At 38.2% G+C, this 71,412-nt stretch overlaps 5 protein-coding genes and 1 long non-coding RNA gene across 18 annotated transcripts in view; 5 read left to right on the top strand and 1 right to left on the bottom strand.

The window, feature by feature from the left end:
* Positions 1-7,443: 7,443 nt before the first annotated feature.
* LOC129719821 (uncharacterized protein K02A2.6-like) lies at positions 7,444-11,350 on the top strand. The gene is made up of 3 exons (XM_055671231.1): positions 7,444-8,017; positions 8,094-8,342; positions 8,448-11,350. Exons 1-3 carry the CDS (start codon positions 7,444-7,446, stop codon positions 11,348-11,350), a joined length of 3,726 nt encoding a protein of 1,241 aa, XP_055527206.1.
* A 13,160-nt stretch (positions 11,351-24,510) lies between these two features.
* Positions 24,511-40,526, top strand: LOC129723669 (phospholipase ABHD3-like). Of its 9 annotated transcripts, none has more exons than XM_055678013.1 (7): positions 24,511-24,894; positions 26,766-26,812; positions 37,018-37,252; positions 37,474-37,747; positions 37,812-38,129; positions 38,811-38,947; positions 39,006-40,526. In XM_055678013.1, exons 3-7 carry the CDS (start codon positions 37,148-37,150, stop codon positions 39,456-39,458), a joined length of 1,287 nt encoding a protein of 428 aa, XP_055533988.1. In that variant the 5' UTR covers positions 24,511-24,894; positions 26,766-26,812; positions 37,018-37,147; the 3' UTR covers positions 39,459-40,526. The 9 variants fall into 9 exon arrangements, with proteins under 9 accessions (XP_055533988.1, XP_055533987.1, XP_055533990.1 ...); XM_055678015.1 differs by lacking the exon at positions 24,511-24,894 and adding an exon at positions 24,907-25,249; XM_055678012.1 differs by lacking the exon at positions 26,766-26,812.
* LOC129723670 (uncharacterized) lies at positions 26,247-41,937 on the bottom strand. The gene is made up of 3 exons (XR_008727790.1): positions 41,818-41,937; positions 27,354-27,460; positions 26,247-27,221 (listed from the first exon to the last, which is right to left on the bottom strand). It is a non-coding gene; the product is annotated as an uncharacterized LOC129723670 (long non-coding RNA).
* Positions 41,938-45,146: 3,209 nt separating this feature from the next.
* On the top strand, positions 45,147-49,291 carry LOC129724663 (peroxisomal targeting signal 1 receptor). The gene is made up of 3 exons (XM_055679744.1): positions 45,147-45,902; positions 45,982-46,176; positions 47,738-49,291. The coding sequence occupies exons 1-3, from the start codon at positions 45,510-45,512 to the stop codon at positions 49,013-49,015; spliced, it is 1,866 nt and encodes a 621-aa protein (XP_055535719.1). The 5' UTR covers positions 45,147-45,509; the 3' UTR covers positions 49,016-49,291.
* Positions 49,292-61,177: 11,886 nt separating this feature from the next.
* LOC129723835 (3-ketoacyl-CoA thiolase, mitochondrial) lies at positions 61,178-63,382 on the top strand. 3 transcript variants are annotated; one of them, XM_055678294.1, is made up of 5 exons: positions 61,178-61,378; positions 61,616-61,664; positions 61,963-62,396; positions 62,461-62,766; positions 62,827-63,382. In XM_055678294.1, exons 2-5 carry the CDS (start codon positions 61,631-61,633, stop codon positions 63,262-63,264), a joined length of 1,212 nt encoding a protein of 403 aa, XP_055534269.1. In that variant the 5' UTR covers positions 61,178-61,378; positions 61,616-61,630; the 3' UTR covers positions 63,265-63,382. The 3 variants fall into 3 exon arrangements, with proteins under 3 accessions (XP_055534269.1, XP_055534268.1, XP_055534270.1); XM_055678293.1 differs by having other exon boundaries at positions 61,611-61,664; XM_055678295.1 differs by lacking the exon at positions 61,616-61,664 and having other exon boundaries at positions 61,179-61,378.
* Positions 63,383-68,773: 5,391 nt separating this feature from the next.
* The window catches only part of LOC129722847 (uncharacterized), a 148,082-nt gene continuing 145,443 nt past the window's right edge, over positions 68,774-71,412 (top strand). Inside the window, exon 1 of one of the 3 annotated variants that reach the window (XM_055676640.1) lies at positions 68,774-69,124. The gene's annotated coding sequence lies outside the window, so the exon portion shown is untranslated. Of the gene's footprint in view, positions 69,173-69,541; positions 69,561-71,412 lie in introns of those variants that run through there. The other 2 variants (XM_055676641.1, XM_055676642.1) reach the window with 2 other exon arrangements.

The raw sequence follows: 71,412 nt of genomic DNA, 5'->3' as shown, positions 1-71,412 counted from the left end.
AGGCAATACGCAAACAACGATACTGTATTCGTTCCAGTTTGATCAAATGTGTGTTTGCTGCGGGGCGGAAGCAGTTGCCTTAGCGTGCATGAATTTGCAAGACATTCATCGATGTCATTGACGTAAAAATTATATAAGAGAGGACTTAAACATGAACCCTGGGGAAGACCCATGTAACTAATTCGGGAAGTTGTCGAATCGCCATGTGAGAAATACATATGCTTTTCTGACAACAAATTGAGCAAAAAGTTATTCAAATTTGGTGAAAGTCCCTGCGAATGAAGTTTCGCGCTTAAAACTTCTACAGAGACAGAGTCAAAATCCCCCTTAATATCCATGAACGCAGAAGCCATTTGCTCTTTTCGAGCAAAGGCTAGTTGAATTTCAGTAGAAAGCAACGCTAGGCAATCGTTCGTCCCTTTGCCCCGGCGAAAGCCAAATTGAGTATCTGAAAGTAACCCGTTTGTTTCGGCCCATTTGTCTAACCGTAAGAGGATCATTTTCTCCATTAATTTCCGGAGGCAAGAGAGCATCGCAATCGGCCTATATGAATTGTGATCAGAGGCAGGTTTCCCGGGTTTCCGAATAGCAATGACTTTTACCTCCCTCCAGTCATGCGGAACAATATTTAGCTCAAGAAACTTGTTGAACAAATTCAACAAGCGTATTTTTGCAGAGTCGGGTAGATTCTTCAACAGGTTGAATTTTATTTTATCTAACCCTGGAGCCTTATTGTTGCACGACAGGAGAGCCATTGAAAATTCCAACATCGAAAATGGAGGCTCTTCCGTAGTTACTAATAACGCGTCGCGAAAGGTTTTCTGTTCCGGTACAGAGTCCGGACAGACCTTTTTGGCAAAATCGAGTATCCAGCGATCTGAATACTCCTCGCTTTCATTCGAAACTTCACGGTTCCGCATGCGCCTGGCGGTATCCCAAAGAGTGCTCATCGCTGTTTCCCTCGACAACGCGTTTACGAACCGCCGCCAGTACCCGCGTTTTTTCGCCTTTACTAAGCTCTTCATCTGCCTGCCCAGTGCCTCGTACTTTCGAAGCAGGTTGATAGTGCCGTACTCCCGGTAGTCCATATACGCCGCGGACCTTCGCACGTACAGCTCAGAGCACTCTTTGTCCCACCATTTGTTGGGAGGGCGCTGTCTAATCGTTACCCCGGGTATCGGTTTCGTCTGAGCTTGAGTCGCGGCGTCTATTATCAAGCCAGCTAAGAACGCGTATTCTTCCTCCGGAGGAAGTTCCTCGTGAGTCTCGATAGATTGCGCTATAATAGACTCATAACACTTCCAATCAATATTACGTGTAAGGTCGTAGGAAATATTGATTGGGTTCGGGGGAGTTGAACCATTAGCAATTGATATAACGATTGGAAGATGATCACTACCGTGGGGATCGTTGATTACTTTCCACTGGCAATCTAACGCTAGTGATGTCGAGCAGAGGGATAGGTCAAGCACGCTTTCACGTGCTGGAGGATTAGGTACGCGTGTCGCTTCCCCAGTATTCAAAACTGTCATATTGAAGTCGTCGATCAAGTTACAGATTAAAGAAGATCGGTTGTCGTTGTACAGCGACCCCCATAGCGAACAGTGAGAGTTAAAATCTCCCAAAATCAAAAAAAGGTGCGGGAAGCAATTCTGCTATATCAAGGAGTTGCTTCTGTTCAATCCGCGCGGATGGGGGAATATATAACGAAACAAGGCAAAGGTCTTTTCCATTCATATTCGTTTGAATGGCAACAACTTCAATATTCGAGATCGAGGGGAGGTCGATTCGGAAAAAAGAATAGCACTTTTTGATCCCTAAAAGTACCCCTCCACCGTGTGAGTCTCGATCTCGACGAATGATGTTGAAATCGTGGAAATTAAGTTGGTCATTTGAATTGAGAAAAGTTTCACAGAGCGCGAACGCATCACAATTGTATGTGTTTATCAAATGTGAAAATAAATCGAATTTGGGGATGATACTTCTGCAGTTCCACTGTAACACAGTGACAAAATTCCTAACCTTTTTCGACGTATTAGTCATCGAAAGATACGATAGCTGAAATGAGGGGCCAAGTTGCTGTGAGTTGCTTCAAATAGGTTTTCACTGTAGGGAGAAGAGCAAGAAGAATGTTTTGAAGGGGATCTGAAATGTTGAATGTTTTAAATATCCAGTCCACAATATCAGAGAATTTTATGAACTCTGTTTCTTTTATGTCTTCTGATCGATAAATGGGTGCACGAGGGGTTTTTGGTGCCCCAGGAAGCGGTGGGTACTCCTGGTTTGATTTGAAATTAAAACCGGGGGGTACTTGCTTCGGTTTTTCTTCACCGCTTCCTTTCTGTGTTGTCTTATTGGTCATTCCGCTAGGGGTTAGTTGAGCATTCTCCTCTTCCTAGATCCCTCTGGCAAGGCATAAGAACACCCTTCGACGGGATCGTCAGATGTACCCTCATCGGTTGGCAAAAAGGAAAAGATGTTTCCTGTCGAGGGTGGCTCAGCCCTCTTAAGCATTTCTGCAAAAGAGCGCTTTGATCGTTCCTTAAGGGAACGCTAAATTTTTTCCTCGCGCTGTTTGTACGCGGGACACGCCGAAAGGTCATGCCGAGTTCCCTCGCAGTAAAGACACTTTTCAGTATCCTCACTGCAAGCGGTCTCAGCATGATTGCCTCCGCACTTGCTGCAGCGTGCCTTGTTGCAGCAGTAGGTGGCTGTATGACCTAACTGCTTGCAGTTTTGGCAATGCATGACCCGCGGTACAAACAGGCGTACAGGCAGACGAACCCTGTCCAAAGAGATGTAGTTCGGCAGTGCGGATCCGGCGAATGTTACACGGAAGGAATCCGAAGGGAGGAATTTCTTCTTCCCTTCTTCGATGGATACTGAATGTAATTGCTTGACATCCAGTATCTTTACATCTTGAATCAGGGGGTTCTTGAAGCAGCCAACCCCGTGACGCAAAATGTCATCGACCGTGAGGCTTCCTTCGGTAACCACACCGTCGATCTCCACGTCCTTGGCAGGGATGTACACGCGGTACTCCCTTGTAAAGAGCTCGTAGCTAGCAATTTCGTTTGCTTGCTTCAAGTTACTCACGACAACTCGCAGTTTGTTCGGCCTCACCTTCGTAATCTCGGTTACGGCCGAAAACTGTTTTGCCAGGTCCTTGCCTATTTGTATAATGTTAGGAGGCTTCTTTTGGGCCTAAAGTAAACTACGAACGGACCTTTCGAAGCATCTGGGTAAGCTTTCACCCGTGTTGCCGGTACCCTTGGTACGGGGCTAGGTAGCGGGGAAGGTAGAGGGGAATTGATGGGGGAGATCTCAATCTCTTCCCCATTTGTTTCCACATCCAGGAATAGTTGCACCTGCATGTCGTCCATTTTGCGGGAGCGTTACGCTCTACCGCACACAAACGATTAATTTTCGAATATAGGGGGGTGGGGGGATCAAGTAGTTGATATTAATTTTTAAAAACAATTTTTCAAACTACAATGGATCAAAATAAAAAAAAGACAGTAATACTAATACTAATAACAATAGTAATAATAGTAATAATAATAATAATAATTATAACAATAATAATAATAATAACAATAATAATAATAATAATTATAATAATAACAATAATAATAATAATATTAATAATAATGATAAAAATTCTAAAGTGAATACTTGACCGAACGTCTAAGTCACGACCTCACGGCTGATAGTTGGATTAATCGAGTGTCTCCGCAGAACAAACAATGACGATCTAGCTTCGTGTTGTGACACAGTGGCCGTATCCTACACGCGACCTTGTAGATGACACTTGTAGTTGACTTCCACTCGCTCGATCGTATGATGGTCCGTGCTGCTAGCGGGGTAACAGCGGTGCGGGAGAATTATTCTTGCTGATATATCAGCTGCGTATCAGATCACTGGCGGGGTAGCCTGCCCCTACCAGTGTGCAGAAGATGTTTCTGCCGATATAAAAAAACACCCGTACGATGACTCGTGTATAGTTATTTTGCCAATCAAACGGAGATAAACAATTTGCGTCTAATCAAGACGAAAGCAAAACAACGAATGGAATGTAATCTATGTAGTCGTCAAGTCTTATAGGAGCTTTGCCTACAATTATAGATGATCTAATATCATCTTTAGTATCTTTATGATGTGCTTCAATCACACCGTTATTGCTGCGGTTTGCCACTCGTTGGGGTAGATTTTATAACTCAAAGCAGGACAAATAAACGGAAGATAAGTAATGTATTTTTTCAATATCTTATGGATGAAATTACAAATATGAGATGCTTTGAAGTCCTTTAGTGTATTATATTTGTCTTTGATTAAAGACATGAAATCTTCCAAGCCCCCCCGATAAAAAGGACTTGCCTCATAAATTGTTTTGAAGTTTTCAAAATCATTCTAAACAACCTTTCCATCGATCACATCCTTATCATTAATTAATTTATCTTCAGTATGATTTGACCAATCTAAATAGCATTCTTCGCAAAAGGTTTTCAGTTCATTGAAAGCATCTAGTTTATCTTTGTTTTCTGAAACTAGAAAGTTCCATAACAATTTCAACAATTGAAATATGCAGGATACATCTCTAATATCAAAAAGAGAAGACAAAACATTTTTGCAAGTGGTTCTGTTGAAATCTAATTTATCGGGAAACATTTTATCCATATCGTCGTACATTGCTTTGGACATATGTGATGAACATAAACGTATAATTATCAAATTAATTTTATGACCTGAATTGGTTTTAATTTTTGATATCAGTTGAGCACAACTTGTTAAATATTGCACAATGACCATTGAATTGAATACACGCACGAGAGCATTCAAGCTGGCCATTGAAAAGTCCGATACGATAGTTCTGAAAACGCTATTGATGCGCCGAGTAGTAGAATTTTTGACGGCGTTGAATATCTTTGAGAGGAAAATTTGTATGTTTCCTGTAGTATGCTCACTTGTAAATACCTCAGAAAGTGGAAAAGATATCAAATTCTTATCGTATTTATTAGAGCTAATCCGTGGTAAAAGTGTATACATAAGAAGACACGATTTATGTGACATTAAATCTCGTGGATCAGACCAAGCTCCCCCAGTCGCATCAAAGTAAAAATCTAATGGCCCATTTTCGAGACTGGCTTTCAATATCACGTCAATCATTTCTTTTTTCAAAAGTATTAACGAAAATGGTTTAAAATCTATATATTTAATAAAAGTGTCCTTAGATGTGCTTATTATCTGTTAAGATATCCAAGCATCCTTATTTTTTCTAAGATCATTACGAGCTTCTGATCCGAGTTTTCGAATAGTTACTTCTGAAGAACACAACCCTTGATCTTTAGTTGAAAGTAAATTGCGTTTATCTAAAATATTTATTGCCTCTCGTTTGAAATTTTTCGGTTGAATTTTAAGGATCTTTTTTTTTCGCATCAGCTCTTTCAATGCCACGAATCTGAGGTGCCATGGAATATGGATGATCAATATCTATCAGGTCATGCAATATATTGAACACAATTACACTTGAACCATAGGTTTCGAAAGTAGCTTTGCAAATAAAGCGTTTACATTGCATGAACTGGCATACTGCATGAATGCATATGGTTCGCATCTTTTTCAAATCCGGTGACCGGATCAGTTACGTTATTTAAAATCTCTCTCGACCAAACAAATGTGAAGCCCGAGTCAAAAAAATCAGAATTATAGAACTTTAGTTTTCTGTTATCGCGAACAACTGAATCTTTATGTTGTATATTTATATTGGTATCAAAGTCAGATTCCTTATTGTATGTATTTAAATCAAGCAAAACTTGCGTATTAATCGAAGACTTTATATTAGTTTCGACTGAACTGTCATAGTCTTGCTTGTTTCGCTCAAATGAATAATCTGTTCTTGATTTGGTAAATGAATGATTATCATTTTCATCACAATTATAAATGTTAGTATCACATATTTTGTCATTGTTGCTGACATCGAAATAATTTTCATTCGGAGAGTGCTTATGCGTTTCTTTAGCGGGGTATATTGGGTATATTATGGATTCATTTTTGTTGTCACAATTATAAATGTTAGTATCACATACTCCCTCATTGTTGCTGACATCAAAAGAATTTTTATCTGAAAAGTGCTTGTGTTTTACTTTGGCGGGGTATACTATGGACTCATTTTTATCGTATGCTTGTGAGCAGTAGTTTTTTGGTTGAGGTTGAATCACATTTTCTTGAGTCTTTGAAGAATGTTTTTGGTTTAACTTACTAATTTAATAGTCTCAACTGTTTCTTCTCCGCTGCTTTTCTTTTATTTAGGTTAAGCTTAGCTCTGATTTCCTTAAATATAAGTGACTTTAATGTAATCGGTTTAAAGCAGTCAGTCCTCCGATATTTCAATAGAGTGGAAATCAAAACATCTTCGCACTCTTTGGAGTTATAATTTATTGGCTGATTCGTTTTACGTTTCAGCACTGATTCTTCATCCATCTTATTCGACTAATTAACAATTAGAATCAAACAAACAAAAAATAAAGTGTTATAGAACTAAGTAACAATAATATTTACAAGTCGCAAATTAAATCAGAAAAGAGTATATTAAATGGCGAAAAACTTAAATTAAATTAGATTAAAATAAACTGAAAAAAAATTACTTACGTGATATTCAAAAACGTCGCATTCCAGTACAAGCAAAATCTGAAAATATAACCCTCGTTATACATTTCGATCATAATTAATGTAACAACAATAGCTATTATACAGGGTGTTAGGAAGCTCACTAAAAATCCTTCAAGATGCGATAGAAGACTTTATTTGATGGAAAAAATCCTTATACGCATATGGCCAAAATTGAACTACAGCAGAGTAATTCACTATTTTCAGTTTTCGGTTATGTTAGCCTTTAACGAGGTAGAGCACAAGAAGTGTGATAGCTAGCTCAATTTTGTTGGTTTCGTTGGCAAGCTGAGAACATTTCGTAGTCAATAGTGTCTTTAAAACGTCGAATTAGAGAGAATAAGAATCACTTAGAAAGAAACAAATGTGAAATCAAATGTTTATTGAGAACTAAACTGCAGTTTTCGCTCTGAAATGCATGATAAACATGGCTTTTGTTAACTAAGTTAAACATTGCAGTCTACTCAACAAGTTATTCTTGGACACCAACCATCTAACTCTTTTAGTTCAGCTGCTATTTTACTTTAAAAGCAATAAACTGCGTGTTATACCTTACGTTGTATTTACATTGACCATTAAAATGTTACTTAAAAAAAGTAAAATGTTGCTACCTTTTTGTATATCTCTTGATCAAAAAAGATAACTGTAAAATTACCGAGGAATAAATTGGACGCCATTTGTAGAGCACAAATTAAATACAGTTTTGCCAAGTATATTAATGTTTAAACTACCGAAATTCTGCCTCTTGGCCATCGATACAACAGTTGTCGACCGAGGATGTTAAATGCGAACCGTGAAGAAGCCGCTGGTGAAAATCCAGCGAATGCTGCTGTTGCTGCTGCGCCGGTTGCGATGCAATCGTCGTTTACAATCGATCCGTTTGACCGTCATCGTATGAAGTGGTCACGATGGGTTGAACGTTTGGAAGGTGCTTTCGTTTTGTTTGGCGTCCAGCAAGAAACCAAACTCTACATGCTGCTGCACTTCATGGGAGGTGAAACATACGACGTTGTGTGTGACAAACTTGCTCCTGAGGAACCACAGAGGAAAACGTATGCTGAAATAGTACGTGTTCTTGAGGCTCATTTTAATCCGGAACCGTTGGAGATTTTAGAAAATTTTCGCTTCAAAAGTCGTAAGCAAGGAGAGGACCGTCCGGAGGAAACAATAGACGAATACTTGATAGCATTGCGGAAATTGGCTATCACCTGCAATTTCGGAGAGTACCTGAATACTGCTCTGCGTAACCAACTTGTTTTCGGATTGAAGGACAGAACTATACTTTATACAGAACTATACGCACATTCAAACTATGTGCAATTACTGCAAACTGAAATGCCATTTGCAGAAGGTGTGTCTGAAAGCAAAAAAAGAAAAAAGTACAAAGTCAGAAACACATTTACTAGAGGAAAATAATCCTGTTGCAGACTGTAATTCGAACGATATCGTCACACTGGAAGAAATTTGCAAGTTAGAGGAAACCAGTAGAACAACTGTCTCTAAATTTCACTTAGACATGAAGGTGAATAATGTTACTGTTCGTTTCGAAGTGGATACCGGTGCTCCAGTTACGATTATCAGTACGGAAGATAAGAAAAAAATCTTTCCTGAAGCGAATCTGTTGCCGTCTGATCTTGAGTTGGTGAGCTATTGTAATAGTCGTATCAACGTTAAAGGTATGTTAAAAGTTGAAGCCGAATATCGAGGAAAATTATTTTTGTTGCCATTATATGTATCAAATATACGAAAACAACCGTTGTTAGGCCGACAATGGATTACAGGGATGAAAATTGATCTTAACGATGTAGCGTTCGCTTGTGTTCATACATTGGACAGTACTTCTGCTAATACCCTACCGAAAATTACTCCAGTTAATATTAGATTATTGGTGGAAAAGTATGCTAACATTTATGACAAATCTATTAGAAAAATTGAAGGTTTGCAAGCAAAATTGAGTTTGAAACCAAATGCAAGGCCAGTGTACATAAAAGCGCGTCAAGTTCCATTTTCTTTGAGAGATGCTGTTGAGAAGGAACTCGACATACTTGTCCAGAACGGGGTGTTGGAGAAAGTGAACCACAGTAGATGGGCTACACCGATTGTCCCAATTTTGAAGTCCAACAATAGAGTAAGATTATGCGGTGATTATAAAGTAACGGTGAATCCTAACCTGGAAATTGACGACCATTCATTACCGACGATAGAAGAACTTTTCGCTAAAGTTGCAGGAGGAGAAAAGTTCACCAAAATCGATTTAACTCAAGCCTATCTACAATTAGAGGTTGAGGAGGGTGATCGTGAAGTACTAACACTAAGTACGCACAAAGGTTTGTACAGACCAACACGTTTGATGTATGGTATTGCATCTGCGCCTGCTATTTGGCAGAGATTAATGGAGCAAGTGTTGAACGGGATTCCGGGAGTTACAGTTTTTTTGGATGATATTCGTGTCACGGGACCAAATGATTTAATTCATCTGCAACGACTAGAAGATGTACTAAAACGGCTAAGTTCATACAATATGCGAATTAATTTGGAGAAATGTCAGTTTTTCGAAAACGCGATCGAATACTGTGGATATTTGATTGACAAAGTTGGCATTCACAAAGTCCCGGGAAAAATCGACGCTGTTCAAAACATGCCTATACCGAAAAACAAAGATCAAGTTCGTTCTTTCGTAGGTTTAGTGAATTACTACGGAAGGTTTTTCCCGAACCTGAGTACAACGTTGTATCCGCTTAACAATCTCCTGAAAAATACTGTTCCTTTCGTATGGTCGAAGGAATGCGATGAGGCATTTAACAAAATTAAGCGTGAAATGCAGTCGGAGAAGATTTTAGCACACTACGATTCTACATTACCACTAGTACTTGCTACGGATGCATCACCATATGGAGTCGGTGCAGTGCTTAGTCATGTATTTTCAGATGGTTCAGAGCGACCAATCCAATACGCTTCCCAAACACTTAACGCTACGCAACAAGCATATAAACAAATTGACCGAGAAGCCTATGCAATAATCTTCGGAGTTCGCAAATTTTACCAATACCTCTACGGCAGGAAGTTCACTCTTGTCACGGACAATGGACCGCTAAAGCAAATATTTTCTGATACCAAAGGACTCCCGAAGATGTCCGCCCTTAGAATGCAGCACTATGCAACATTTTTACAATCTTTCAATTTCAAGATCCAATTTCGTCCTACAAACCAGCACGCAAACGCTGACGCATTTACAAGATTGCCTTGGAAGAATAGTACGCCCGATGCAACTGTTGAGGAAACAGACTATGTGGAGGTAAATATCATAGAAACACTGCCGTTAACTGTTGCTGAACTTGCGAAAGCTACTGCAATGGATACTACTGTTAAGACACTAGTGCAAGGGTTGCAGAATGGTAAATCCGTGGAGCCTAAAGATCGTTTTGGTGTTGACCAAGTGGAGTTTACTCTACAGAAAGGTTGTGTCATGCGGGGAATCAGAGTATACGTTCCTCCGAGCTTGCGAGACAAAGTGTTGAATGAACTACATTCAACTCATTTTGGAATTACTAGATTGAAGACTCTTGCTCGTGGTTACGTTTGGTGGGAAGGAATAGATAAAAACATTGAGGACGTGGTGCGAAATTGTAGTTTGTGTCAGTCAACTCGAGCTGAGCCGTCCAAAGTACCAACGCATTGTTGGGAGACACCTGCGAAGCCGTTTGAACGAGTACACGTTGACTTTGCTGGACCGTTTATGAATGTTTACTTTATCGTGTTCGTTGATGCCTACACAAAGTGGCCAGAAGTGCGAATGCTGAATAACATAACAACTAACACAACGATCCAGGTGTGTCGTGAATATTTTTGTACATATGGAATTCCTTCTGTGCTCGTATCTGATCACGGTGTGCAGTTCACATCGGAACAGTTTCAAAGATTTTTGCGAATGAACGGTGTTTATCATAAAATGGGCGCACCGTATCACCCTGCGACGAATGGGCAAGCAGAGAGGTTTATTCAAACATTTAAATCGAAACTAAAAAGTGTGCAATGTGATAAAACGTCATTGCACGCTGAACTCTGCAATCTTCTGTTAGTGTACAGGAAAACTATTCATCCTACTACGGGAAAATCGCCGTCGATGATGCTTTACAACCGTCAAATCCGTTCGCGATTGGATATCATGATTCCTGAAGCTGCGAATGCTGCCAAAACGGAACAGAGGAAGTGTCGTGATCTTCAAGAGGGGGCGAGAGTTGCTGCGAGAGATTATTTAGATAAAGCAAAGTGGAAGTTCGGAAAAATTCTGAACAAATTGGGTGAGTTGCATTATGAGATACTACTGGATGATGGAAGGATTTGGAAGCGCCATATAGATCAGCTGCGAAAAGTTGGTTCAAACTTGGTAACTGACAAATCTGTACCTGTCACGGTGCTACCAGAGTACTTTGAAGATCCTGAACCGCTTAGTGCTCCCGATCAGACATTTGTTGACCCCACCCCTGCGGTGTCTATACCAACCAATTCACAGCAGAGACCTGCGATATCAACAGCCCCGATTAAGATTGAAGGTAGGCAAGATTCTGTTATACCCGTTTCGGTATCTGCGAGATGCTCCGAAGACCAGTCTATCCAGGAGACATATCAGTCGCCGAGAAGATCTGGAAGAGTTATTCGGCCACCGAGGAAGTTGGACCTATGAAGAAGATTTCGCAAGGAGGGAAGAGCTGTTATACCTTACGTTGTATTTACATTGACCATTAATGTTACCACCTTTTGAGAAGTAAAATGTTGCTACCTTTTTGTATACTCTCTTGATCAAAAAAGATAACTGTAAAATTACCGAGTAATAAATTGGACGCCATTTGTAGAGCACAAATTAAATACAGTTTTGCCAAGTATATTAATGTTTAAACTACCGAAATTCTGCCTCTTGGCCATCGATACAACACTGCGCCTTCAGTTAGTGTAGTAAGATTCACAATTTTCTGCACCACTGTGTTTACGTAGACGCGTCGTTGCCGTCTTGTACACATAGGCTAGATCAATGTTTGAAATACAGTGGAGCAGAAAATTATGAATTTTACCACACTAAACAAAGGCGTAGCTAAACTGAAAGAGTAACATGCTTGGTGTCAAAGAACAACTTGTAGAGTAGACTTCAATGTTGATTTTGTTAACAACAAAACCCATATTTATCACACATTCCAGAGCGAAAACTGCAGTTTAGCTCTCAAAAAACATTTGATTTCACATTTGTTCCTTTCAGGAGCACTTACCTCATTCTCTCTAATTCGACGCTTTGAAGACACCATTGATTACGAAATGGTCTCAGCTTTCCAATTTTTCTCATCAAATATGGTCCTCTATCGCCGCTTGAAGGATTTTTAGTGAGCTCCCTTTATGGCGTAACAAAATTCGATTATATGACAGAATATCAATTCTGATCAGTACACCCCTGATCATTTTGCAGAATAAAAATAAAATTTTGTGTAGTAAATTTTAGTTATGCGTAACGCATACATTTTTCACAATTTCGATTTTATTAATTTTTTTCATCAATAAAATGCTATATGTATGTATAGGCAGTTGAGAAATATATCATATAACAACCTAGCATTTAAAAAATCGTTTTTTTAATGAGAAAATTCGCAATTATTCACAAAACTATTTTGTTCATTTTGAATACATGAAAGCATAATCATCGTGTAGCAACAAAATGGTACCTGCTTATTACAGAAGCCGCAATCATACCGAGACATATTTCAGTTCCATGCCTTAATTATTTTTTCAACTGTTTCCGATGTAATGCAAAATGAGCTGACATTAATTTGTTTTTTAAAAGAGCTCTACAGTTAAATGATTTGCGTAATAGCCAAATAAACGGAGAAATCAGTCGGATAGTGCACTGCTACTAGTAAAAACACTATTAGTGACAACTAAAGTTTATAACTTGAATCATGTTGCTATAATTCCAACGAGAACAATTTTTTTTTTATAATTCATCTTCGGCGCTTTGTATAAACGAAAAAGAAATCTTCTTGATTTCTATCCTACGATTTATGACGACGATTTAATTGGAATTGTTTGTGTGCTGGAATTGTTTTGAAACGAAAACTAAAACGATTATTATCGAGACATGTTAAAACGATACAATACATATGCTTTAAGCAGATAGTTAGGCAAAGAAACCAAAAAGATTGAAACTTTCTGATTACGATGAGATGAATGCTTAGGAGCTAGGACAGAAGGCGCGATGTCGGTTCCTGTGAAAAAATTATATACGTAATACCTGAAAAGGTGTTTAACCACAAAACTAACCCTGGAAAGATCGTATTCTGATGTACGTAAAAGATCATCTTGCGTAAAACTGACGCATGACTATGATTGAAAATTCAAGTTTTTGTTTCTAAATTTTAATGAATGGTCATCACGGTGGTAACGAATCGATGTATAACAAACAGAGGTTTTTATCGTTATAACGTCACCGCATTATAACTTCATATAACGTCATTTTTAAAATTGATTTAGGTTGTGTACGGCTTTCGAGAAAAGCATTAGGTAGCAGAAAAAGCATGTTATGTTTTAAAAAAGATGTACGTTGTTTATATTACTTTATATTTTAATTTTTGTTACGACAAATTAACCGTTAATTTACACAATAGAAACAAATGATGTAAGTAGGGGTGGCCAAAATTGTGAATGATGTTTAAAACATCAATAAAAATAACTTTTCTGGTTGATTTCTTATAAAAAAATTGATAGAACAATTTCAATATAACGTAACGAGTTGAAAAAAGTTACATTGTAACGAAAAATTTTGTGCCAGAGTTTAGGTTTTCACATTTGTTTTTGTATCAAAAAAAAAACACAATTGAAAAAATAGGACAATATTGCTAAGAGCGAGAGCTGGATTTAGGCAGACTTTGTTTCCAAAGTTAGTAAAACGTGTACTTACAACAATATCGCACGCTTAGCCTTGGGGCTAATAGCGGTCTCGATCAACTAGATTAGTTGAGAGAATTCGTTATCGATATTGTTTTTGGCACATTTTGCATGTGTAGGATAAGTACAACGATACACCGTGCCCCAGTGCTGTATCGAGAAAATTTCCAGCTCGAAAAGATCCTCGACTCGATCGGGAATCGAACCCGATATCACAACCATGTGGGAGAGCTAGCCGACCGACATCGCTAACCACAGAACCACGGGGACCACACGTGTTCTTGATGACCGTGTTTAACAAATGTTTTTAAACAAAATAATATAAAATAAAAAAAAAATAAATAATAGATGATGCCCACCACGTGACCAAATGTTTGAATAAAATAAGAAAACGGTTATTTTATTTTTATGTGGAAATTAGTACAAAATCCAGATTTAAACAAACATGATATGCCACATTTTAATTCTAAACGTCACACCTCATTTGGATTTTCTTTTACAACTATAAATGTTTATCTGTTCCGTGGTAAGTAAATTCCTAAATCATATATTATAAATGTATTGTCTTCAAATGTATATAATGAATGAAATTCTCTCTCTAAGGAAGATATATTAATGGTTGGATGATGCGATTCAGAGAAATCAATATTACAGTCTAGATAAGCATATTGAGTAAAATTTAGAACAATATTTTAACCTAATATTTAACGCAAAGCAAATAAAACAATCGAGCTAGTATAAAACAATACTGAATTTTTTAAGATCAAATAACAATTTAATTATCAGCTGGAGCACAATCAATGATCATTATATATTCTAATAAATATAAGTTTTGTTCATGTGAAGCTATTCTGAAGTACACTAATGTTGCTTCCTACGCAATGGATACATAGCGTGCGAAAAGTAGCGTAAGTTCAAAAATCCGTGCATATTCGGAAATTGACGTAAACAAGTCGTTGAAAAGAAAAATTACTCTGAAGGTTTACCCAAAAGCTTATTTAAATAACTCAACGGTACTTACCGATTACTAATATGAAATATAGTTCTCCAGAATGCTAGTATACTGAAAACTCTGCACCAAACTGCTACTGGTACTACACGATAAATCCTGTTGAGATGAAACTCGACACGTAGGTAAACACTTCCTTAACTCACAACATCAACTGTTAAAGGTTAATGAATCAATGATGAGTTTTGAAAATTTCAGTAATGCAGTATGGACATTGTGTTCCTATAGAAATTATCTGTCTCGTTTAGCGTGATTACAAGACGAGTTGAAGCAAGAGCGCGCGACACCATCTTTGCGATTTTCCTCACACGTTACTTCTTGTTTGATGAACTTATTGTCCTTCCAAATTTTTAACTGGCACTTACATGAGACAGCGGGCCAAGCACTGAATGAACTTTTTGAAACAGAAAATAAAATCGTGCCTAAATGAGACAACAAAAACCGCAGGATTTCGTTGTTATGATTCAGCTGTTAAATCAACCAATAATAGAAAAAGGATGGTGAAAATGTATGGGAATATGAATGTTACTATGGGTAGCTCTAACATAGTAAAACGTAATTCAGTGCTCTGATCAATCCTTTTTACCACCGAACACACAAATACTAATCATTCACAATTTCATCTTATCCGTTTTGTGCGAGACTTCGTTTTCCGATACGTTCAATTTCGATGCGTTCTCTCGTCATCGTGTAGAATCTTCGCTCATCTGTTCGCACTACTTAATGATGATTTTTTTGATAGGGATATAGGGAGCCAATCGAATATAGGGAAAAGTTTGACCATTGAATTTCAAAATACCGCAGCTTTCAAAAGTTTTGCTTTCTCGGAAAAAGTCCTTATGCAAAATTTAAGCACAATCTGGTTTCGTTAAGTGAACCCTCAAAGCGATCAATGTTTGATTTTTCTTCTTTTACGTTATTTTCCTGGAATAACTTCAAACGAATTTGATATTTTCTCAGGGTTTCAACCTCAAATATCAAAATTCGAATGGAGACAAATGTTTATGAACAGATTTGTGAATCTGAGCTGAATGTACCATAACCCTTTTAAGAAACTATGTAAGAAGTATGAAATTCAAACTAAAAAGTAATTATCTTTAGCCGTTTGTTATCGACTAACATGCAAATATATGCAGCTGGAACCTTTAACAAATCTTTTTCAGGTCCTAAATCTTTCGTTTGGTAATTTGGTGACAGTATCCCGCGCGAAACACATTATAAGTATCAGTCAGTTTTTTTACGCGGGGGATACGTACCTCGTAAAAAACGTGTAAAAAAAACACGTTAAATCGAAAATCCGCGTAAAAAACCGCGTCAATTAAAAAATCCGCGTAAAAAAATTTGCGTAAAACAACCGCGGTATTTCAAAAATTTGTATAAAATAAACCGCGTAATTAAAAAATCCGCGTAAAGTAAACCACCAAGAAGGGTTTAAAAAACCGACACGCTCTACGACCAGTATTCAAACACGGGAGGGCGGGGGGTTTTTTTGACTCAGTCTTTTACTCAATAAATACCCATGGTTCAGGAGTGCCTCAAAGCGCTCAAATTTGTGATTTTTCGACCCTCGAACCAAGGGAGGAGGAGTACATGAAATTGGGAAGATCAAAACTCTTTTTTTCGATGCCAAATGTCATAAAAATACTTAAAACGTCGAGATCTAGTGTTTTCTCGAAAAAATATTTTTGGTCAAAAATCGACATTCTAGGACTAGCCGTTTTTTGGGCAACCAAAGACTTAATATGAAATTTTTTAAAACTGGCTTCTGGTCTGAAAAACTCGTTTCAAACCAGATATATATTATTTTGATGTTCAATAGGTATCTTAAACTTGTTTTTCATTAGGGTGGTTTGTAGCTAATCAAAATAAAAATGTAACCAATCGGAGTACAGCGTGCTAGAAAGTAATTTTATATTTTTCCAAATTTTTCACATATTTAAGCTTCGCTATAGATTAGCAAGCTAACCAATTAAATTTATTAAATATATATTTTGTTCTTTAATTTATATAATTTATCATATTATCCTAATAATTTATAGAAGCGTAAATTATATTTTTATTTAAGTCTTTTTATTTTTTTTTTGATTATATTGTGGTTGGAAAGATAAAATATGTAATGTTTGTTTAAAAACCAAGCGTCAACAAGCAATCAAGACAGAAATCTAATAATGCTAAACCACGACAGTCTAAAATTTTGAAAATTTTATAGAACGCCGACAAGCTCATACGTCAGCATACGTCATCCATTTTAAAAATCATGACTTTTCGTCAACTAAGTGAGAGTAAAAAGTATCAGATTCAATTAATTATTGAAATAGTGTTTATTCCAAAAAGGAACATGATTGGCAATTATACATCGATTTTTGCCAATTTTCATTTCTGTAAAGTGTAAATATATAATTTTTATAAATATATTTATTTTTCGCAGCTAAGTACAGGTCGGAATCGATTATCCGGAGGCTCGATTATCCGGAAATTAATTTTTTTGGTGTTCGTTTTCAATTTTTATTCCGAAATCTTACCTTTACCATCTCTTCGAGACATGTTCCAATCAAGTGAAAATAATCAATGTCCAATTTATTTTTTTCGTTTTGCTTCTCAAGATTTTACTCCTTTTCGCCTCAGAAATAATTTCTGGTAACGACACTACATCATAAAAGTGAAATAAAAAAAAAGAAAATATTTATTTTAGGTCCGTCAATTGCAAATTTGAATATTTTTTCTGTGATTCGATTATTTTCATTTGATTTATAATCAATGTTTCAAAAAAAAAATCAGAAGTACTTATCCAGTGGTTGAGCAACGTGTCACTCTAAATTTGACAAAATCAACACTTTAAGAAGTCAAGTAAAATTTGACAACAAAACTCATTTTGCATTGTTTTAATTCAATCAAACTGTTTCTTACATGCATAATTAATTGACTTGATGATTTATTTTCATTGAAATAACGCTTGCTCGAAAAAAATGAGAATTTTCGTTCCCAGACTTTGGGCGGACCGGAACGAAGGCAATCGCACCGGATTTAAAACAGACCGGAGAAAGCTTGTTCCGGTTCTTGACCGAGATCCGGACGCAACTTTCCGTTCCAATTTCGCACATATTGAACAATTGAGAGCGTTTTTTATTGACTCGATAAGCAATCCTGAAAAAATAGCCAACTAAATTTGCCGAACGTTCAACTTATTATTGTGGTTTGAATTTTGATTTTTTCAATGATGTGCAGTGCTGATTTGCAGAGAGAAAAAGCAATCTACCTTCACGCAAAAGTTGGATGGTGCGAAACCAGTACAAAATTGTGCGTTTTTAGCGTAACTGTTGATGTAATTCGGAACCAGTACAATGATTGCGTGTTGGGCATAACGCAATTAATGCTCTAGCGTTTCTTAAATGTATTTGGCAGCTCCAAACTACTACACCTAAACAGTTTCAACTGGTATCAAGCAGCATTGCAAAGCGAGCGAGAAGCAAAACCATTCTCCTTCTTTCTGCTTGAGGACGAGACATATGCTACGCTTTTCAAGTCTTTTGCACACGTGCTTTCGAGATACTTTTTCTTCTTCATGCATTCCTCTGAATAGCAGCAAGCACGCACCGACAGTATGAGTGAGAGACTAACACTGGTATCAAGTATGTACAGCACGGGTGTCTCGCTCATTTCGTGAAGCAACGAGATATCGCCTTGCGCGTCGCAATCCGAACCGAAAAAGAAGCGAAAGAGCAACCTACAAATTGTATGTGACGTGTCTAGTCTTGTCGCACATACATGGAAATTCTACGAGCGAGAGAGAAATTTCTCTCGTCGCTTGAGAAAAAAGCGCGTGCAGTCACTAATACACTCGACGTGAAAAATGAAGTGTCGGTGTATGATACATATTCTGATTTCATTCTATGTCAATGTATTCGCAGTACAACTGTTGCGTTATGCGTTTCACACATTTATTGTGCGATTTCTGTGCAACATTTGTGCGAATCGGGAAGACACAATGATTGTACAAGACTTCAACTTTTGCGTGTGGGTGGCTCTAACATAGTAAAACGTAATACTCGCCACATTTAGTCAATCTGGGTCGATACATAAGGGTCTCAACTAGCACGGAAAAATAAACTTTGGACTTAAGTCGTTGTGGAAAAACTTTTTATTGAATTTTTTTTCCGCTCATATATATGTATGGGAATATGAATGTTACTATGAGAGGCTCTAACATAGTAAAACGTAATACTCGCTACATTCAGTCAATCTGGGTCGATACATGAGGGTCTCAACTAGCACGGAAAATAAACTTTGGACTTAAGTCGTGTGCAAAAAATGTTTATTGAATTTTTTTCGCGCTCATATATATGTATGGGAATATGAATGTTAATGGGTGGCTCTAACATAGTAAAACGTAATACTCGCCACATTCAGTCAATCTGGTTCGATACATGAGGGTCTCAACTAGCACGGAAAAACAAACTTTGGACTTAAGTCGTGTGCAAAAACTTTTTATTGAATTTTTTTCCGCTCATATATATGTAGGGGAAAATGAATGTTACTATGGGATGCTCTAACATAGTAAATCGTAATACTCGCCACATTCAGTCAATCTGGGTCGATACATGAGGGTCTCAACTAGCACGGAAAAATACACTTTTGACTTAAGTCGTGTGCAAAAACTTTTTATTGAATTTTTCTCCGCTCATATATATGTATGGGAATATGAATGTTACTATGGGAGGCTCTAACATAGTAAAACGTAATACTCGCCACATTCAGTCAATCGGGGTCGATACATGAGGGTCTCAACTAGCACGGAAAAATAAACTTAGGACTTAAGCCGTGTGCGCGATGTCGATAATGATTATTATATTTATAAAAGAAATTATCACCAACATTCAGCCACAAAAATTTTTTGGTGTTTGTTTTAAGAGGGTAGATTCACAAATTAGTAAGGTTACGTGAATTCACCCACCAAGCCACTAAAATATTTTGTAGTTTGACATGTAGCTGGCGCTGTTGATAGTTCACCTATTCGCCGCTAGAGGGCAAAATAAAATTTTAGTGGGTGAATATTTTGGTGGGTAAATTCACGGAAGTGCGTGGCCCGAATTAAATATAGTGCAGTCGGAATTTGGAAAACACCAACAACAGTTGTTAATTGCCATAAAAAAATGACCTGTACACACACTAATGCAATTAGGGTAAGGAACGGCAAAAGCAGTAGCGCCTATTTTAATCAGTCGCAGAAAACAGGCCTCAAACTCCTGCTTATTGATCAATATTGATAATTTCAATGATGGAATCGAAAACTTTGGTTTTCTAGCTGTTTTACGAATAGAATTAATACCGTTAATAACCAAGAAATCTGGGAACAAACATCATTTGAAACAAATCGACCTATATTGCAGCCATTCAGGAGCTACTTCGGGTGCTGCAAAAAAACGCCTGCAAAACAGATGGAAACTGCTTAAAATAGGTTCGGGGTGATTGGAATAGTGTCCCTCGATTGGTAACTTTAATTGATTATTGTTGAAGTTTGCTAACTTAGTTTTACAATCTAAAAACAAGTTCTGACAGAGAAAACGATAAAGAACAGATTGATATACTACTGTTTGAATTTCACCCAACACATTTCGAGTATTTCGTCTGAATACACAGGCGGTTCCTAAAGCTGCTTAGAATATGTTCCCTACCCTACATTGAAAATGTTCGTATTCGGTGCACAAAACAATGTTAGAAAGTTTTTCATGCTTGTTTACGTATACTTTCTCACTAGGAAAATTAGTATAAATTAGTATAAATAAATTATCTTTTTGGCATGCATAAATACTGTTAAAGTGGAGGAGACAACGAAACCCATTAAAAAATATCAGCATGAGACAACAAACCCTGAGCAACGTAAAGCTGAAAAACAAAGGGTCAGAGATGAGGCGAACAACGAGTTACTCGCCTGACCAATTTAGGTATTACGGATGGCAAGTCGGCTGGATTTTGAACGAATAACTCGTCTGCGAAACTGCCCGACTCGTTCGTGACTCAGCTGTCATCAGTCAAGTTTCACTCGCGCTCCCTAATATATTAGGGATATACAACATTTTGCTCGCCTTGTCAGTGACTGGGGACGAGGCGAGTTGCTCGCCTCTTCAGTGACTGGAGGCGAGGCGACTTGCTCGCCTCGTCTGCTGTAATAGGGCCTAAAGTGGATCGGACAACACGGTTCGTTTGTCAAGTAAGATTACGCTCAATTCTGTTTCGTATCTTATTGTCTCCATAATCACTATAATAGCATATTTGTAGCCTCGGCATCTTCTCACGTACTTCAACCTCACTGAACGAAATCCACTATTGACAGTTCTTAAAATGGTGCAATTTAGAGAGGAAGAAGGGTAAAACGCACTAAAATTTGCAACCCTCGAGGTTGCAATTAACACAAATTTGTGTAAACAATGCCGAGCGTGTAAATATATGTTGCTTGTCAGTGTGTAGGAGTTTTGTTTTGATTTTTGTTGTTGTGGCAAGCAACATACTCGCCACTGCATGTTAATTTTAATTAGTAGTTAACTCGTTAGATTTTATTTAAAAGTTTGTGATAAGTGTTTTAGTAGATAGGGTTAAAATTATCGGTGTGAAATGTCTCGCGAGTGAAATAAAAGTAGGTTCCGTTTCTCCTCCCGGAGCATAAGAAAGGCGAAGCATAACCGGCGGAAGTGATGGCTAAAACGTCAGCCGGTTTGTTTTGATGCTACGCCAGGGGAGATCGCTCTGTACCGCCGAAAAAGAAAGACGCGTTTTGACCGCCGGGAAGAATTTCGAAAAAAAAGCTAAGTGCCGAGTTAGCTTCCGCCGTTCCCTGAGTTGTGCTGGAAGAATTACCCAGCTCCGGTGAAAGTGTAATAGTGCGTGTGCCCCAGCGAGCTCATTAAACTGGAGCAAACGACCGCCACCCAGGAGAAAGCAGTGCTCCCCCGCGCCACAAAAACCCGCCATTGCTGCGAGGAGGACGGAAGGTTAGAGATAGGTTTCTTATTTATTTTGTTTTATTTTATTTATTTATTTATTTATTTGTGTTCAACAATTTCATTTCCACCCAATCTAACCCCCTTTTGGTAAAGTACCCCAGTGCTACACCGCCCGCCGGGTAAATCGGCCCCGTAAAAGCTGGGGTGGTAAGCGAAAACTTACAAAGTTACCTGCACTTTTGCACTATTTTCAAATAATAATTTTTAATAAATTAAAATCACAGACTAACAGAAATAACACTTCGAACAAATTTTTAATAAAACCATCGCTTGGCTGATACCAGTACTTCACGATAGTAACACTAGCACCATCTGCTGCCGTGTTCGCGCTGCGTCTAGTTTTTCGACACCACGTACATGTGATAGCGTACGTGCATGTGTCAAATTGGGAACAACAAAATATGTATGAGATTACATGACAGTGCCCCAGACGGTGTTATCGCGCGATGACTGTTATTTGATTGATAATTTGAAACGATCGTTTTTTGTGGCGATAAAGCTGGGTTCCAGTGTTACGTCTGTTAGTCTGTGCTAAAATAATTTTTTAAACTTCTTCAAGAGAGCTTGGTAACTCTGTAGTCTAAATACAGACAAACAGACGTACCACTACATACAAAGTTCTAAAAAAATTGTGGTTCAGACTAACTTGTGCGACACCTACTGGACATATTCCGCAAAAGATACACTTTCAGCGTTGCTGCTGGTTTTGGCAGCACGGTGCTCGAATACTGTCGCCTGAGTTCAAAGGAAAAGTTACATCAGCGCCACCACCGCTGCGGCGGGCATATTCCGCATAACTGAAACTCATTTGAAATTACCATTATTTTGATCCACGAAAATAAATCTCGTGGTACGTCTGTTTGTCTGTGGTCTAAAGTCTGTACTATAATGTGTGTTTGCATTATGTCAAAAACATCATATCAAGAAGACTGGGAACTCTGCCTGAGATTGAGCGACAGTTTTGGCAGCGCAGTCTTTCGAGTAAAAGTGGAACTGACGCATGCTAGTGTGTGTGCTGGCGATGCAAATGCAAGCCGATCGCACAGGTTGGACCACCACATACGCCCACTCTGTCTTCGCAGCGATGCAAACTTCCACCTTCAATGGATGGAGTGCGCTGTTTAATTTGACGCTTGTCATGTGTATAGGATCGATCCAAAGATGCCAGTCTTCTTGATATGATGTTTTTGATTATGTTTACCTAAACATTTAGTCTACGGTTCGAAGCAACACAAATAGTAATGTATTTTCGTTTCTTTACTAGCTCAACCCACGTTTCTTTACTAGCTTAACCCAATCGAAGGTGGGATATGGGAGAAAATCCAAACATGTGAAAAGGCCCATTTGCCATTTATAAACAAGCCACAATTTCACGTATTTTAATTAAAACAAGTGTTATCTTCAAATCTCATTGGTAAAGGTAGATTACGCATGTTATAATCAAAAATAGTTGAAGAGGTTGTTTATGAGACACGACCGTAAGTTAACGTAGAATTACGACAGCCTGCCTTATGTCAGTGTTTTTTTTATCTCTATTTTATGAATTTTTTTCTAGTTACTGTCTGTTACGCACACACTGCAATCACGCAAACAAGACATCACGATTAAAACATACGCTACCGGTTCACTCACAGTTGTTAGCAGTGACCGGAAAAACTAAAAGTAAACTCGACGAGACAAATCCGGACAGAATTACTAACATGTCCGGACATGTTCTACAATGCTATGCAGTGCTGCAGTCCGCAGGCTGGTCGGTGTGAAGCGCTGCGATCGAATGATTCGCCCAGGCATGCCAATGGTACACTGTTTTTTTACTGTCTGCTACTTTCCTGGTGCTGTTTGTTCGTGATACCTATCATGCTGGCAGTCCGATAGTTACATTGAGAAAGTGTTGGCAACAGAGCATCACAAAAGGAAACGAAAAATGTAATCCGTGTTTCAATTCGGCATTATTTGAAAGATGTCTTCGGTGTTTGCGAATGTAGAAAAAAGAAGAAGCTGTTTTTTATACAGACGGTCGTGTCCGCACTACACGAACAGCGCGTGGCGGTAACAGCCCGAACCGAATCCACCGAAGACATTTCCCTTTTTTTATTGTTTGCCTATTGGCCCTGACACAAGTAAAAGAGATTTTCAAGGCTGTTCGCACCTACGCGTATTTTCATATGCAATTGTCAATTTATAGGTGAAAACAAAAGCAAAAATATTTCCTTACTTCACTTTCGCAAGTGAAAACCAAACCAATATCAACAGAGTCGTCGCTGGATGTCGGGTGACGGCTGTTAAGGTGGTGGTCAACACGTGGTCGACTACGAATTTTCAGTGCTACTAGACTTGGTAATAGTTAATGCGTTATCTACGAAAACACTATCTTATGTTTCCGTCACCGTAACAAACATGATGATAAGTTTTCACAAGTGACGCAATGACTACCGAGTAGTAAGCATTTGAAAATTCGAAGTCGACCACGTGGTGGCTCGAAGTCAGCCATTTTTGACTCCAACACACTTCCACCTTAAAAAAGGCTGTGGGAAGAAGAAGCGTAAGAACTGTTCGGCAACTGTTCGGTCCAGCAAGGGCAAAATTTAAGTATAAAAACTACGAACTCGAGATTTACGTTCACAAAACAGGTGTTTTGTCAGAGGCTTGGTGTGATGTGTTTTTAATTTCCCCCCATTTCACTTTTTCTTGTATTATTTGCCTTGCTTGTCTGTGTATGTGTATCTCGCATCGAACTTCCTTCACACAGAAGCCAAGCCGGTTGTCGTCGGTCGGAGCACGTGATGATTTCCCATTCATGAAAACGGCTGTCGAGTGGGTGGTTGGGTGGCTATGGTTATTTGAAAGGCCAACGCTTGTAATGAACACATGAGGAGTATGTCGCTGATAACATAACATTCATTCGTTCGTGCTCCGGTAGCATTGCGGTATATGTGCACCTCAAGTACAAAAAGTATTCTGTGCCTGTTTGTCAGTCTTGTAACAAATAACAATATCCGTTTTTTCTCGTTGGTATCTAGTAAATGTCTAATTTTCATTAGTTAGCATTGGTAATGCAGTGGTTTTTGTTGTAAGGGAGCTGTCAGAGGTGCTGGGTGTAAAATTTTTTCCTAGTTTTTCGGGAATTTTCTTTCATTACATCGCTGTGAATGAAAATCCATCGAATGATTACACGTGTATATCTATACGATAGTGGTGCAGGGTGACACAAATGGAACTTTGAAGTGTTACGGTATTGGTGCTGTGGAGTCTCATTTTTCCATCCTTAAAAATAGCACAGGATATTCGTACGGTGTAAGTGATTCAAGTTTTTTTGTAAATTCAGTTGAACATCTGGATAAATATAGGCTTTATTTTTAAGCTGCAGTATAGATGCATCATGTTGTGTGCTACGAAAACTGAGGAGGGTGAAATGATTACCCGAATAGTACCAATCTGACTATATTATGTGATTACGAAACTTCAAGCTTTGTGCGGGCAGGATTTTACAATTGTGTCCCACTTTGTTTTATTAGGATCGGGTTTAAAATTAGCATCAACAATATACAAACTACAGAAGTGTTAATTCAATACTGATGATGTTTAAATGAAGATTGTGTTTAGTTTCAATTGCATCTAAACTATCAAAATTATAAAATACTCATCAAAGGTGATCTATCAAATGGCATTCTGTAGTTATCATTTTCGATTTGTTATCTTATAAAATGAGTACTGTAAAGATGTTTTGTATTGATTTTTTTTTCGTTTTGTGCAAAATGAGTTGAGTTATTCCTTTTTATAATTTTTAAGCATTAGTTGGAACCTACCAGTTGGTGTTAAAGTACGATGCTGATGCAACTAATCAGTCTTCGTATGTTCGAATCACGGCTGGTGTTAGGGTCAGTAGGGTAAATGAAAAGAGAGATGATAAGTTATAAATAAATATGATAAGTTCCGGAGATTATACGAAAGAAGGTCTCCTCTTGAATATGTGCGCTTTGTCATTGTGTTAATAATATAGACCGTCACAGAAATTCATAACGCACCTGAAATTTATTCTCTTGTTAATGCTCAAGCGTGAAAATGAAAACGAAAAAATGTAACTTACCAGTGAGCTTTTCTTTAGAAGCAGATTAGAATTTTGTAAAGTAAATATGAAAAAAAATCGTGATATGTTCACAAAGTTGGAAACCTTTAAGTCCAACGTTCAACGTCTACTAGTGAACCTGTATGTACATACAGGTTCACTAGTCTCTACCTATTTGTGTTGATAGTTGTGTATTTCCAAGCAAAACAGGTTAATAACAATGTATGATTACTTTATTTATTCTAATTAAACTTTTTATTTCCTTTCGACTAGAAAACATGTGACTTTTCCTCTGATATTTCGATCATTTGAACTCGAGTGTTTATTTTTTTTTATTTTAACTCTAGTGTTATTTTTTTAGAGGACGTATCAGTTTTAGTAGGTAAAATCGTTTAAAATTTGTATCTCTTCATAAGTAAATAAAAATTCCAAACTAAATGTGTAGAAAATAGCATTTATTTTTCATTTGAAATTTTAAATAATTTAAAAACCTTTAAGATTTGTTGCTAGATAGAGTAAACATAATTTTCATATTTAATCGAAGAACATACTTTTATATAATGACAGTCGAATTTCGCTCATTGGGCTTTGTTCATATATGAATAAGCAACCGTTCCTCTCAAACATTCTGTTGCTATATACCCTTTTGTTGAAATTTGTCAATTTATCGCAGACGAAGCCTTAATTATCAAAACGCGATACTTCGAGTCTAGCATAGTATCGTGACATATGTAGTACGGGAGCCAAACGCATGTAATGGCACGCGAAAAGCTAGATTCGCAGAGGTCCAAAGTTCGATTTCACAGACGAGTGAATAACACTAGGATAGCTCATGAATTCATTACCACTTGTTTGAACACACATTCTCACGCAACGGCTAATGATAAGCGTTACCATGGTACTGTGCCGTACTAACGAAACGCTCCCAACCATTTCCTTTAATCCAAAGTGGAAACTAAAGAGCAATGACTTATCGTTAGCAGGTACCTAGTTTGTACTATTATTAATCCATAGTTTGCTTTTTGTGATGTTATATTCTGGCATATCATGATTCATGCGACGGGCGAAAATCGGTTGCGACACTCTTTTGTTCTGTCAGACGTCAGAAGGTTTGTTGCAATCGCCATGGATTGATGAAATTTTAAGGTGAGATTCATTATTTTTTTACCATTATAGAAATGGCGATTTTATTTATGGTCAAGACTAAACCGTGTTCATCAAAAGTGCATTTGAGAATTTCCAACATAGAGTTATTGTAAATATTCAGTTATTGTAAATATTGAGGATCAATTGTTGAAACTTTTCATTTTCTACCCTAAACTATTGAAACTTATTTGATCCGCTATGAAATTAATGTTTACAATTATTGCTGGTCACCACCGCGAGCCGGTGAACTCCAATCTGTGTAGTAGTAAACATATGTATACTTTTCCAACACTGAATAGAAACTCGAACCGATAGGTACGTTCAGTCAGTCTGATTCACGCGTTCGTGTCGTCGAGGTCGTATTTGGCGAGTGAGTGGTCTGCGTGCGCACCTTTGCCATTAGTGTTTTCTGCATATATAAAAAATCGCCAACAAAGTTTTGAATGATTTCATCGTAAATTAACCGAGAATAAAGTGAGGAAAACAGTGAGTACATGGTTTGAAGAGAAACGTGTTGTTTTTTGATTATTTGCGTGCTTACTTGGAAAATGATAACTCTTGCAAAAATCACATGGCGACCTTGATTTATTTCTTGATTCATTGATGCCTGATAATGAGATAATCAACCACCTAATATGACTTGCGGTTCTGAAAAAAAGAAAACAAAACAATAATCTGCGTTCTTCAATGTGTTCTACGTACAGTAGATAAGGATGATTTTTTCTTACTTGGTAACTTGTGTATTTATGGTTTAATGAATGAACAATATATAAATAAACAAGGAAACAAAGGGATATATTTTATTTCGTTTTTCTTCAAAGTTCTCACTTTGATACAAATCAGGTGAGTTTTGTTTCGCGCTTCAAGTGTTTACATTCAGTGCGGAAATGTTGAACATCACACCATTTGGGTCTTTCAGTTCCTCGTTTCAAACTGTATCAAAACATCTACTTCGTTAGGTCTGTACTTTTGTTAAACGCTGTACTGCACTTTTACCATTATGATATGGGTAGGGAACCTATTTTAAGCAGCTTATGGACCCGCCGGTGTATTGAGATTTGAGACTAGGGATCCGTCTTGATTTAAGGCATCCTGATTTATTTTTCATATACTAGCATTTGTCCTGATTTTCCAGAATATTGCCGGATATTCAGAAATGTTAGATTGCTTTTTTCCTGATTCCGAGAAAAAAACGCTCACCTCGAACGATTTTTTTCGTTGGATGAGTTTTGACGTGAGAAACTGTCTGGTTAATGAAACCTTTAAATATCTGAAAGTTAAATTAGATTTTTATTTGATATTTCGAGATATAAAAATGGCTTAGATCAAAGTGTGTCGAAAAAAGTGTCCTGATTTTTAGCTCCGACTGGATGATGTCTTTAATTAGGACGAACTCAGAATATGTAAGGTGAAATACAAACATAAGTATATCAATTTGTTTCTCCCTGTCAGGTTGTAAAACTAATTTAGCAAACTTTAACAATACATAATCAATTAAAGTTCCCAATAGAGAAACACTATTTAAATCAGTGAAAAGTGCAAGTTTACATGGCTGCACTATTTAAAGGGTTTCCGAGCAGTGATTAATTTGAGAGTTAATTAGTTAAGCGTTACCTAGCCAAGTAACAAAGAATTGGATTCAAACGACTGTTCAACAGGTTTCTTTCTGGTGGTGAAAATTTATAACAAGTTTAATGATTTTTGTTAAATATGAGAAAAGGTGCTACGTTCATTTTGCGCATCATATCAGCGTAGCTGTAAAATAACGAAAAATACGCAAAAGATTTCGTATTTTTAACAACGTATTTTATAACAACAAAATTTTGTGTTCTATTAGACGAGATGAGCATAAAGTTATTCAAAATTGTTTATTGCATCAATCAGAAATGTTGCGGTGTTACTTTCTTTCCTTTTTTGTGGTGTAGTTCCTAACTGTTGGTAGATATTATTTTTTATATGCGGTAACAAGCTAGAATTTTACTTTTCTTGTAAAGCGGGAAACTTACCAGTTGGTTTCGGGATCGAGACCAGGTAGTCTCATAAGCCTGTCGTAGAGTTGGCTTCGCAATTGTCCTGAACACTAACGGTTGACTATGAAATCCATGTCGAATGAATGGTCAAATTCTGAACAGAATGTTAAGGCTTTCCCTTATTTTTAATAGTTTCGCTAACCAATACAAAAATTAGCGATATTGCAAAGCCGCTCACAGGAAATTTGTATCGCCTATTAGCGATTTAGCGAGTTAGCGTAGAAGTGCTGCACTATATATATTTTTTCATTCATTTAAAGCTGAGAATTTAAAGTATGTTGAAAGTATGTGTTGAATCTGGACGCCATCAGTCCTGATATTAGTACTAATGATGTATTAGGGGCCGTTCACATTCCACGTGGAAAACCTATGGGCTCCATTCGGCTAATTCACTAATCGCTAATAAGCGACGCTAATATTCAGTTAGCGGTTTAGCGATTTCGCTAATTTTTGAGCTGGTTAGCGAAACTGTTAGCGTCGTTAAAATTTTGGCCTTCAAAACGATAATCGCTAATTCGCTAAATTCTGTAAAGAAGCAACAATAGAAAAATTGTGAATTGCTGATGGCGTACGAAAATTGCTTTAAAAGATGAACATACTTTACTGCGAGAGTTACTTTTGTAACGTATGTTTCATTCAAACAACGTTCAATTGTGAGCGGTGGCCTAGCTTGGTTGGTAACGTCTCCGCCAACCACGCTCGACGCCTGGGTTCGAATCCCAACGCCGACATAGGTGTCGATGATTGTGGGGAGGCGTAATCCACTCACAACCAACCCAACTGGTCTAGATTCAATCCTAGCCGACACCGGGAGATTTTCTGAGGCGAAAAATCTCTGGGATCACGCCTTCCATCGCATGAGGAAGTAAAGCCGTTGGCGCCGGTTCGTTAATAAACGGGTCGTGAGTTAGGGTCCTGGGTGTGGAGTCGTCTCCTTGGGCGTCGGTGACTGGCCACAACAGTGGCGGAACTAGACCGACGTAAAATAAGCGAGAATAAAGAAAAAAGTTCAATTGTCTTAATTGTCTAGAGTTCCTCTCTTTACGACACAAGTGAAAGTCAGTCTTTTTACCCTAGAATGGAGTTCCAGTTATCATACAAGCCTGAAGTGTATTTTGAAGAACAAGCTCAAGGTCTAGATTGAATTTTCGGCACACCAAGAACTTTTATAAATTGCAATGCGCTTGAAATTATGACAACATTGGTTATACTTTTTCGATTCAGATAATAATTGAATTATTATGAAAACACTCTTAAAAGTATTTATTTTTATTACTCCTTGTTTTTACAAAATAAAGTATGAACACCGTGAACCTCTTATTGTAAAAAGCTCTAAAAAGTAATTGTTTTCATTTGTTTTACCACAAAAGATCGAAGTTGTCCAATACATACAAAACACGGGCAATTAATATAGTGATGTGACTATTTACATATTAATAAGTTAGCGATTAGCGAAAATTCCGCTAATGTGGGTTTAGCGTTTAACGTTTAGCGATTATCGAGCTAAATTTTCTGATTAGCGGCTTAGTGATTAGCGTCGCTAAATTTTCGGTTAGCGGTGCCCACCACTGCCTATGGTGGATAGGGAATACCCAAATGTCCACAGTAGGGGAAGGAGGGGGTAATGATAATGTCCACGTGGCCACGATTTTTTCCAAAAAATTAAAATCGGCCAAAAAACACATTGGCCTATGACAAAAATTTTGCAAATATTTTGGTTTTTAGAGTCGTTGTCAGCCATATTTGAGATAAATTTGGAATCATGTTATTTGTAATCCCTTCTTTTTTTTGGAAAGATTCTTCAGACATGTTGAGCACATGTTGAGAACCTTTCAAGAACTTCAGATTAAATAAGCCTTCGATACGTTTCCAGAGTTTTTGTTCTATTTTTTTTCCTTAAGGTGTTTTTGATCAACATTCAAATTTTATTTCCGTTCGGCTCCTTCTGGATTTAAGGGATGTTTTTCGGCATAAACTTTTGTATAGGTACCTTCTTTCTACCTTTGAGAGACATTTGAGAATTTTTGAATTTAATTTAGGATAAATTTTTGATAGTAGCTTCCGGCCTTTTACTTTTAGGATTTTCCTGTTTTCTTGAGAATTTGTTAAACTGAAATTGAAGCAATATTTTTTTTGCCTTCTGCTTAAAATGATTTCAGTCAGTTTGCTTCTCGAAGCGTTTTTAAGCATTTTGAGTAATTCTGGTGTAAAAATTATTAATTTAAATACAATTTTGTTAAATATGTATTTGTTAAATTTTTAATCTTTTGTAACTTGTAAAAAAGTTTTAACTTTCCTGATTTTATAGAAGCTTTCAATCATACTAAACTAACTGTTAAATCCTGTTTGTTTTTGATCTTTAACTTGATTTCGTCAACGATGGTTTACGATTTCATTAGAAATTAATTTTTGTTTGGCGAGCTTTTTACTACATACTAGTTTGAAATAACATAAACATTGTAAAGTTCGCATTGGTTTTTTGCTGAACTACTGAGAAAAATTATTATTAAATAAAAAACAATGAAAATAATTAAAAGGTGATTGAATGTCGCAAGTGTCTGAAATATTTCTCACTTTTGATATCTGCGTTCTAGTTAAGACGAGGCTCGACGTCTTATTTCTTGATTTCTCCTCTTTATAATGGTGAACCTGGAAGAACTCTCCAGCTAGTTTCGAGGTACGATGCTAGCCTAACAAGCCAGTCGCCGTAGGTTCGAGTCTCGGCTCGGGAGAAACTGTTAGTGTCAGTAGGATCGTAGCGCTAGCCCCGCAATTCCGCAATTGTCCTGTACACTTAACAGTTGCCTGCGAAGTCTGTGTATAATAAACAGAAGGTCGAGTTCCGATACGGAATGTAGCACCAAGGCTTTGCTTTGCATAATGGTAAACCAAGATGACTGCTATCTCAGATCTAGGCACAGGTCGGATTAAAATGGCTCAGAAAACGGAGGTAAATATGTTGTTATAGTTGTGCCGCATATATTTTTCTATATGAGAACAAAAAGAGGGAACTATTTTTTACAACTTTAGGAAATACGTCTGAAAATGTTTGCGAGATCTCAAATTGATCATATTATTTTGTTTTCCACGTGATCGTTTTACATAGTAATATGAAATAGTAATATGTTTGCAATTCAATCGATATCAAATAATAGGTTGAATTGGCCCAAATGTGAAGCAATAATAAAGCGCATTTGGTGAAAAAGGTGCCTTTTTTATACAACACACATAAGTATATACAATAAATGTCGAATTTTCAATGAAGTGTTTCAACCATGTGACCGAAAAACTTCAAGTGTGAAGGTAATACAAATTAGATACAGCTTCAAAGAGACATAAAAGCAAAGAAGTAAATCAAACTGACCTTGATGAAAATGAATGCATTCAAAGAGTGTAATACAGTCTTTAAAGAGCCACTCACTGCGACACTGTGATCAATGTGTCTGAATCTTTTGTGATATCGCCCGGGTGTTTGCTATATTTCGTACTTTGATTATTTTCAATATCACGATTAAGAGTATGGGGCATGCTTATATTATTATTTGTGGGTATTTTACCCTGCCTTTTTACTTTTACTGTTCCGGGCCTGACAGGAGGATTATAGTCAGTGATAATATTGACAGCAGTCAATATTATCACCAACTATGATTCCATCTGGTCAGTTATTGTAAGCATGAGCATGAGCATGAGCATGATTGACCGCCCGCGGTTGCTACTCCGTTATTGCCAGATCATCTGTAATTACACAGAGAACCAATGGATGATGCTTGGGATTAATATTCATCCTCAATGTGTAAAAACTGGTGACCTTAATCTTTATATTAGGCAATACCAGCGCCGGCCGCATCCGAATGCAGGTCAAAGAAGGAGTGTGTATAGGAATATGTTGACGTGATACTCGCTTTATTGGAAGCCGAGAACACCTCTGCACTTCCACGAGAAATCACTGGGATGTTGGAGAAAAGGGTAAGGTTTGCAGCAGATTTCGTTTTGGTAAACGATGCGCTGAGTTCTAATACCAGGTTCATAATACCAAATATCGCGCGTACGAGTTCATTATATCTTTTACGGAAATCATAACGCGATCCGAACTCATTCCGGTTGATGATGTAACACCGCAAAAATAAAGCGCACGCGAGGATACCGGACCTACAACCTAATCAAGACACACTCAAATATTCGAAAATCTGTTTATGAAGTCATTATGCAACTACCGAAACGTATCTCTCATTGATTTATCTCAGCTGACTACACAATGTTACGAAGCAACCAGATATGCATTACCCAAAAATAAGAGAAAAGTAAATATATAGGCCCTCAACACATACTGCAAGCGGTCAGCAAGAGAACTTCAAAAACGGCCTATTTGCTTGGCCATCGCCGTTCGACAGACGAGTCGCGTATAATCCTGATATTAATTGCAAATAATTGCGATATTTGGTGGCGATTAATTACGATGTTTTGTCGCGATTATTTATTTACGATATTTATCGAACGAACGGAACCTATTCCGAATCACTGCGTGCTGGAACAGAACCTACGGGTGGACAGTCTGCGAATAAATGGTTTGGTACACATCGAAAGTCACAACACACCGAAAATCCATAGTTGAGCAAAGCTCACCTGGGCCGAAAACACGTTTACTTCGGAAAGTTATGCGCGACCGCTCTATTCTCTCTTACCGACGCATACGCGCGGAGACACGGTATTTAGCGTTGATTACCACTTACTTCTTGAATAATAAAGCGAAGATACCTACTGAGTATGAAAAAACTGGCAAAGTTCCATGCATTCATAGCTAGAAAATTTTTTAAAATACAAATATGCATATTTAACAAGACCGAGTACTAATTAGATTTAACAAAATGCCAAAACAATTGCAGTTAAAATTTATTTGCCATGCTCACCGACAAGATTTCTACTTAATTAAATTAAAAGTTGTCTATGTGTTTCAGTATTTACTCAAAAGCTAGAAAAATCATAAAACAAGGGCATAAAACTGCTCAAAATATTCGTAACCGTCCAGTCGGAGCGCGAAAGATAAATTTCTAAATTATGTTGTACTGCTACTCATTCCGTCATGTAAAAACCATCGTGTTCAAAGGTTTAAAACATCCCTCCTATTGGAGCAATTCTGTCTATTGAGTATAGACTTTGGCAAACAAAGCGACTCCATGAAATCCCGCTTTAACAATTGATTCAGAAACGGCTGACAACGCAAGCAGGGTATGTACAGTATCCCTACCGACGTCAGTCCACTGCGCACACAAATAACGAGACAGCTCGATGAACGCGAAAAAAAAACTATACCTCACACATATATATCATCCTCATATAAACTGCACAGAAACAAAAGAAATCACAAACTCACGACAATCCTACAGTCTGCACCCCTCAAGTCTCAGCACGCACTGCAAGGCCGATGCCATACCGGAGAGGATACGAAGCTAACAGCGTCGTGAAAAGCAGAAAAAAAACATTGGTTCCCTTTTGCCATGCAAATCAAACAAAAAACACAGGCAAAACGTTACCAACACTAATACTTATCCTTTAATTGCCGCGTCCTCTGTGAATCATCATGCTAGTGCGAGAACGTGCCGCACGCAAGAGCAACGGTCATCCTGCACTTGCACTTCTCGCGCTTTTCCTTGTTCACCTTGCACTTACTCACACACACTTATGGCAAGGCAAGGGCTAGCGGGAAACGTGCTCCGCCACCGAAAAAGAAATGCAGCTCTCACAAATTAGCCACAAAATTGCACGAATCTTTAACGGATTTCAACATCGACGTCACTCACACCGATAATACGAAACCGCCACATTTCGTATTAACTTTTACTTCACCCTTTGCACTTAAAATATAACGATTACGCGACGGGAAGGCTAAATAAAATACGTCGACATTATTGCACTATCCTCAACCGTACACGACAACCCTCGGAACACTTCATCGCGATTCGAATCAAACACTCGGAATTCACACCGAGACAACAGCGGCCTTCCTTCAATAAATGTAGACACATCCCTTCTCCAGATAGAAAATATATAACTTATAAAAACTTGAAAAAACGATGAAAAATTCCGACGAGAAACATTTTCACGTCCGTTTTTGATCACAGCTTGCTTCGATCTCCCCTTGAGACGAACGATGACTATTTTTCTCGACAAACTACGCGATCTGTGCGAGTGCCGCGCGTGAGGAAACAACTAAATATCTGATGCTCCCAACAACCTCCACATACAAAATTAGTTTCGGTAGCCAGAGACAGAAAAAGTGTAGTCCAGAAAGTCAAATAAAACATTTACCTCCATCTGGTCAGTTATTGTAAGAAGGATTTATTCTTGTCAAAAATAAGTCATCGTGGTTTTGTAGAATTCAATGTTAAGGAAGAGTTAGTGGGCTGACCTGAGAATAAACACATGTTCAAATCTGTAGGGTTCGAATGTCCTGATTTCACTACGATTCGAACGCTGTAATCTTGCGGATACGAATCTGCCTTAATATGGAACATGGTTCACTTATACACTTATACAGTCAAATCCATTTTTATGCGATTTTGTATGAGCAAATTTTCAATTTTTATGATTTGTTTTTGTGCGATCTTTCTTATGCGGTATGTAAGAAACGAATATATCCGACTAGCGAAAACATTGTTTTAAAGCTTTTCTTAGTTTTAGATAATATTTTGAAGTAGAATACTTCTCACAGGAAGTTCGGCTACATAGGGATGTGAAATGAAAATCTAAAACCGAACAAAGTGAAAAATATGTCCAATTTCAAATGCTAATAAATCGGTTAGTATTCGATGGATTTCCTTCGTTCTTGCAGCAATAGATTGGAAAATCTTCTAAGATTCTTCCCAAAAGCAGATAATTGTAATTTTATTAATCACACTATTGTACTATTGAAGATAGTCAAGCCTTGTCAAAACGAAAAATTCGACCTCTGATTGGTCGTTATACGATTGCTTCCCAAGCACGGTCGACAGAATCATATACCTTGCAATTAAAAACATGATATTTGGCCTATATAAGAGCCTGTTTCAGCCGAAGCCGCGCTTCGATAGCGGCTGATGCAGTGAGGCACTTTAGTGAAATGCAGTCTCTGTGCGATAGTGGGCATTAGTAAATGCATTCAATGAAAAGTTGGCTCATTTTGACAACACGTGAGCCATCTAGTTTTGAGTGTTATATCAGCATTTTATTGTTTACTTTATCACAAGGAATACTTTATTCGCTCTGTCAGTGATAACGCAAAGATGTGATCGGCATCTTATCCGATACTAAACAACAAATTGTCCTTTTCAGGATGAAATTGAAGCTTGATTGAAGAGTTAATATTTTCTAATGAGTTAATTCTCATTTTTAAATTTGTAAAAGTTATAAATTTTACTTCATCTCCGTGTCTCAAAACGTACTGAATTATCTTTTCCTTCAGTCATGAGCACGACATCCGAATAAATTTCATCTCAAAATTTAAAAATTGTCAAGCCCCAACCATGACAAGCAACTTACTATATCATTGAAAATGGTCAATCCTTGTTGAAGCGCAAAATTCGATTGATCTGATTAGTCAACGTTTATTTACTAGAAAAAATGACTGACACGTAAGCAGCCGGGTTATCTTTCTTGTAAAAGTATTCTACTTCAACCGTTCGGTCGTGGCTTTGCACACAACCCTCCTGTTTTTTTCTGTGATTTTTTGTCCGTTCCCTATCCCTCGCACAAAAACAGATTGGACTGTATAATACACCATTTAGATAAGTGGAAACTGCATCTGATGTTATTATATCCACTTCTAAGATTGTTCTAGAACATAATTGGGTCTCGTGGTATTTATTTTAATAGGCTTTGAAAGAATTGGTTGATATGTAATGCATTGTTATTTGCACAGCCTATGCAGGCCATATCAGGAACCAGTTCAGCCATCACAAGCTCAAATTGAAAATCCAATGTCAATGATACGTTTACGTACAAGCTGTGCAAATTATTTCATATTATTAAGGGTAATGTTTGTGCGGCATAGCGTAGATCTACTTTATTTATGGTACCTACATACAATTTAGTCAAACAACTTCCATTAGAGGTGCAAACATTGATGTTTGAGTTTGCATTAAATCGTTGAATACTATGTGTTGAAAGCTGCATATTTGATCGTTCTTTAATTCGTTTCAGCGTATAAACTGGCTGGCGCGACGTCACATACCGTTCTCGGATAGAGGTTATCAATGCAGCACTAAATTAGCTCCAGCATCACATTTTAGACAAACACCAACTCACAGTATTCTAGTTGACGGGCGACAGAATGATTGCAGATTTGTACGCTTATCTGACTAACTTACCTCGATGGCATATTTTTGCAATTTTCCTTGTTGGATATCTACTGTACTATTTGATGGAGGTTGTTAAGGTGAGAAGAAATGTTAGTTTAAGATACAAAATTTTACTTCACGATTATTATAAATTATTTTAAAATACGCGCCCTTTGATTGCACGCACAGAGAAGATAGTTTTGTTTACGGTTCTCGAATCCTCTCAAACGATTTTTGCTAGGACAGCATGCCAAACAAATCGCACTATAATACATTTTTTTTATTTTAAATTTAAATTGAATTTTGTTTTTTTTTTCAGCGACCCATTCTTGCAATCGCAGATGGCCCGTTTAAGAAATATCTTCGCAAAAATATCCCTATACTAGAGATGAAATTTTGGCCCACCTTCTGGTGTGTGGAAAGTCGGGCCCAAACTGTCTTTGCTAGCATCATTCGTTCCAATATGATTCCAGACATAGACTACCGTCGTGAAGTTCTAACATTAAAAGACGGGGGTGAGGTAGCGTTGGACTGGTTAGATATGAACTGTGATAGTGAGTCGCCGCTTATTATCATCCTTCCAGGGTTGACAGGTACAGCATACTTTAATAGACTTAAATTCAGATTGTTTAATGTCATTCTTTTCGATACGTTCAGGCGAATCACAAGCCGAGTACATAAAATGCTTGGTGACTTCAGCTAATCGTATTGGTATCAGGACAGTGGTGTTCAACAATCGTGGCCTAGGGGGAGTTGAACTGAAAACGCCTAGGTTGTACTGTGCTTCTAACAGTGAGGATCTGTTGGAGGTAGTTAACCATGTAAGAAAATTGAATCCTCATGTTAAAATTGGCGCCACCGGAATATCAATGGGTGGATTAATATTAGGGAATTACTTGGCCAACTATAGCGAAGAGTCGAAGCAAATACTCACTGCCGCAAAGATAATCTCGGTGCCATGGGATGTTAATAAGGGTAAGTACACATACAGTTTCATCTGAGAATTATTTTATTCAATTTGCAAAACGACGAGATTTTAAGTGAAAAGACGAACAGGAAGATAGTTGACTATCTGGACTCTCATGCCCATTTGGAACAAAAATTGAAATAATGAAGTTCATTATGCTCGGAGTATACCTTCTAAGTGACGCAAAACAATAAGTAGCGTACGTCAAGGGCGTATGAATTATTTGACCGTCTGTTGGTGATAACTCTTATCGTGCAACTAAAAGTTTAGGGAAAGGTACTTTTTTATTTGACCGAATATAACGCAAAGTTTGAGAAATTTTTGTAAGAGAACATTCGATTTTGATAATTTTTTTCGGCAATCTTTCCAGAATATATAAAGATTTAATTAATATTAATTATAGTCGTGAATTTGCCTCACACAAGGCGCGCACATACGAGACTCTTGGGCTTAAACATTCTAGCTTGTTTGTATTTCTCTGTTGTTTTTATTCTTCTAGTTTTGGAAACACCTTAAACTCTCTTGTTACACCCTCATAAGTCTTATAAACATTTGTTAGACTGCTGAGGGCCTGAAAATTTCTTCGATGCAGGTTATCGTAGATATTGTTAATAGACCTTGCTGTAACACGTGTACCACACTTGCTATTAGCAAGGATTTAAGATCAGTAATCAATTTCAAATTTACAGGATCTGATAGCATCGAACAGCCTTACCTTAACAGTATGCTCGGACGTCACTTAGCAGGAAGTTTATGTCGCACAGTACGTAAATATGATATTCTTAGGCATGAGGATTTTGATTGGGACATGGATCAAGTTTTACAGGTAAGTTTTTTTTTTGTATAATGAATCACTAGTTCTGAATGATACTTCAAATTTTCAGAGCAAAACAATCAAAGAGTTTGATTCCCATTTCACGTCGAAGCACTTTGGCTATAAAGATGTCGATAGTTATTATGCTCAGGCCACGTTACACAATAAGTTACACAAAATAAAAGTGCCTTTGCTGTGTCTAAGCGCGGCCGATGATCCGTTCCAGCCGCTAGATGCAATCCCTATCAAGGCTGCAGCGAAGTCGTCCCACGTTGCGATTCTGATCACGGCTCGCGGTGGCCACATTGGTTTCCTTGAGGGTTGGTGGCCAGCTAACAAAGAACAATACATGGGCCGACTGTTCAGTCAGTTCTTTGCAGCAACTTTATTTGATCCGAATAATGAGTTCTATCGCACAGCGCAACTCATGATGGAGCACAACTTACAGACGTCAACTTCGGTGCCTACTACACCGATTTCTGGATCGTCCAGTCCCATACGAAAAAAATCCATTCCATTCTAATAGTAAAGAGGATAGTAATTGTTTTATTCCCCAGCACAATTATTTGCAAACAACATTTGTGATAACGATTAACATAATTGTTCCGACAGGTAGTTGTGAAGTTTGTAAATAATGTTCACAGCACAAATCCAACATAGACAATTTATAAGCCAACTTCAACAACGATTTTAGGTGTTTCATCATTTTGAACAATAATATGGTATTTGAAGCCGAATTAACAAACAATAATCATAGTTCAGTCTAGATTCAGGCCAAATTTCTTGCGTCAGTTTCACAGCAAGTAATTACTGAAGCTTTAACGGATAGTCAATGCAAAAAGTTGCCTTCTAAAGCACATAGCTATAGGTTATTTAAAAAAAGCAAGGTTATTTTTCCTATAATACTAAACCAATGTTGGATGTTCTTAAAAAGAACTTTGTTATTAATTTTAGCGAAGCGAGAAATTTGAATTTGAACTTAAATCAATCAACACAATGAACTGATCCGCGTTGTGTACATGAAGGTCTATACTAAATATGATCAGTTACTCACGATACTTTACCGTAAGTTGTTAGGTGGAATAGAAAGTTAATTTTTAAACCTTTTCAATGTTAACTGCTCACAGCGTGGATTGAAAGCACTAACCAAATTGCCCAAAAACGTTCTTTGAGGGCTACAATATTCTTTGTTAATACTATGCAGGGTCAAACACCAACAATAAATAATGTTTATTCACATATCATTGACAGTTGTAAAAATAGTACTTTTAATAAAATAATAGTTCAAACAGATTGAAGAGATTACCAGAAAGTAAAAGAAAAGTATTCTAAAAGCAATACAAGCGTTAATGTTGTATTCATGAATTAGTTATCGTTTTTACACATAGACAGCTTAATTTAATTCAAAAATCAATAGTAATTTTGCTTACAGCATGACATTAAAAGGTTCTACTAGTCTCAACAAATTCGTGTTTCGTGAAATTTAATATTTATCATTGCACTAGCTTATTTAATAAAACTATTAAAGCTTATAAAGATTTCTAAGGCCATTAACAACTTCTACCATAGAAAACTTAATAGGAGAAAATAAAGTTCCAATTTGTAAGATTAAATAAAAGAATTCGTTAAATGCTAATCTATTGCGTTCCGAAATATCATTTTAAACTCAACTTAGTTTCATCGAGCTGAACTGAAAAAAAAATACCCGTCAGTAAGCGGGGTAAGACCGCCCCCTTAAGCAATTCTGTTTATAAAAAAAAAGTTGCGGCTGGAATTTCATTTTTTCTTCGCTAAGAGGTTCTTCTATTCAATACCCGCATTTAAAAAATAAGAACTGAAAATTTTTTGTTTATTTCTTACCCGCGGGGTAAGATAGCCCACCATTTTTTGAGAATAACAAATATTTTTAGGGCCAAGTTGGGTTGATTGTATCGGTATAGTGTCTCTGACAAAGTTGTGGATTGTATTATTTTTTCTTTTTTGATAAAATATACCTACACTGTGAAAAATCTGAAAAAAAAATTTTTTTCTAAGTTTTAACATTTTTTGTTTTTTGATTATCCAAGTTCAAATCAATGTTTAGGTAACTCTTTGTTGTTTTCAAAATACATAGTTTTTTCAGAATTGGAGTTTTTCAAGATATTCAATTTATAATAAACCTGTCTTTAAGCTAAAAATACAAACTCATTATACCTGTCTGTATGATTTTTTTGAAGACTTATTATGTATAGAGTAGTAATAATAATTATTGATTTTTTGTTCATATTTTCAATTTTTTTATGGTTTTTTGACGAACAAAATTACCAACGACGCCCAAGAAAAAATCTTTACAAAATTTGAGCTATAAATATTTCTATTACTCCATGATCAAATAACCATCAAATTTTAGCTTACCTTTTGTAGATTCTGCAGGCAGAAACATCATTTTTTTAAAATAAATTAATTCTATTTTTATATCTTTTCTTTAATTTTTTTACAGTGTATTCTTTTTTCGGAAGTAAAAAACTGCTATTTTCAACTCTGCCGGAGAAGTCATATCGATCAAACAAACCGTCCTGGCTCTAAATTTTTTTTTGTTCATTAATACCATATTTACACAAGTTTACTTTTTTCAAAAATTAGTCGCGTTAAAAAAAATTTCTAGAAAAGCTTCTACCAATTCGGAAATGGTCGATTAACATTGATGTCTTATGTGGCTTGAAATTGCTTTACTGATCCTGTAAATATTCCCTTTGTAGTGTTGAGGCATTTGGGTCTTGAAGTAAAACAACAAGCACTTGTATACGTGGCGGTTTTACCCCATGTATAGTGGGCGACTTTACCCCCAGTGGAACATTTTCATATTCCATCGAAAAAGTAGTCAAAATTACAAGATTACTCACGGCCTTCGATATTTCCGAAAGAAGACAGATTCAGGCAAGCGGTTAAACGTATATTCACGAATAAAACAATAGATTTTTAGACAGAAAAACCTTAAGTCCCGTTGCCGCAAAACAATAGCGCGTTGACTGGTTGCCAGCTGAAAGGTTGTTTTTAATTATTTCTGTGACTGTTCGCGCACTATCAAAAATGAAAGGGGTGCAAAATGTTATGTAATTATACTGTAATAGACATGTTAAAGAATTTTTTCAATTATTATATAACTTGGTAGTAAAATCACGGTGGGCGGTCTTACCCCGCTGGGCGGTCTTACCCTGTTTACCCCTAAGTAATTATTGCACGACTTTGAGACCGATCATTGGACGATAGTGTTATTTGACAGTTGAGGGAATTGTAAGCAAAAAAACCATTTTGCCAACTGTATTTGCTAATATTAATTGTGTTTCCACGTGCGCTACGCTCAGTGCTTTCTGTCAAATTTTCAATCATGAAGGGCTTTAATATATGTTTTTTTTGTGAGATAAAAGGTGTGATCTCGGAGATTTTTCAACTAGGAAAAGCTCTCGTCCTCATATGGGGTTCAATTGAACAACTCATAATGAGAATATAGATCAATTAATATGTTTTGGTAACTAGTGACAGAAAAGATAACTAGTACATCTAATCTGGTCTACAGGGCATGCGAAACCAAAAACTTTTGGAAATAACATTACCTAAATCAGGGGAGTATATTCCAATTTGCCTCAAATCTTGCATTTTTATTTTTATGCAAAATAAAAGTAATAATGATGAAAAATAAAAAAAATATAAACAGGAAATTGAGAGGAAACCTTATAAAAAAGAATACATATTTTCATCAATGTAAAAACTACCATCCCAACAAACAATTTTGATTTTTTGCTTGTTAGGCTGCTAACTATTAGACTGATTCCGGCTGAGCCCTATTTAGAGTTCCAAGCGAAGTGAAAATCTCATACAATATGTTCAATTTTCCCACGCGTGAAAAATGCAACCTTTAAAAATTTCACTTTGCTTGAAACTGTAAAGAAATCCGATTCAGCAAAATCGAAGGTTGTGGATCGCATCTTTTTCACTTGGGCTTACTTTTGTCACGCATGTATACCCTCGTGAACGAGGGGTAAGACAGTGAGTGAATTTGAGGTTTTCCTAGTTTTTCTGAGAAAACCTGAAAAATAAAAAGCAACTCTGAGTAACCCTCGTGTCTCTGAATATCCATCCCTAAACTTTTTTCCCACCGCAAATATACACATGAATTTTGCTCGGTCCCACCGTTCATATATACTTCTTGCTCTCAAGGTAATCAAAGTGAATCATCTGAGGATTTCGGAGGAATATTGAGTAAATTAGAGTAACTCTCAAGCATAAGAGTAACTCAGATAAAAGTGAGTAAATTTGAGTTTTTTTGAGAAAATGTGAAAAATCAGGGGTGAATCTGAGTAACTCTCGTGTCTCTACACTTAATTTATCTCGGCGAACTTCCTAACAGCCGATGGAGCTCGGCGAATTTTTCAACAAATGTCAGCAATATATTTCTACGAACATTCAGCAAATATATCGATGTACCGTGAACCAGCAGGTATTAAATTTCGTTTGCCGAAGTTCTTGAAAATTCTGCCGAAAACTTGTAGAACATTTCGCTGAATTTATCAGCTGTTGAGTTCTCGGCAATAAAATCTAAGTGTGTAAATACACATCCTTAAACCTTTTCCCCACCGCGGATATATGAATAATATGAATGTTACTCGGTCTCACCGCTCATATATTTTTCTTGTTCTCAAGGTAATCGAAGATGTGAATCATCAGGTTATTTCGGAGTAATATTGAGTAAATTGGAGTTACTCCCACGCATAAGGGATCATTCAAATAATACATAACGCTCTAGGGGGTGGGGGGGTATTCAGCGGAGCGTTATATTGCATGTGGCAAACATGTAAAATTGCGTTACATGGGGGTGGGTGGGTATTGAAAATTGCCAAATGCCGCGTTATGTAATATTTGAATGGTTCTTAAGAGTAACCCAGATAAAAGCTGGCTTGCCCCTCGCTCGTGAAAAAAGAAGCCTCTGGCGAACTAATGATATTATTGGCTATTGTGTGTTGTGTATAGATTAAGCTAATTTATATTTGATATCAGGTTATATTACAAAACAACTGTTTTCATAAGACCAACAATTAGGCGAATATTCAATATTCAATTCAACGTTTCAATAATTTCAACAAAACTTGCAACACTGTGAACTATTTTGATCACCCCTTTGGCATCGCGCCATGTTTAAAGGGCTAACATCTTAACATATGTGTAAACGAGATAGCATATCACCGCCTCTTTTTATACATCTTTATCTTACTGCTGACAGCGGGCACAAATTAATTTTAGCCCAGGACATGAGTTCATTGTCATTCACTGTTTCTCGGTATAGGGATGCCAAAGGCTCGATTTTGATCAAATTATCCGGTTGCCAGATCGCATGATTTTCTATCAGTAAATATAGGGACTGTAAAGTACATGACTCTTTGTGTCGCTTCTTACGGCATGCTATAAGGATATATCAAGTATTCAAGTTGAAAGAACAACAAGTATCAAGTACAAGCAGTTTTTTTGCGCGGTTTTTTTTATACGCGTTTTTTTACGAGGTTTTTTTACGCGGATTTTTGAATTAACGCGGTTTTTTTACGCGATACCGCGCTAATTAAAAAAAAATTTCACGAATTTCCGAATTAACGTGGGCTTGGAACCAGAAACGTTTAAGTGTTTATCTAGTAAAAGATTTAGTCCAAAAAATACTCTCCGCCCACCGAAAGATCCGGAATGACCGTCAAAGAGGACAATTTAAATACTGGTTCTAGAGCGTCTCGGGTTTTTTCTAAAGCCCTTCTTGCTGGACTACTTTACGCGGATTTAAAATAAAACGTGGTTTTTTACGCGGATTTTTAAATTAACGCGGTTTTTTTTTAGAGGTACGTATCCCCCGCGTAAAAAAACCCTACTGTATATCAAGTCGAAAGAAACAATCTCCAACCGAAAGAAGACATTTTTCTCAACCGTTGTAAGAATCATGAAAGCAGTTGCTTGCCTTGTTCCAACCTGATTGCTCGCCTTGTTTCAACTTGATTATTGTTGTAGAGCATGTTGAAATGCTGTATGTTAAATCGATTAAATTTGAAGTGCAGTTTGATGAAACAAGTCCACTGCAAAAAAATGGTGAAATAGACGATACATTTTTTACCGTGTACACGCAATGTATATAACTACTGAATGCCAGAGGGCGCCACATGTACTTCTTTAATTGCCTGAAATTTGAAGCTTCATCTGACGTCGGTTTCGTGATTTTGAAGAGCCAAATAAATAGAGGTGAAACTTCAATTCATCAGAGGATTTGGTGTTATCATTTTTATCTTGGTTTTCGTGATTGTCGCTGCTAATCACGTCCGCAGAGCCAGTGAAATCTGTGTTGTTCTGCTGTCGCAGCTCTTTCCGGATTCGGTAGTGATAGAAAAGTTTTTTGACTAACGCTGCTTCCTGGACAAGTAGCAATCCGAGCGGGCAACGATGATTCGTGTTTAGAAAGTGTTATTTTCGACCTTTAGACCTTCCCTGAAAAAGGAGCGGATTTCTTCTGCATCTGACGACATAGACGACTGGCACTGCGATCAGCTCACGATCCGTATTCAACATGTCCTTTAAAGATTTAGTGGAACCAGAATGCGGTGGTGCAAATCCGCTGATGAACCTGGGCCGCCAGGTGACTCGGGATGTAGCTTTCCAAGATGAAGGATTTGCAGGAGGACGTTCGGCATTTATCGGATCGGAAAACGATCTAGTAAAAGAGTTCATGGGACAGGTGGCACCGGCTCCACAGTCATTTCGCATGGATGTACTGCTGAAGGAGATGAGAGATATTGACAGGCAAAATTTTCATCAACGCCAGATCATACCGGGACCTCCAGTTATCGAAGAGGTCAATCGACCTGATTTGAATTGGGAAAAAGAGTTTGGAATCGGTTCATCTATTGGAGCGCAAGGCACTACTCATACTGGCCAGCGCGCCCAGAGTAAACTTACCAGCGTAAGTATAGCGCTTTAGTGTTTTGATGATAAAGCAAAAATTAATCATGTTCGGTGTTGATCCGAATCGTTTCTAACAGGTCTGGTCGAACTCACAGCTGGATCCGATTGAAGGTACAATTAATGCAGGACCCAGTAACATTTTATATACGAAGGATTTTTTCGACTTAAACGAACCGAAAAGTGAGGAAGAACAACAGTCGATTCGTCAGGCTGCGGGAGAGTTAGCAGATGTCTCCTACCGCCGTGACACGGAAAAGTTGAACTACAGTGAGGTAAGTGATCTTGTTGCAATTATGTATTGTTTTTTCTGCAATTGCTCATTTAACTAGCTGGGATTGACTGAGAATTTTTGTAGCAAAATCCTGAACAAATTATAAACAAAATTGTGGCAGTGACCTTGAAACCCTTGAAACGCATTAGCCTTATTTGGTGTGCCATTTCTGTCAATGTAAATGTATATTGGTACGATCAATTGAATAGAATTTATGTAACAACATGTTTAGACAAAAAACTAGAAATGCCTTAACTTTTTCATTTCGATTTAATTGTTTTCATCAATTTTCGAATTTGTCTTTGTTATGTGTTATTCTTTCGAACTTGATTAATTTGTATATTCTCGAGCTCTGATCACCGTGTGATTTATTATATCGGATTTAAATTGATTTTCGGTGAGCTGTTATTCACTATTCAAAACAATTTGTTGACGTTTCGGTTTACTCTTTTCTTGTTTCGGCTATCTTCAAACTTTTTTAATGATCATAAAATGTACAGAAGTAAACAAAGCTGTACAGAAGTAAACAAAGCTGTAAAATATAATTAGTGTCACAAATAAATTTAACCTCTTTAATCTTAAAATTTAATCTTTTTAATTTTATGTGTAAACTAAATAAAGAAGTTTAAAGGTGGTCGAAACAGGAAAGGGTTTTGATTAGCGAAAAAAAGCTCACCGAAAGTCAATTCAAATCCGACATAACTAATTATTTTAATTTTTATTTCTGTTTCTCATAGATATTCATGTGTTTTTAACTATCAATAATTTATTATGACCAATGATGGCATAAACTCGTGCAAAGTTGAACTGAGTAACCTTTTTTTCAGATTTGAATTTAACTTGAATCGGATTCCTCACGATAGTTTGAGTTTTTTTTGCATCGCACACTTTGATAGATTGAGTTTAAGTGCATGCAATGCATGCAGTGCACGATGTATTCAACGATGCAGGCGATGATGTGACGCGATGCGTTCAGTTTTCACATCGAATTTATGCTTCCAAAGGACAATGCAACAAACTGTTGTAGCAGACACGTCGCGAATTTCATCGCAATTCGATTTTTAAGCAGTTGTTGTTATGATAGGATTCAAACTCAAATCTAACTCAAGTGTATTGCACTGTTAGTAGGGTTTATGTGCAAACGAAAACAAATGTGCAAGCAAGTATTAAAACTCATTTGGATACGAGTGCAAAGTCACACTGCCTACTCTGAATGACTAATGTTTCATTCGGACATAAATTCCTCGCTCAATATTTTCGTTGAGATTAATTTATAATGATAAAATGTGGAAAGGGACCGGTTAAACAGCTATAAAGCTATTTCTATATGAGCTTTGATCGATCATATGAATAGCTCCCAAAAATAACCTTTTGCAAATATTTTCTATCAATATTTTCATCTCTCGATTTATCCATTGAACAAATATATGCACTGATAAATGAAAATATGGACAACTACTTGAAAAATGAATGATTGTGTTATTGATGTCTGATGAAACGCTTCGAATATACGAAAACAATTTAACGGATCCAATATATGCTCTTATGCTTTTTCTTTATAGTTTCTGCGTTTCATCAACAACGTTGGCGAGGGTGCCGTAAGAATTCATGATGGCCAGGTTACTACTAGCGGACCTAACGTCTGGGCCAATGAGTTTGATCAGCTGGCTGCGGGGCCATCGAAGACCGTCACCAAGGACGAGCCAAGTATCGCTGAAGATTGGGCTATGGCATTCGAAGAAGATAAAAAGCGGGAGCAAGAAGCAGCTGAAAATTACAACAAGCAATTTTGGGAACGTTTGCAGAACGATTGGCATTCACTCTCGGAGAATGAAAGTCAGCATCCGTGGTTGTCAGAATTTTCTGAATTTTACGATCCGTACAAAGAGTACAAGTTTGATGAGGAAAATCCTATGTCAAATGTGGAGAACGCTTTCGACAAAGGGAAAGCTTTTTTGGCACAGGGCGATATTCCGAGCGCAGTGTTGTGCTTCGAAGCAGCAGTGAAACAAGATCCAGAAAATCCGGAAATTTGGGAATTACTTGGATTTAGCCAGGCAGAGAACGAAAAGGACCCGAATGCCATTGCTGCTCTTAACAAGGCATTATCATTCAACGCTAATAATATGCCTGTTTTAATGGCGCTGGCAGTTTCTTACACAAATGAAAGCATGCAGAATCAAGCGTTAAAGATGCTTGTCAAGTGGATGAAATGTAATCCGAAGTACGAAAGCTTGGTTCCACCGGAAATGATGCAGCCACAGGAGTCATTTTTGGCCAGTTCACTAATGGGTGGGCCGAGTCTGCAGGAGGTTCAGGATTTGTTCATTAAAGCTGTCCAAAAATCTCCAAATGAAATCGATGCCGATATACAAGAAGCTCTGGGCGTGCTATTCAATCTGAGCTCGGAATACGATAAGGCAGTTGATTGTTTTCGGGCTGCTGCTCAAGTTCGCCCTAACAGCTCAAAAATCTGGAATCGTTTAGGAGCCAGTTTGGCGAACGGAAACCGAAGCGTAGAAGCAGTCGACGCGTACCAACGGGCGTTGGAAATCCATCCCGGGTTTATTCGTGCACGCTACAATGTTGGTATCATTTGTATCAACTTGAAGGCGTACAAAGAGGGAGTTGAGCATCTGTTAACTGCTTTGAACCATCAGGCATCTTCAATAGCTCGTGCGGGAATAAATGTGTCTTCCCCTGCTAACCAAATGTCAAGTACGATTTGGATCACACTACGGATGGTAATGTCACTGATGGGAAGACAAGATTTGCAACAGGCAATTGATAATCGCGATTTAGAGGTTCTCAACCGTGAGTTTCCAATGAGTAACGACTAAAGTGGGCTAATTGCTTTTCTATAGAGACAAGAAAGGGAGCGGTTTATTTTATATTTTAACATATGGAGTACTAAAAGGTATAACCTTGGAAGAAGAAAGGTTGGAACAAATTTGAGTAAAAATATATATTCAACCAAGCTAAGTTCTCCATGAGCAATATCAAAAACAAAATTTAACAGAACAGTGTTAAGCAAGGTGACGAAAGGTACATTTTTGGTTCATTCTATAACATGCCCGTTTTGATAATGGTTAATAAAACAAAAGTACAATACCATTACCGTGTGTTTTATTTCGTGAGAAGGTAGAGTTGAAGGAATTGATGATAAGTAAGCCTTCTTGAATTCTGTACTATTTAGACTTTTACGAGGAATTTATTGTACTAATTTTTGGTATTGCTTTAATTACTGTTTTAATTTTACTAGTTCCTGATTGGATAATAAAACTGCGTCGCAAAACAAATATTAAGAGAGGTTGTACCTGATGCGCGATCGCACGGTTGACGTATCACAACGTTAGGTATCAGTTTTCGCGTTAGAAGCTTAAATAATAAAATAAATTCTTAATGCATGCTAAGATTTTAATGGCCTTAAAAGACTCGTTTGATTTGATTGTGCCTATAAAATTTGGTGAAACGGAAATTAAATAGATGGTATAGATGATGTCGTTTTTTGATAACCCAGGATCTGTCATGTCATATTTAATATGAGTGAATAGTCTCCCAGACGGTCTCGAGGTACGACACTAACACTCCAGTCGTCATGAGTTCGAATCTCGTTAGTGTCAGTAGGATCGTAGCACCTAGCCCCGTAATTGTCCTGTACATTTAACAGTTGGCTGCGAAGTCTGTGTATAAATTAAAACAGAAGATCGAGTTCCGAATCGGAGTGTAGCACACCAAGGCTTTTATGAGTGAATAGTACAAAAACAATCGGTCGGTATTTAAATAGAACTGCTTGTTTTTCAGGTGACTAAAAAATTACTCATTAACTTTTAATGTTTGTCTGAAGCCAATTAGAAGTTTAAATTGTGTATATCAATCCAGTAAACTAACAACTGAGTACTGAATTGTGTCCAGTTTGACTTTTACTTAATTTTATTAAGAACTGAAAATTTGGGTTTTTACCTCGATGGGATTTTACATTGATGAATATCTTTCAACCTAATATTCATAGTAAACTTTTTTCAATACGCAAGATGATAATCTTCTGTACAGATCCTAATTGAGTACAATTTGGTAGAAAGTAAACTTCCTTCTTAATGTAATCGTCTTGTGAAAGATGGTTCACTTTCCAAATTTAAAGCAGCATCATTGCAAGCTCTGGCTGTCTGTATCTCACAACTGCCAAACAAATATACCAAACAAATAGATCCTGTTGCATTTACAAGTTCGTGTAAAATGTAACGATGAAGATACAGGTTTTAGTGAAAAAGGAAGACTTGCTGAAATTTTAAAATTGACATTGATTTTATAACAAAATGTTCGATTTTTAACTCAAATTTTCATCAATTAGTTAATAACAAGATATGCCAATTATAATACCACAAGTATGGGGCAACCTTCACTTCTCGATTAAATCAATGGCATTTAAAAACTGTTCAGTAGTAGGTAGCATTTAACATAATATGCTTTTTAAGAGGGCACATTTCCGTTACACTTTTCGAAGCAGCCTACCCTGCTACCGTAAGACGTAGTCCTACGTTAAAAACAACATGCGGTATACGAGCGTGAATGCTACAGGTGACAGCGATGAACATTCGCATAGACGTCTCGTTATCATTTATTTTTCTACGCTTGTTGCATATATTTGAACAGAATACCAATTGATCATCCTTGCTGAGGCAGGAATAAAATGACCAATTTCCTATACGTTGTTTTTTACATTACCTCAATCTTTATGAAACTTAGTATACCTTATTATACCTTACGGAGAGTAGTTATCCAAGCTTTGTGATCATCACGTTTTGGTTTCAAATGTCGCTCATGGTTAAAAATCTGAAAAAATACATACCTATTTTCTTACATGCGAGCCAAGCAGAGCGAACATAAAAAGAGTACTTTGGACCATGGGCGCAACTAAGGAAAATTTCTAGGGTGGGCTAGTTTTCATGTATTTCATTTTAAAAAAGAGAAATATGAGTTTGAATATGCTTATTTAATGACGCTTAAAATAGTATCGTAAAAGCAGAAAAAATCACTTCGGGATAGAATCTCCGAAGATGTACTGAATATCTTGAACACATCGTCAACGCCAAGCTCTTTCAGCAACAATGATTAGGGTTTGCAATATTCCCGTAAATAGATTTCCCGGGAAACGGGAATGAAAAATCTCATTTCCCGGGAATTCCCGGGAACCGGGAAAGGAAAAAATCCTTAGCAAAAATGAGATTTCAAATAAAGTTTGTTAGTAAAAAGTTCCAAACAAACGATTACAATTTAATTATCAATTGAAGAACAAAATTTATTCAAGTTCACTCCAGGAATTCATGAACAATCGTCTATCAATCGCCTCAGTTCCGCAGACAATTTTTCGTTAGGCCCAAATAATGTAGTTCCCTGCTGTAAAACTTTGCTTAAGATCGCTGAATCACCGCTGGTGTCTGATTTCTAAAATACTTCTAAATCACCGATTCCAGCTCTTGCTACATTTCATTAGAAACTGAAGAGTCCAATACTTTTAGTTTGTTGAAGATAAAGCTGAGTGTTTGGCAGCCAGATTTTAGAACATTTGAATGCCTTCGTATTTAATGTGAAATCGCGGCCACGTCCCAAGTTACACTGACTGAGTTTTATTAATTTATTTATTTCTGGTCGAATTGATTTACGGGTTTCAATTTCTTTTATCGATTAACAGGTTTCAAAATTTTTTGTTAATAAACAAAGAAAAAATCAAGCAACTATCCGCGTAGTAGTAAACTCACTAGCGAAAAAAAGTCATGAGACGAAGAAAATATGTCTTAATTTATCGTTCACTGAATAAGACAGCATATATTTTTGACAAATAAATTAAGCAAATAATTTGATATTACACGGCAAGCAAATATTGATCGTCGTTTCAAGCAAATATTTGCTTCGTAAAATGCACACTATGGAGCTGCTCTACACTTATACGACGTAAGTTTCGTGTTTTGATACGATATTTAGTTTTATTGCAATATTGTATGGCAAATTTTTCGAGGAGCTCGGGAATCCCGGGATCCCGGGAATCAATATTCCTATTCCCGGCATCCGGGAATCCCGGGAAAAGGCAATTCCCGGGAAATCGTTCCCGGGATTGCAAACCCTAACAATGATTCGATATTGGGGAGAGCTAGATTTGGTAAACGGCTGGGCAGTGCTTTTTGACAGTTCACCCGTACTAGTTAGAATAAAATAGACCCCAGTGTGGTTCAAGGCATAATGCCCTATTACTACCTCCACGTGGTACCGACTGGGATACGAGCAACCAAGGAAAAACCGGTGAACCGGTGGGGTAGTTGTTCTCCTTATAGAGCAGCTTGTCTGCGCGTCTACTCCACAGGCTAGGGGCGGCTCAAACAGCGACTGATCCGGACCGGTTGAACTATGAAATGCGGTGTCTCGCCAGCTACATCCATAGCGGCAGCTCCGTCGCGAGACTAGGCATCGCAGCCCTAGTAAGGCAGCATACTAAAATAAACATACTACGGAGAATCAAGAATTCAAAACGAACCGGAACAATCGGCAATGACCCAGCCGACGAAATAAGGACGACGATTAGAAGCTCAGTACATGTAACAGTAGATCGCTTAACGACCCGGATGTCGACCGGATTCTGCTGGATCAGCTAGAACCCCGCCACTTCGACATCGTTGCGCTCCAGGAGCATTGCCTGAAAGGAGAGAAGGTACGGTGGACAGGTTGTGTTTGTTGAGAATTAAAGGCCGGTTCCACAACTACACTATTCCCAATGTGCACTGCCCTCACGAAGGAAGACCTGATGCAGGGAAAGAAGCGTTCTACGCACAGCTGGAGAAACTCTACGATAGCTGCTCGCGTAGAGATATCAAGATCGTCGTTGGGGACATGAACGGAAGGATAGACTTATATAGGCCGGTTATCGGCCCGCACAGCCTGCTATGCACCAACTTCGCAGCTTCCCGTGGATTATCAGTCCAAAGTCCCTTCTTACCTCGACCAACGTACAGCAAAACAAATTGACCACGTTCTCAACGACGGCCCGTTTTTCTCAGACATTACAAACGTACGCACCAATCACGGTGATGATCGGACATGACCACTTCGAAACAAAAAACTACAAAACCCTGATAACCGGTAGTCCTCTACGGAAGTCCTTTTGATATTTTCGAACAGATGGTGCCTATCGGCGAACAGAAGGTGACTATCTACGGTGGAGCATAAGCGGACGACGGATAATGGCTACAGCGCATGAACCATGAGCTACAAGCGCTGCTTGGAGAGAACCCCATTGCACACCTGGCGAAAGACAATAGGTTGCGGCGGGCCGGTCACATCGTAAGAATGCCGGACGACAACCATGTGAAATCACTTCTCTCCAGCAACCCTACCGGCACAAGAAATTAAGGGGCGCAGCGTGCATGATGGCTCGATCAGATCGAAAGAGACTTGCGAGTGATGAGACGTCTGGGGAACTGCTCTGATATATAGTATGGAATGTATATATATTGAATACAATCATTCTCTAGGAAATTCTAGGGGGGGGCTAAACACGTTCTAGGGGGGGCTTGTACGATTTGGATCACACTACGGATGGTAATGTCACTGATGGGAAGACAAGATTTGCAACAGGCAATTGATAATCGCGATTTAGAGGTTCTCAACCGTGAGTTTCCAATGAGTAACGACTAAAGTGGGCTAATTGCTTTTCTATAGAGACAAGAAAGGGAGCGGTTTATTTTATATTTTAACATATGGAGTACTAAAAGGTATAACCTTGGAAGAAGAAAGGTTGGAACAAATTTGAGTAAAAATATATATTCAACCAAGCTAAGTTCTCCATGAGCAATATCAAAAACAAAATTTAACAGAACAGTGTTAAGCAAGGTGACGAAAGGTACATTTTTGGTTCATTCTATAACATGCCCGTTTTGATAATGGTTAATAAAACAAAAGTACAATACCATTACCGTGTGTTTAATTTCGTGAGAAGGTAGAGTTGAAGGAATTGATGATAAGTAAGCCTTCTTGAATTCTGTACTATTTAGACTTTTACGAGGAATTTATTGTACTAATTTTTGGTATTGCTTTAATTACTGTTTTAATTTTACTAGTTCCTGATTGGATAATAAAACTGCGTCGCAAAACAAATATTAAGAGAGGTTGTACCTGATGCGCGATCGCACGGTTGACGTATCACAACGTTAGGTATCAGTTTTCGCGTTAGAAGCTTAAATAATAAAATAAATTCTTAATGCATGCTAAGATTTTAATGGCCTTAAAAGACTCGTTTGATTTGATTGTGCCTATAAAATTTGGTGAAACGGAAATTAAATAGATGGTATAGATGATGTCGTTTTTTGATAACCCAGGATCTGTCATGTCATATTTAATATGAGTGAATAGTCTCCCAGACGGTCTCGAGGTACGACACTAACACTCCAGTCGTCATGAGTTCGAATCTCGTTAGTGTCAGTAGGATCGTAGCACCTAGCCCCGTAATTGTCCTGTACATTTAACAGTTGGCTGCGAAGTCTGTGTATAAATTAAAACAGAAGATCGAGTTCCGAATCGGAGTGTAGCACACCAAGGCTTTTATGAGTGAATAGTACAAAAACAATCGGTCGGTATTTAAATAGAACTGCTTGTTTTTCAGGTGACTAAAAAATTACTCATTAACTTTTAATGTTTGTCTGAAGCCAATTAGAAGTTTAAATTGTGTATATCAATCCAGTAAACTAACAACTGAGTACTGAATTGTGTCCAGTTTGACTTTTACTTAATTTTATTAAGAACTGAAAATTTGGGTTTTTACCTCGATGGGATTTTACATTGATGAATATCTTTCAACCTAATATTCATAGTAAACTTTTTTCAATACGCAAGATGATAATCTTCTGTACAGATCCTAATTGAGTACAATTTGGTAGAAAGTAAACTTCCTTCTTAATGTAATCGTCTTGTGAAAGATGGTTCACTTTCCAAATTTAAAGCAGCATCATTGCAAGCTCTGGCTGTCTGTATCTCACAACTGCCAAACAAATATACCAAACAAATAGATCCTGTTGCATTTACAAGTTCGTGTAAAATGTAACGATGAAGATACAGGTTTTAGTGAAAAAGGAAGACTTGCTGAAATTTTAAAATTGACATTGATTTTATAACAAAATGTTCGATTTTTAACTCAAATTTTCATCAATTAGTTAATAACAAGATATGCCAATTATAATACCACAAGTATGGGGCAACCTTCACTTCTCGATTAAATCAATGGCATTTAAAAACTGTTCAGTAGTAGGTAGCATTTAACATAATATGCTTTTTAAGAGGGCACATTTCCGTTACACTTTTCGAAGCAGCCTACCCTGCTACCGTAAGACGTAGTCCTACGTTAAAAACAACATGCGGTATACGAGCGTGAATGCTACAGGTGACAGCGATGAACATTCGCATAGACGTCTCGTTATCATTTATTTTTCTACGCTTGTTGCATATATTTGAACAGAATACCAATTGATCATCCTTGCTGAGGCAGGAATAAAATGACCAATTTCCTATACGTTGTTTTTTACATTACCTCAATCTTTATGAAACTTAGTATACCTTATTATACCTTACGGAGAGTAGTTATCCAAGCTTTGTGATCATCACGTTTTGGTTTCAAATGTCGCTCATGGTTAAAAATCTGAAAAAATACATACCTATTTTCTTACATGCGAGCCAAGCAGAGCGAACATAAAAAGAGTACTTTGGACCATGGGCGCAACTAAGGAAAATTTCTAGGGTGGGCTAGTTTTCATGTATTTCATTTTAAAAAAGAGAAATATGAGTTTGAATATGCTTATTTAATGACGCTTAAAATAGTATCGTAAAAGCAGAAAAAATCACTTCGGGATAGAATCTCCGAAGATGTACTGAATATCTTGAACACATCGTCAACGCCAAGCTCTTTCAGCAACAATGATTAGGGTTTGCAATATTCCCGTAAATAGATTTCCCGGGAAACGGGAATGAAAAATCTCATTTCCCGGGAATTCCCGGGAACCGGGAAAGGAAAAAATCCTTAGCAAAAATGAGATTTCAAATAAAGTTTGTTAGTAAAAAGTTCCAAACAAACGATTACAATTTAATTATCAATTGAAGAACAAAATTTATTCAAGTTCACTCCAGGAATTCATGAACAATCGTCTATCAATCGCCTCAGTTCCGCAGACAATTTTTCGTTAGGCCCAAATAATGTAGTTCCCTGCTGTAAAACTTTGCTTAAGATCGCTGAATCACCGCTGGTGTCTGATTTCTAAAATACTTCTAAATCACCGATTCCAGCTCTTGCTACATTTCATTAGAAACTGAAGAGTCCAATACTTTTAGTTTGTTGAAGATAAAGCTGAGTGTTTGGCAGCCAGATTTTAGAACATTTGAATGCCTTCGTATTTAATGTGAAATCGCGGCCACGTCCCAAGTTACACTGACTGAGTTTTATTAATTTATTTATTTCTGGTCGAATTGATTTACGGGTTTCAATTTCTTTTATCGATTAACAGGTTTCAAAATTTTTTGTTAATAAACAAAGAAAAAATCAAGCAACTATCCGCGTAGTAGTAAACTCACTAGCGAAAAAAAGTCATGAGACGAAGAAAATATGTCTTAATTTATCGTTCACTGAATAAGACAGCATATATTTTTGACAAATAAATTAAGCAAATAATTTGATATTACACGGCAAGCAAATATTGATCGTCGTTTCAAGCAAATATTTGCTTCGTATAATGCACACTATGGAGCTGCTCTACACTTATACGACGTAAGTTTCGTGTTTTGATACGATATTTAGTTTTATTGCAATATTGTATGGCAAATTTTTCGAGGAGCTCGGGAATCCCGGGATCCCGGGAATCAATATTCCTATTCCCGGCATCCGGGAATCCCGGGAAAAGGCAATTCCCGGGAAATCGTTCCCGGGATTGCAAACCCTAACAATGATTCGATATTGGGGAGAGCTAGATTTGGTAAACGGCTGGGCAGTGCTTTTTGACAGTTCACCCGTACTAGTTAGAATAAAATAGACCCCAGTGTGGTTCAAGGCATAATGCCCTATTACTACCTCCACGTGGTACCGACTGGGATACGAGCAACCAAGGAAAAACCGGTGAACCGGTGGGGTAGTTGTTCTCCTTATAGAGCAGCTTGTCTGCGCGTCTACTCCACAGGCTAGGGGCGGCTCAAACAGCGACTGATCCGGACCGGACGGTTGAACTATGAAATGCGGTGTCTCGCCAGCTACATCCATAGCGGCAGCTCCGTCGCGAGACTAGGCATCGCAGCCCTAGTAAGGCAGCATACTAAAATAAACATACTACGGAGAATCAAGAATTCAAAACGAACCGGAACAATCGGCAATGACCCAGCCGACGAAATAAGGACGACGATTAGAAGCTCAGTACATGTAACAGTAGATCGCTTAACGACCCGGATGTCGACCGGATTCTGCTGGATCAGCTAGAACCCCGCCACTTCGACATCGTTGCGCTCCAGGAGCATTGCCTGAAAGGAGAGAAGGTACGGTGGACAGGTTGTGTTTGTTGAGAATTAAAGGCCGGTTCCACAACTACACTATTCCCAATGTGCACTGCCCTCACGAAGGAAGACCTGATGCAGGGAAAGAAGCGTTCTACGCACAGCTGGAGAAACTCTACGATAGCTGCTCGCGTAGAGATATCAAGATCGTCGTTGGGGACATGAACGGAAGGATAGACTTATATAAGCCGGTTATCGGCCCGCACAGCCTGCTATGCACCAACTTCGCAGCTTCCCGTGGATTATCAGTCCAAAGTCCCTTCTTACCTCGACCAACGTACAGCAAAACAAATTGACCACGTTCTCAACGACGGCCCGTTTTTCTCAGACATTACAAACGTACGCACCAATCACGGTGATGATCGGACATGACCACTTCGAAACAAAAAACTACAAAACCCTGATAACCGGTAGTCCTCTACGGAAGTCCTTTTGATATTTTCGAACAGATGGTGCCTATCGGTGAACAGAAGGTGACTATCTACGGTGGAGCATAAGCGGACGACGGATAATGGCTACAGCGCATGAACCATGAGCTACAAGCGCTGCTTGGAGAGAACCCCATTGCACACCTGGCGAAAGACAATAGGTTGCGGCGGGCCGGTCACATCGTAAGAATGCCGGACGACAACCATGTGAAATCACTTCTCTCCAGCAACCCTACCGGCACAAGAAATTAAGGGGCGCAGCGTGCATGATGGCTCGATCAGATCGAAAGAGACTTGCGAGTGATGAGACGTCTGGGGAACTGCTCTGATATATAGTATGGAATGTATATATATTGAATACAATCATTCTCTAGGAAATTCTAGGGGGGGGGGCTAAACACGTTCTAGGGGGGGCTTCAGCCCTCCCTAGCCTCCCCGTAGTTGCGCCCATGCTTTGGACCAATTTAAACTCATTTCAAGGATCTGGGACGAGATGCCAAAGGACAAGATGCGTGCCGCGTGCAATTCTTTTAAGAAACGTCTCAAGGTCGCCATAAAGCACAAACAGGTCCTAGCCAATATTTCGTAAAGGTTCTTGCCGCAATAAAAAATGACTCAGAGAAGATTATCTTGCAATTTCATTGTTAAACACATTTGTAAGAAGTATTCGAACATATAGAACACCATGTAGGGTAGGGAACGGCTTAAGCAGTAGCGCCTATTTTAATCAGTCGAAGAAAATAGGCCTGCATTTTGATCGATATCCTGCATTTTGATCAATATCGACAATTTCAATGATGGAAACGAAAACTTTGATTGTCTAGCTGTCTTACGGATATAAGAAATACCGTTAATCACAAAGAAATCTGTGAACAATTGCAATTGAAACAAATCGACCTATATTGCAGCCATTCAGGAGCCACTTCGGGTGCTGAAAAAACGCCTGCAAAACAGATGGAAACTGCTTAAAATCCATCCCTGTCACGAACGTCATCCCCATACATTTCGCTTGAAGCCGTTTTTCTCTGGCTCTCTGGCTCGATTATACGTCAAAAGGCTGTCAGTGCTTGCTAAACAGCCGATTAAGCACCGTCCATGCCAGATCAACTGTTGCTGCAAGTGGTGTGAAGAAATGCAGAAAGCGAAAAACGATTGTTTTGTTTTGAACGTTTTATGGATTTTGTGCAGAACATAAATGGTCACGTTCAAACATGTTTCAACATTAGAGCGGGGACCTAGTGTGGTTGGTAACGTCTCCGCCAACCACGCTCGACGCCTGGGTTCGAATCCCACCGCCGACATAGGTGTCGATGGTTGTGAGGTGGCGTGATCCACTCACAACCAACCCAACTGGTCTAGATTCAATCCTAGCCGACACCGAGACACCGGTCCGTTGATAAACGGGTCGTGAGTTAGGGTCCTGGGTGTGGAGTCGCCTCCCTGGGCGTCGGTGATTGGCCACAACAGTGGCGGAACTAGACCGACGGAAAATAAGCGAGAATAAAAAAAAAAAACATGTTTCAACACGTTCCGGATAGCCCTACATTCAATATAGTTAGAAGCACGCGAAAAATCCGTACTGTAACACCTGCGGCACAATGAACAGAGCTTATGACCATATTTCCAACAGTAGCGCCATCATCATCGGCGGCAGCTTCAGGAAACTATTGCCATGACATCGGTCTGCTTAAAATAGGTTCAGGGTGATTGGAATAGTGTCCCTCTATTGGTACCTTTAATTGATTATTGTTAAAGTTTGCTAACTTAGTTTTACAATCTGAAAACAAGTTCTGACAGAGAAAACGTTAGAGAACAGATTGATATACTACTGTTTGAGTTTCACCCAACACATTTCGAGTATTTCGTCTGAATACACAGGCGGTTCCTAAAGTTGCTTAGAATATGTTCCCTACCCTACATAAAAATCGATAGAAAATCAGTCAAATTTTCCCGATACCACGCTTGGGCGATATTCGCCCTGCGAGCCGCTGCGCCGTCCTGTTGAAAGACGAAATGATCTTTCCCATAGAGGTTCCGAAGTGCCGGAGTACAACCTTTTTCAGAACCTCGGTCTCATAGTACGCGGCGTTGATTTTCACGTTTGATAAATACCAGTGGAAGCTACCCACTCGGAGGTTGCCAAAGTCAGTGCCCACAGCCGATTAGTTTGAACATTGTGCGGCTGTTGCAAGACAGAGAGTTTCTCATCCGAACATGACCTGCGTGCCGCGAAAATATCAGTTTGGCTCTGTCTAGCCTCTTCTTCGTTGTAGCCTTCGTTATCCCGTAAGCCTCGCGTTTTTTTGTACAACTCGTATCCCAGGTCCTTCGTGGACAGTGCCGATCGACACATCCGTCACAAATCACCAGTGGTCTTCCGGATCGAGCGGTTTGGTTTTAGACGAACTCGCTCCCTCATCACCTTGATGGCTGCTGGTGTTCTCGTCGAACGCGGTTGCCCGTGGGATTTCATCCGCCGGAATATATCGTCGGGTCGCTTGTTCTATATTCTTTTACTTTGAAAATTGCAAGCAACTTTTTCTAAGGAGTTAGTTGGAATTCTTAAACACTGAAAAAAATGTGGAAGGTGGAATAGATTTAAAACTGCTCGAAATCGCTAAAATGACAGTTTGCACTTGTACCAACTGTCATTGTAGCGATTCAGATCGATTTTTATTCATCATTTGAAAATTGAAGGACAATGATAATTTTTTTTAATTATCACGTTATGCTTAGAAAATTACACTCTTATCAGATATATAAAAAGCAGAAATCCGTGAAACCCAATTGTTCAGTTTTCATAAAAATATGCAAAACTCTTCTACTCTGGGTTTAAAAGTTTGTTCAACGAAATTAATTTCTATGCTTTGTTGACGCATTTCGCTACACATACGGTTGTCATCATCTAGTCACTACACGAGTGACGGTTGAGGTTCATCATGAATCTAGTGGGTTCACTCCGCCTATCTCCTGAGCACCGTTGTTGCTGTCTGTATTTCTGCCTGCCTACGCGTACAGGCGTATGCACTCTGCATTGTACCATCGACCGGGTTATATACAGTTTTAGTAATCGGCAGGTTTTGGTTTCAAAAGTGATCTTTGCTTATTTATAGTTTGTATTATTCATATATTCAATTGTTTTTAAAAGCATTTGTCCGTGTTTTTTCGTTATAAATTGCAATAAAATGTCAGCAATAACGAAGGGTAAGCGCTTTTTCAATTGGTGTTATATTCGTGATGATAGCTGGCCAAATTTCACCTTATCAGTTTATGTAATAATTTAATAGAGCGGTGTAATAGATCAGGTTAAGTAGAATAATAAATAGTTGTTCAAATGTAATCATTTTTCTCTTGGCATTAAGGACGAGCCACATAATTTTCCCATTTTAATCCGTATTTTTTAAAATGCTATGTCATAATTGTTGTCGGATCAAAGTCCAGTCTCCTAACACAGTTATGCGAAGTTCATCCTACATTGACCGGCTATATGGTGAGATGCTTTGTGAACGACATTTAGTTATTGTGGTAGTTAGGGTATTCGTAAAGCAGATAATTGATAGTAGAATCCATATAATACGGCAATATTACATCCTTTATTGATTGAAATGTTTGATCCGCATGACATGAGGTCTACATAATATAGTCTACCTATGTACCATACTTTTGTTTATCTCGAGCTGAGATTTCATTTTTCTGTTTTACTGATAATGTCTATTTCAATGACTTTGCTAAAACAAACGATAAAGCTTGTCTTACAAATGATCTTATGGTTTACTTATCTGTTGAAGGTGTCTTCATCGTTGGAGCCAAGCGCACTGCATTCGGCACTTTTGGGGGAGCATTCAAAAATACAAATGCTACGCAATTGCAGACTGTCGCCGCTAAGGCTGCGCTTGATGCCGCCGGGTTGAAGCCGGACCAAGTTGATACGGTTAACATTGGTCAGGTACTGGTGCTGTCTTCATCAGATGGTGCATTCTTACCTAGGCATGTATCGCTGCACTGTGGCATTCCAATTGAGAAGCCAGCGCTTGGTGTTAACCGATTGTGCGGTTCAGGATTTCAATCAATTGTGAACGGAGCTCAGGATATTTTGCTTGGTGCTGCCAAAGTGTCGCTAACCGGTGGAGTGGATAACATGAGTCAAACACCGTACACTGTCCGAGGTACTCGTTTTGGTATACCACTTGGTACGAACCCTGCATTAGAGGATGCGTTATGGGTAGGTGCTGATTTGATTCTAAATAAGGTTTTTTCACTAACTGATTTTTGAAATTGGATTTCAGATTGGATTGAGTGACTCATTTTGCAAGCTTCCTATGGCCCTTACGGCGGAAAATTTAGCCGAGAAACACAAAATTCCTCGCGAGAAGGTTGATGAATTTGCTCTTCGCTCACAGCAGCTATGGAAGAAAGCCCAGGACGCAGGTGTGTTCAAGGCTGAGATTACACCCACCAAGCTGAAGGTGAAGGGTAAAGAAGTAGACTTTGCCGTCGATGAACATCCCCGACCACAAACAACTTTGGAGGGTTTGAACAAGCTTCCTGCGTTGTTTAAAAAAGGTGGAGCCGTTACCGCTGGAACTGCTTCGGTAAATTAGCATTGGTGAATATAATTTCAAAGTGACTTTAATATGTTGCCTTTATTTTAGGGAATTTGTGATGGTGCAGCTGCGGTTGTTTTAGCTTCAGAAGAGGCTGTAAAGCAGTATAAACTTACTCCGCTGGCTCGCCTGGTAGCTTACAGTACGGTGGGAGTGCCTCCTGAAATCATGGGTATTGGACCGGTACCTGCCATCCAGAATGTGTTGAAGATTGCAGGACTCAAGCAAGACGACATTGACCTGTTCGAAATCAACGAAGCTTTCGGTGTACAGGCAATGGCATGCGTTCAGGAACTCGGCATAGACATGAATAAATTCAACCTCAATGGTGGGGCCATCGCTTTGGGCCATCCGCTGGGAGCAACTGGTTCACGAATCACCGGACACTTGGTGCATGAACTTAAGCGTAAGGGGCTGAAACGAGCGGTCGGATCGGCCTGTATTGGGGGCGGTCAAGGAATAGCGCTTTTAGTGGAGTCTGTTTAGTGGTTCTTTTCAATGTATATTCATATTGTAGAATGTATGTTTGGCATTTATTAGATTTTGAAAGCTGTTATTTTTGCTATCTTTTTTGTAAACAAATAATAAAGAAATAATTAACGAACCATTGATTGTATCATGTCGTTATGCGAAAAGTGGTTATGTAATTTGTCCGTACCTATTTGAGTTTTTTCTACTCAGGCGAGTTTTAATCAAACAGCTTTTAGAAAGTGAAAATCCCGAAATTTTTCTTTGAAACCATCTCTGAAAACTTTCCTATTTCTTGCAAAGCCGACAACAAAAAACGATAGTAAATTGATTACAGTAATAACACATACTTGTGTAATGTCACTCATCATTCATTCCATATTAGCCTGAAGGGTTCCGTCTTTTTGTTTGACGTAGCTAGAACCAAATGACACTTACTTTACTTTTTTGGCTAACGGACCGTTCACCGGTCTAGGGCCGAACGAATTAGAGATGTCCAGCTTCTTCTTGGGCAGCCGTTCTCCAGTCTCACCGTACACCAGCAGATCGTGCATCTTCTTCCACCGCGCACATCCACCGTGTGCGAGGCCTACCACGGAGTCGACGGCCTCTTCCTGGTTCTCTACTGAAGATAGTTTTGGCGGCTCTCTCGTCAGGCATCCTGGCTACCTTCACTATATCAGCATGTTTGTATACCGTGTACAACTCGTGATTCCTGCGTCTGCGCCACACTCCATCTTCCAGTTTACCGCCAAGTATCGATCGCAGAACTTTACGCTCAAAAACTCCGAGCACTTGTCGATCAGCTTCCTACAGCGTCTATGCTTCATGTCCGTAAAGGGCCACCGGGGGTATCAGCGTCCTATACAGCGCTAGTTTTGTGCGAGTTTGCAAACTACGGGACCTTAGCTGGTTACGCAGTCCGTAGAAAGCCCTGTTCGCAGCTGCAACTCGTCGTTTCACTTCACGGCTCATAGTTGTCACATGTCACAAGCGTACCAAGATAAACGAATTCGTCAACCACTTCAAATCGTTCCCCATCTATCTCCACCTCAGCACCAACACCACGGGGACTCCCACGCTCTCTGCCAGCTACAATGTACTTCGTTTTGGCAGAGTTAATGACAAGTCCCAATTTCACTGCTTCTCTTTTGAAAGGTACGAAGGCCTCCTCCACGGCCTTACGATTGATACCGATGATATCGACGTCGTCCGCAAAGCCAAGAAGCATGTGAGATTTTGTGATGATCGTACCGTTTCTTTCGACGTTTGCTCTTCGTACTGCACCCTCAAGAGCGATGTTAAACAGTAGGTTGGAGAGCGCATCCCCCTGCTTCAGTCCATCCAACGTTACGAACGCGGCTGATGTCTCGCCAGCTATCCGCACGCACGATTTTGATCCCTCCAGTGTCATACGACTCAGCTTTATTAGTTTCGTAGGGAAACCGTGTTCCAGCATGATCTGCCACAGCTCGTTTCTTTTCACTGAGTCGTATGCCGCCCTGAAGTCCACAAACAGATGATGAGTCGGTAAGTTGTACTCCCGGAACTTATCGAGGATCTGTCGCAGGGTGAAGATTTGATCCGTCGTGGAACGCCCTTGCCGAAAACCAGCCTGGTATTCGCAACGTTATCCCTCGATAGTTGCCACAATCCAATCGATGGCCCTTCTTATAGATAGGGCATATGAGGCCTTCCAACCAGTCGTTCGGCATTTGTTCGTCCGCCCAGATTCTTAGTATTATCTGGTGGATCGCATAGTACAGCCGCTCGCTTCCCGCTTTTAGAAGTTCGGCCGGGATACCGTCCTTCCCAGCGGCCTTGCCGTTTTTCAGCTCACTAATCGCCTTTTTCACCTCCTCCTGTGTTGGTGGCTCCACAGATTGTTCGTCACTCATAATCGTCATCCTGTTCCTGCTCTGCTCATCCGGCTCCTCACCGTTCAATAGCACCTGAAAATGCTCCTTCCACCTGGCTGCAACCGTCGGTTTATCAGTAAGCAGGTTGCCGTCCTTGTCATTACACATGACCGGCACAGGGAAATTCCTGCTTCTGAGTCTGTTGACAGTTCTATAGAATCTCCGCACGTCGTTTTGAGCATAGCTGTCCTCTGCGCTGGCGAGCACCTGCTCCTCGTACTCACGCTTCTTCCGACGGTGGGTTCTATTTTCGGCAGCTCTTGCCACCCTGCCAACCGCTGAATGTTGAAACGCGTCATCCTCTCTGTGCGAGATTTCAGCACGTTCGACAACCGTGCGCGGATCTTACAAATGACGAGATAATGGTCAGAGTCAATGTTTGGTCCCCGAAAAGACCTAACATCAGTAACATCCGAAAAGTACCGACCGTCAATCAGTACGTGATCAATCTGGGAGCAGGCTTCTCCATTTGGATTCCTCCAGGTGTGTTTCCGAATATTCAAACGTGGAAAATAGGAGCTACATATGGCCATTCCTCTGGCCGCGGCAAAGTTTATCAGCCTCAGGCCGTTTTCATTGGTTGACGAGTGGAGGCTATGCCTTCCAATGACCGGACGGAAGAATTTCTCCCTCCCAACCTGTGCGTTTGCGTCTCCTATGACGACTTTTACGTCGTGTTTTGGGCACTCGTCATAGATTCGCTCAAGCTTGTCATAGAACTCATCTTTGACATCATCGGATTTGTCGTTTGTCGGTGCGTAGGTGTTGATTAAACTGTAGTTGAAGAATTTGCCCTTAATCCTCAACACGCATATACGGTCATCTACGGGCCTCCACCGGATGACTCTTGTTTTCTGATTTCCCAGCACTACTAAACCGACGCCCCGTTCCCCTGCTTTGCCGCCACTGTAGTAGATGTGGTACTTGAAAGAAGTGCGTGCAATAGGGTCTACTGCACGGAATTCCCTTTCCTTGGAATTTGGCCACCGAACCTCCTGAATCGCTGCGATTTCGACTCCCTGCCGCTGTAGTTCTCGAGCAAGCAAGCCAGCCCGCGCCGGTTCATTGAGAGATCGGACGTTCCAAGTACCCAATTTCCAATCGTTTACCTTAATCTTTTTTCGTGTTCGTAGCCTAGGTCTTTGCCGATTGATTCGTTCCGTAATTCTAAATTCGTTGTTCGTGGTTGATCCAAGTGATAAAACACACTAATACCAAGTGATAAAACACACAGCCTCTTATAGTACACAGCCTCTTGGAGATCTTGTTGAATCAAGCTTTTAATAATGTGTTCCCGCCAAACCGTTTGTGTAGATCCTGAGCATAACATGTGTCTCCTGTCTCCAAGACATCATGAGACAAATATAGATATGCGACTGCTGGTCCTTGAAACTATTTGTGTTAACGAAATCTTATACGTAATATTTTTCCACGAAAATTTTGGACATTTGCGATTTTTGGATGATTGCGAACAACTTTAAAGATACACATTTTCTCATAAGCTTTGAAAAATATTGCAACTCCAAAATACTTTAATACTGAATATTAATAACAAGTTTTAGAGCTGCATGACATGTTTTTTTCTTTGTATGGACTCAAAACTGCGACTAGAAACTTTTGTTCCTCTAGCCAGTTTCCTATTATAAGAGGGACTTGTTTTATCAAAAGCAAGGTATCTAAACCACGTTTCTCCAGCGAATAAAACCAATTACAATTCCTTGGACAAGACTAATAATCCTTTGGTGAGTTTTATCATAAGAAGAACTCATTTCTTCAAGAGGAAAGAGTCATATTGCAACCTTATTCCTTCTGCCAACATCTCGCTAAATTTGCAATTTCCTGAAGCGAACTGTTATCGTTGCTCTGACTTTTTATTATTAGTTTTATTATGAGCGGGACTCATTTTTCCAAAAGGAAATCCATTTGGGGTCCGTAGAACTCAGTGTGAAGGAAGGGTATGTGGTGAGGTGGTAAGAAGCCTGAAAATTATCTCATGTTTAAGTTCATTGACGGCTACATGGCCTGATTCTAATAACATTCGAACCCATGATCACCTGCTTGTTAATGCGGATTCTGTAACCGTACATCCTATATGTTTGGTATTTAGATTCATTATTACAAAATAAAATGAATATGTATAAAAAATATCTTAGTTTCCCTTACAAATTCTGGTCTTTGTTTATTGGGAAACAACAATGGAATTTTCCCTGTATTGCTAAAATTTCATAACTTTCAAGTCATATCATTTGTTATTAATTTTTTGCTCTTGGCTGATTTTGGTTTTTAATTTCGCAATTCAAATACCATGCATATTCCAAAGAGCAGTACATTTCCCGGAAAGAAAAATCACCGCCACCTTGAGAACACTCTGATTTTTTCTGACCTACATTTAATGTTTTTGCTTGTTTATTCAAGCAAAAACAATTGATTTTACAACCTTTCATTATTTTTAACAACTGAAAAAAGATACATAATATTTATATTAAAAATTTCCTATAAATTGAAAACCCGCTTTTAAATGTGTCTTCAATGCGTAAGGTATATAATACATTCGGGAATTTTGACAAGCTTCTAGATAAATTTATTATTACCGGTATTAATTTAAGTAACTGAAGATACTAACGTTGATGTTAACTTCTCAGCCAGCTGTAGAGAAGATCGTATCGGTGGCTATTGTGACTTTCAGTGATCTTCTCTAGTATGACAACATAGTTTCAGCTACAATTAATTGAAAATTGATTAAATGTTGAAACCAAATTATCTTTGGCTTCAACATTTGATCACTTAAAAATTAGCGCATGAATTATGACAAAAACTACTCATTGCAATGATTTGAGTAGACTATCTGTGTATGAAATATTATTTTATAGATTATCATGACTGATACTGAGAGACTGTTTAGCATCGACTACTAAAAGCGGCTTATAGAGAAGATTACTGCTAACCTCCGTAGTACCTGTGAAAGAGAAAAACCTGTGGCATATGGCGTTGAGAGACAAAACTTCTCTCAACTGTTGCTCTTTGATTGGAGTTTTAAAGTTGAGGTATACTCGGCATTGATTGCAAAAAACCGGCTTCTCCGCCGTTCGCCCGCTCCGTGAGAAAATCCGTTTTGTTCAACTATGGCACCTAAAAGATTACTATGGGATTAAAGAGGTTAGTGATGCTTCGAACACAGCAAAAATCGTACAAATTCAGCTTATTGGAAATAGACACTGTCAGTGCTGCCATACTTGTCTTTAATGCAGATTTTTTCCTGCTTAGAAGTACCTCACACGAGTTTCCAGTTAATGACATCACTGTGACAATTAACAGCAAAATATACATACCAATAATGATGCAATTTCTGACTGGTTCCGGTTGCTTCTTGTTCTATTTTTTGGACTACTAATGCACTCATATTCACCGATATTGATCCACTTTCAAAGTATAGCGCTTTGCGGTTGGTAACGAAACGATCGACATTCGAATTTTCGTTCGTTTTTGGTTCTTTTGGGGAATACTGAGCGCGCAACGGAGCGCACTATTTGAGTAAAGTCGTGTCAGCTTTAGACAGCCAAGCAGCCTGCGGATCCGCACGGTGAAGTTAGTTCTCCGGCTCAGTTTGGTATCGAACGTTGTCTGTGTGTAGCTGAGGCTGGTGAAGTCTTTCTGCTGTAACTTCTTTTCAGAAGCTGCCGCCGTCTCAGTTGTGGTTCCATTCGCGCCGTGAACCCACATCGTGTTTAAACCGTCGCTCAGTGCATGTGTATTTCGTAATTCGGACTTTTTGTTTTCGTCTCTTGGGTCATTGCGGATTGCCTACGCATGGTTTTTTCTTCATTTATATGTAAGGAGTTGGTGGCATCTTTCTCCAGCAATTAATTTTGGAAAAGCACGAAAAGTTCGCCGGTCGCGCGCTGATAATTGAGCAACCGCTACGTGTGCAGAAGTAATTGGACAGTTTGTGTGTTGTTTGTGTAAGTGTTCGTTGTTTATTAACAATTGTTTCAGCGCTAACCAAAGGAGTGAGTCAAACCAGTGCAAGTAAACTGTATGACTTTTAGGATTAAGCAATTAAATTCAGTATAGTGCATATCTGCAGTACGCAGTTTAGGATATATTAATCGTTCCACTGTGCTCAATCCCATACAGCAAAGGAGTGGTGTAACAAATGGAAATGAAGTCAGTAGAGAAGGCAAATCGATTCGTTTGATTATTGGGAAATAGATAGTATACTATTTCGTGCCTACTTCGCGCGAATCATGCCGATGAAAATCTTTATTGGTGCTGTTTTCTTCCGTTTTTCTTCATTTTTAGTGAATCGTGAGAAATAAAAGAGTTATCCGTTGAATTAGCTATAGCATGCAGTAACTACAAGGAATTCGAGATAAAGATACAAATTATGCAAACCAGGTTTGAAACGATGGGTGTGTTAAAATTACTACGAAACTGTCGTAGAAAGAGTTGTTGGTATCTTGTAGGCCATAAGTTAAATGTTCCTCAAATTTATTTCAGGAATTCGGCGGAACACATTTAAAATAAGTCATATATTTTAATGTTATCGCAACAAGGTTTTGGAAACACGTTCCTTCATCATAGTTTTATAATAACAAACAAATTGGTGAAGTAGCAGCCTTAGAGCTCAGCTGAAATTTACCTAATAGTAGAGCAATTCCATATAAACTTTAAAATTTTAATATATTTTTAACTATCATTTTTGATTTGGCTGAAATTTTGCACAGATGTTCTTATGGGGTTAAGATACCGTTTTGTGCTATTAGTAATTTTTTTTGAATTACGACTAATTTGTGGAAAGGGTTTATGTAAAAAGGGTATTAGTGATTGAAAATGATTTTAGAGCCACAAAGGTTTGTACGCTCGGTAATGTTCCCTTTCCGAAAAAATATACATTATTTTTATTTAATAAAAGATAAGTCTGCTCAGGCAAAACTTCTAAATTTATATCTCCCGTTAGCAGAAATAACATATGAATTCAGTGCCTATTAATGATAAATCAAATTTAATGCCAAAACGGTTTGCTTCATCGGTATACTGTCTTTGGCTGAGTTAATAATAATTTTGTTCTTCTGAAAAAAAAAAAATCACCGGTTTCATGATAAATTTTCATTTTTTTATAATTCATTTCCCTGAGTTGAGTTAAATATCGTTGTTGTTTTGTCTTACGGTGTATATTTTACTGGGAGGACCAAATTACTGTCGACAACTTTGTCGAAGGCATTATACTAATCAACTAAAACGTTTTAGCTCCTTTGGCTTTGTATGTATCTTAAGTGTTTTGTAATAAATTACATTGCGCGATACAGGTTAGACAGGTCAAGGGACTGGAAAAAGGAAAGATTATAGCTTTCGAATTGTTTCTGTCAATTTTGGTGCCCCTAGCAGCGATATGAGTGTGTCCAAAGGCCGCAGAGTACTTGCTCGCCGGGTTCGTCGCTTCTAAGTTTGTTTACGGGAAATATCCATTCTCAGTAAAAAATAAAATTTTCTCCAAAAAACTTACCAGCAAATTAAACACCGTTAATTGTTGTTCAGTTTATTATAATTTATGTAAAAACAAATCCAATTCAAGTAAGTTTTAAATAAAATAAAATAAAGTATTTAAAAGAGCTCATTTGTTAGAAATCTATTTTTTTTAAAAACTGCAAAAGATTGCCAAAAATACTATGCCAGTCAAAAAAACCGTTTTGGCTGTTTTTTATCTCTAATACTGCACTTTATGGGTAATTAAAAATATTTTTATAGTCAAAACACTTTGTTTGATTGACATAGTGTTTTTGGTAAAAGTTGTAGATAATAATTTTTTCATTCCATAAAAAATATACCCCGTGAAAAAAAATTGAATTTTTTCTTTCGAAATTTCATAACTTTTTTTTTGATTCCTCCATGATCGGACATCCTTTATTGTTTAGGTAATCTTTTGTAGTTAAAAGGAATAGATTTTTTGAAAATTCGCTTTTTTGATAATAAATTTTTTTATCTTGTTTAAAAAAAAATCTACTAGAGTGTATATTTTTTCTGAAAAAAATATTATCTACAACTTTGCCGGAAACGTAACGCCGATCAAACAAACCGTTTTGGCACTGACAATGTTTGTAACCATCAATACCCTCCCAAGTTAATATTTTTAAAGAGCTTCTCAAAAATGAGTCGTGTTCCAAAAATTTTAACCATATTAAACCAAAAGGGCATCTTTTGCCCATAGAATCGTCTATGCAAAGTTCCTGGTGAATAAAAATTGACAATT

Source organism: Wyeomyia smithii, chromosome 2, assembly GCF_029784165.1.
Source record: "Wyeomyia smithii strain HCP4-BCI-WySm-NY-G18 chromosome 2, ASM2978416v1, whole genome shotgun sequence".
Lineage (NCBI taxonomy): Eukaryota > Metazoa > Arthropoda > Insecta > Diptera > Culicidae > Wyeomyia > Wyeomyia smithii.
Note: the sequence above shows the minus strand (reverse complement) of the source record. Positions and strands in the feature narration are given on the sequence as shown.

Excerpts from the sequence above, each read along its gene's own strand:
- LOC129719821 (XM_055671231.1), top strand. The coding sequence starts at position 7,444 with ATGTTAAATGCGAACCGTGAAGAAGCCGCTGGTGAAAATCCAGCGAAT. Across the intron at positions 8,018-8,093 it reads TGAAATGCCATTTGCAGAAG|ACTGTAATTCGAACGATATC; the intron begins GTGTGTCTGAAA and ends ATCCTGTTGCAG. Across the intron at positions 8,343-8,447 it reads TAGTCGTATCAACGTTAAAG|GGATGAAAATTGATCTTAAC; the intron begins GTATGTTAAAAG and ends AATGGATTACAG.
- LOC129723669 (XM_055678012.1), top strand. The coding sequence starts at position 37,148 with ATGATTGCAGATTTGTACGCTTATCTGACTAACTTACCTCGATGGCAT. Across the intron at positions 37,748-37,811 it reads CATCCTTCCAGGGTTGACAG|GCGAATCACAAGCCGAGTAC; the intron begins GTACAGCATACT and ends CGATACGTTCAG. Across the intron at positions 38,130-38,810 it reads GCCATGGGATGTTAATAAGG|GATCTGATAGCATCGAACAG; the intron begins GTAAGTACACAT and ends TCAAATTTACAG.
- LOC129724663 (XM_055679744.1), top strand. The coding sequence starts at position 45,510 with ATGTCCTTTAAAGATTTAGTGGAACCAGAATGCGGTGGTGCAAATCCG. Across the intron at positions 45,903-45,981 it reads CCCAGAGTAAACTTACCAGC|GTCTGGTCGAACTCACAGCT; the intron begins GTAAGTATAGCG and ends CGTTTCTAACAG. Across the intron at positions 46,177-47,737 it reads AAAAGTTGAACTACAGTGAG|TTTCTGCGTTTCATCAACAA; the intron begins GTAAGTGATCTT and ends TTTTCTTTATAG.
- LOC129723835 (XM_055678293.1), top strand. Across the intron at positions 61,665-61,962 it reads CTACATTGACCGGCTATATG|GTGTCTTCATCGTTGGAGCC; the intron begins GTGAGATGCTTT and ends TATCTGTTGAAG. Across the intron at positions 62,767-62,826 it reads TTACCGCTGGAACTGCTTCG|GGAATTTGTGATGGTGCAGC; the intron begins GTAAATTAGCAT and ends CCTTTATTTTAG.